We start from the raw sequence: 63,148 nt of genomic DNA on the forward strand, positions 1-63,148 counted from the left end.
AAGTGATTAATTTGCATTTTATTGCATGACATAAGTATTTGATACATCAAAAAAGCAGAACTTAATATTTGGTACAGAAACCTTTGTTTGCAATTACAGAGATCATACGTTTCCTGTAGGTCTTGACCAGGTTTCCACACACTGCAGCAGGAATTTTAGCCTACTCCTCCATACAGACCTTCTCCAGATCCTTCAGGTTTCGGGGCTGTCGCTGGGCAATACGGACTTTCAGCTCCCTCCAAATATGTTCTATTGGGTTCAGGTCTGGAGACTGGCTAGGCCACTCCAGGACCTTGAGATGCTTCTTACGGAGCCACTCCTTAGTTGCCCTGGCTGTATGTTTCGGGTCGTTGTCATGCTGGAAGACCAGCCACGACCCATCTTCAATGCTCTTACTGTGGGAAGGAGGTTGTTGACCAAGATCTTGAAAATACATGGCCCCATCCATCCTCCCCTCAATATGGTGCAGTCGTCCTGTCCCTTTTGCAGAAAAGCATCCCCAAAGAATAATGTTTCCACCTCCATGCTTCACGGTTGGGATGGTGTTCTTGGGGTTGTACTCATCTTTCTTCTTCCTCCAAACACGGCGAGTGGAGTTTAGACCAAAAAGCTCTATTTTTGTCTCACCAGACCACATGACCTTCTCCCATTCCTCCTCTGGATCATCCAGATGGTCATTGGCAAACTTCAGATGGGCCTGGACATGCGCTGGCTTGAGCAGGGGGAGCTTGCGTGCGCTGCAGGATTTTAATCCATGACGGCGTAGTGTGTTACTAATGGTTTTCTTTGAGACTGTCCCAGTTCTCTTCAGGTCATTGACCAGGTCCTGCCATGTAGTTCTGGGCTGATCCCTCACCTTCCTCATAATCATTGATGCCCCACGAGGTGAGATATTGCATGGAGCCCCAGACCGAGGGTGATTGACTGTCATCTTGAACTTCTTCCATTTTCTAATAATTGCGCCAACAGTTGTTGCCTTCTCACCAAGCTGCTTGCCTATTGTCCTGTAGCCCATCCCAGCCTTGTGCAGGTCTACAATTTTATCCCTGATGTCCTTACACAGCTCTCTGGTCTTGGCTATTGTGGAGAGGTTGGAGTCTGTTTGATTGAGTGTGTGGACATGTCACGCTCGTCGGGAACAGAGGAGGACCAAGGCGCAGCGTGGAATGCGAACATTTTATTATTATAAAGTATCACACGAACCAAACAACAAAACGAAAACGTGACGTCCCTGGTTACATACACAAACCAACACGGAACAAGAAACCACAATGAATGAATGCCAAACGGCTACCTAAGTATGACTCCCAATCAGAGACAACGAGCTACAGCCGTCTCTGATTGGGAGCCACCCTGGCCAACATAGATATACAAAAACTAGAATACCCAAAGGAAACTCACACCCTGGCTCAACATACAAGTGTCTGTCACGATCGTCTACGAGAGAGGACCAATGCGCAGCGTTGAAGGTGAACATAATATATATTTATTAACTGATCACACGATCAAAACAATAACCAACGATGCGTGACGTCTAAGGTTACAACACGAACAAACCTTAACGGAACAAGAAACCACAACACAAAGTGAAAAGACAGATAGTTAAATATGGCTCCCAATCAGAGACAACCAGCTGACACTCGTTGCCTCTGATTGGGAGTCACTCAGGCCCACATAGATATACAAACATAGACTTACATACCCTGGCTCAACATAACATAGTCCCCAGAGCCAGGGCGTGACAGCCTACCCCCAAAGGCGCGGACTCGACCGCGCCAAACAACCACAACAGGGGAGGGACCGGGTGGGACTCCGCCTCGGCGGCGGATCCGGCTCGGACATGACCCAGGCACGGGTTGTGCTGGACTGACGACGCGCACCCCTGGCTTGGTGCGTGGAGGAGGAACGGGCCTTACCAGGCTGACGACGCACACCGTAGGCTTGTGCGTGGAGCAGGGACAGGCCGGACTGGGCTGACGAAGCACACCACTGACTTGGTGCGGGGAGCAGGAACGGGCCGGACCGGGCTGACGAAGCGCACCCCTGACTTGGTGCGGGGAGCTTGGATGGGCCGGACTGGGCTGGCGACGCGCACCACAGACTTGGTGCGGAGAGCAGGAACGGGCCGGACAGGGCTGACGAAACGCACCACAGACTTGGTGCGGAGAGCAGGCACGGGCCGTGCCGGACTGACGACGCACACCACTGGCTTGGTGCGGGGAGCTTGGATGGGCCGGACTGGGCTGGCGACGCGCACCACAGACTTGGTGCGGAGAGCAGGAACGGGCCGAACCGGGCTGACGATGCGCACCCCTGACTTGGTGCGGGGAGCAGGAATAGACCGGACCGTACTGGGGACACACACCACTGGCCCTACACCGGGATCTGGAACGGGCCGGACCGGACTGGCAACACACGCCAGGACCTCTCGCCGTGCCTCTACATCCTCCATCCCCTCTTCGACCAGTGGCCCCCGTAACCTGGCGGCCTCCTCTGCCAACCCGCTGGGCCGCTCTGCCGCGGTCTCCTGCTGGCCCGTCGTCCACGGCGTTAGCCCCCCCCTAAAAATTTTCAGGGCGTCTCTCCTACCCGTGGACCAGGTCTCCATGTCCCTCGCCAGCCTTTCGCCCTTCTGCTTCCATGTCAAGCCCTTCTCTTCCTCACCCGGCTTGACCCAGTCGAGGAGGCGAAGGAGATCTGCTAGAGATCTCCCTGGCGATGGCTCCTGGACACGCTGCTTGGTCCAGTCTTGGTGGTTTCTTCTGTCACGCTCGTCGGGAACAGAGGAGGACCAAGGCGCAGCGTGGAATGCGAACATTTTATTATTATAAAGTATCACACGAACCAAACAACAAAACGAAAACGGGACGTCCCTGGTTACATACACAAACCAACACGGAACAAGAAACCACAATGAATGAATGCCAAACGGCTACATAAGTATGACTCCCAATCAGAGACAACGAGCTACAGCCGTCTCTGATTGGGAGCCACCCTGGCCAACATAGATATACAAAAACTAGAATACCCAAAGGAAACTCACACCCTGGCTCAACATACAAGTGTCTGTCACGATCGTCTACGAGAGAGGACCAATGCGCAGCGTTGAAGGTGAACATAATATATATTTATTAACTGATCACACGATCAAAACAATAACCAACGATGCGTGACGTCTAAGGTTACAACACGAACAAACCTTAACGGAACAAGAAACCACAACACAAAGTGAAAAGACCGATAGTTAAATATGGCTCCCAATCAGAGACAACCAGCTGACACTCGTTGCCTCTGATTGGGAGTCACTCAGGCCCACATAGATATACAAACATAGACTTACATACCCTGGCTCAACATAACATAGTCCCCAGAGCCAGGGCGTGACAGTGTCCCCAGAGCCAGGGCGTGACAGTACCCCCCCCTAAAGGCGCGGACTCCGGCCGCGCCAACCAAACACCACAGGGGAGGGACCGGGTGGGCACTCCATCTTGGCGGCGGATCCGGCTCCGGGCTTGATCCCCACTCCCTCTCCAACCCCCCAAAGTACCCCTGGTCCGGTCTGGCCCCGCTGGCCGGAGCTGGACTGTACACTGGTGGAGCGGATTGCTCTAGGTCCGGCGTGAAGCAGCTGACCGGTGCTGAACCAGGCACCAGTGGAACAGGCACGGGCTGTGCCGGACTGACGACGCACACCACTGGCTTGGTGTGGGGGAGCAGGAACGGGCCGAGCCGGGCTGAACGAAACGCACCCCTGACTTGGTGCGGGGAGCAGGAGCGGGCCGGACCGGGCTGACGAGCGCACCACTGACTTGGGTGCGGGGAGCAGAAACGGGCCGAGCCGGGCTGACGAGCGCACCACTGACTTGGTGCGGGGAGCAGGAGCGGGCGGACCGGGCTGACAAAGCGCACCACTGACTTGGTGCGGGGAGCAGGAACGGACGAGCCGGGCTGACAAAGCGCACCACTGACTTGGTGCGGGGAGCAGGAACGGGCCGAGCCGGGCTGACGGGCGCACCACTGACTTGGTGCGGGGAGCAGGAACGGGCCGAGCCGGGCTGACGAAGCGCACCATTGGCCTGGTGCGGGGAGCAGGAACGGGCCGAGCCGGGCTGACGAAGCGCACCACTGACTTGGTGCGGGGAGCAGGAACGGGCCGAGCCGGGCTGACGAAGCGCACCACTGACTTGGTGCGGGGAGCAGGAACAGGCCGGACCGTACTGGGGACACACACCACTGGTCCTACGCAGGGATCTGGAATGGGCCGGACCAGACTGGTAACACACCCCAGTACCTCTCGCCGTGCCTTTACACCTTCCATCCCCTCTTCGACCAGTGGCCCCCGTAACCTGGCGGCCTCCTCTGCCAACCCGCTGGGCCGCTCTGCCGCGGTCTCCTGCTGGCCCGTCGTCCACGGCGTTAGCCCCCCCCTAAAAATTTTCAGGGCGTCTCTCCTACCCGTGGACCAGGTCTCCATGTCCCTCGCCAGCCTTTCGCCCTTCTGCTTCCATGTCAAGCCCTTCTCTTCCTCACCCGGCTTGACCCAGTCGAGGAGGCGAAGGAGATCTGCTAGAGATCTCCCTGGCGATGGCTCCTGGACACGCTGCTTGGTCCAGTCTTGGTGGTTTCTTCTGTCACGCTCGTCGGGAACAGAGGAGGACCAAGGCGCAGCGTGGAATGCGAACATTTTATTATTATAAAGTATCACACGAACCAAACAACAAAACGAAAACGGGACGTCCCTGGTTACATACACAAACCAACACGGAACAAGAAACCACAATGAATGAATGCCAAACGGCTACATAAGTATGACTCCCAATCAGAGACAACGAGCTACAGCCGTCTCTGATTGGGAGCCACCCTGGCCAACATAGATATACAAAAACTAGAATACCCAAAGGAAACTCACACCCTGGCTCAACATACAAGTGTCCCCAGAGCCAGGGCATGACAGGACAGGTGTCTTTTATACAGGTAACGAGTTCAAACAGGTGCAGTTAATACAGGTAATGAGTAGAGAACAGGAGGGCTTCTTAAAGAAAAACTAACAGGTCTGTGAGAGCCGGAATTCTTACTGGTTGGTAGGTGATCAAATACTTATGTCATGCAATAAAATGCAAATTAATTACTTAGAAATCATACAATGTGATTTTCTGGATGTTTGTTTTAGATTCCGTCTCTCACAGTTGAAGTGTACCTATGATAAAAATTACAGACCTCTACATGCTTTGTAAGTAGGAAAACCTGCAAAATTGGCAGTGTATCAAATAATTGTTCTCCCCACTGTATGTATTCGAGTATATCCACATCACCATCAGACCATTTTATCGGTAAACTACATGGTAATGTAAAACTTTTTTAGTGATCCAATACGTAATATTGTACATTTATCATAATTTGGTTGTAATCCAGAGATGCTAGAACATGTATCTAGATCCTCTATGAGGCTGTGGAGGGATCCAAGTTGTGGATTTAAAAGAAAACAAGAATCATCAGCGTACAATGACACCTTTGTTTTTAAGCCCTGGATTTCTAATCCCTTGATATTATTGTTGGATCTGATTTTAATAGCTAACATCTCGATGGCAATAATAAATAGATATGCCGATAGTGGACAACCTTGTTTCACTCCTCTTGACAGTTTAAAACTTTCTGAGAAATAGTCATTATTTACTATTTTACACCTAGGGTTACTATACATGATTTTAACCCAATTTATAAGAGATTGTCCAAAATTGAAATGCTCCAGGCATTTATATATAAAGTCGTACTTTATCAAATGCCTTTTCGAAGTCTGTTATGAATAGTAGGCCTGGTTTCCCAGATTTTTCATAGTGTTCTATTGTCTCCAGTACTTGCCTTATATTATCTCCAATGTATCGCCCATGTAAATTACCTGTCTGATTAGAATGATTAATGTCCGACAATACCTTTTTAATTCTATGCGCTATACATTTTGATATAATTTTTGCATCATAACACTGAAGTGTAAGGGGCCTCCAATTTTTTTAATGGACTGGATCTTTATATTTTCCACTTGTATCCTGTTTCAGTAATAATGAAATCAGACCTTCTTGAGTGTCTGATAATCTACCATTGACATAGGAGTTGTTAAAACATGCTAATAACGGTCCTCTGAGAATATCAAAAAAGGTTTGGTATACCTCGACTGGTATGCCATCCAACCCTGGAGTTTTCCCGGACTTAAAGTCTTTAACTGCATCCAGAAGTTCCTCCTCTGTAATTTCACCTTCACATGAGTCTTTCTGTATGGCTGTTAATTTTACATTATCAATAGAAAAAAATCTCTACAATTTGCTTCAGTTAGAGGAGATGGAGGCGACTGAAACGAAAACATTTGCTTAAAGTACTTTGTTTCCTCCTTCAAAATATCATTTGGTGAATCATGGGTGACTCCGTCATTTGTAACCAGGTTCAATAAAAAAGAATTGGTAGCATTCCTATGTTGAAGATTAAAAAAAGAATTTGGTGCATTTTTCCCCATATTCCATCCAGTTTGCTTTATTTTTATAATATATTACACTTGATCTTTCATCAAAACGATGAAATAACACATATGGAATCATGTAGTAACCCAAAAAGTGTAAGCCACCCTTTGCCTTGATGACAGCTTTGCACACTTTGCATTCTCTCAACCAGCTTCACCTGGAATGCTTTTCCAATAGTCTTGAAGGAGTTCCCACATATGCTGAGTACTTGTTGGCTGCTTTTCCTTCACTCTGCGGTCTGACTCATCCCAAACCATCTCAATTGGGTTGAGGTCGGGGCATTGTGGAGGCCCGGTCATCTGATGCAGCACTCCATCACTCTCCTTCTTAGTAAAATAGCCCTTACGCAGCCTGGAGGTGTGTTGGGTCATTGTCCTGTTGAAAAACAAATGATAGTCCCACTAAGCCCAAACCAGATGGGATGGTGTATCGCTGCAGAATGCTGTGGTAGCCATGCTGGTTAAGTGTGCCTTGAATTCTAAATAAATCACAGACAGTGTCACCAGCAAAGCACCCCCACACCATAACACCTCCTCCTCCATGCTTCACGGTGGGAAATACACATGTGGAGATCATCCGTTCACCCACACCACGTCTCTCAAAGACACGGCAGTTGAAACCAAAAATCTCAAATTTGGACTCCAGACCAAAGGACGAATTTCCACCGGTCTAATGTCCATTGCTCGTGTTTCTTGGCCCAAGCAAGTCTCTTATTCTTATTGGTGTCCTTTTGTAGTGGTTTCTTTGCAGCAATTCGACCATGAAGGCCTGATTCACACAGTCTCCTCTGAACAGTTGATGTTGAGATGTGTCTGTTACTTGAACTCTGTGAAGCATTTATTTGGGCTGCAATTTCTGAGGCTGTTAACTCTAATGAACTTATCCTCTGCAGCAGAGGTAACTCTGGGTCTTCCATTCCTGTGGCAGTCCTCATGAGAGCCAGTTTCCTCATAACCCTTGAATGAGTAGGTGTGTCCAAACGTTTGACTGGTAGTGTATATTCAAAACATTTAGTTTTCTTTTTGTTGTCTCATGGTAACGTTGTGCAGTTAGGCTACCCTTTTTTGTTGCCTCAGGGCAACGTTGTGCAGTTAGGCTACTTTTCAGGGCAATATCATACTCAATGAAAGACATTTGCAATTATGTAAAATGTTGGCCTTGGTCAATGTTTTTGCCAACATATCCACTGACGTTCACAGGCAATGGACACAAGGGCATTCTGTGGGTGAAGGGAGCCTAATGGAGCAGTTAGGATCATACCCTCTGATAGTGAGAACAGTGAGCTTGAGGACAGTGACAGCGAGGAAGAATGGACCCCAGAGGCAGGTTTGAGGGGCAGTGAAATACTAGTTTATGCCCAAATTCTGTTTTCTTATGAAAAGAGTGCTTGTTTTTACTATATTTCACTTAATGTTCAGAAAATTTCTGATTTTTCTTGGTATTTTAGTACCCTTATGGCACAGCGTTGTCCTGAGGCAACAAAACATTTTCTGGGTGTGGGGGCTAGAAGTTATTTTTTTAAATTATTGATATATTATCAGAAAGCCTAAATCTTCCAAAAAATAGGATGGAATATTTTTTTAATTGTTGGACATAAAAGACTGTAAAAACACCAGCAAATCAGCTCCAAGTGATTTTAGTTTTGGAAATCTGTTCCAAAGTATTCCCACACATAATAGAGAGATATAGGGATCATATACAAAAGCAAACAAGGTTTGACATGATTATGTTTTAATCACTCCAAAAATACTTTACTAATGATTAGTACATGGTTTATTAATGTGGGAGTAATGATTAATACATGGTGAACACACAATTTATAAATACCTTATAAATTGTTTATTTCAGACCCTTAAAATAAAGTGTCAACTGTCCCTGTTGTGAATAAATAAACACATACATGTATATTAGACAAAAAAGAACATCAATAAACGCCTTATAGATGACCATTGGCTTAAATAATACCTTATAAAAGCATAACTACATATTTCAAATAAGTGCCTGTCATGAGTTCCCCCCTGCCCACTTACCTAAGTGTTTAAATATTAGACTACATATAATTCAATAGGAGAAAACAGAGAGAGAGGAGAGAGAGAGACTGCCAGTTCCTTCATATTTTGGCTGTATGATACAGCCAATGGCTACACTAAGGAACTGACAGTCTCTCTCTCTCCTCTCTCTCTCTGCATTTTCTTCTATTGAATTCAATATAGAATCTTCTGTGTTTGTCATAGAATGATGCAGGGACTAGTTTATGTGGACGCGGTTAGACAATTAACCTTCTACTGCACACAATTAAACACATATTTCATCCTATTTTTTAGATGATTTAGGCTTTCTGATAATGTATCAATAATTTAAAAAATCACTTCTAGCCCCCACACCCAGAAAATGTTTTGTTCCCTCAGGACAACGCTGTGCCATAAGGGTACTAAAACACCAAGAAAAATCAGATATTTTCTGAACATTAAGAGAAATATAGTAAAACCAAGCACTCTTTTCATAAGAAATTAGAAGTATGCAAATCTTTCTGCTAGCAAATGAAATAGGCGGGAAATAGGCGGGACTTTGCAGCCTCCAGAGTCGGTGCCTATGTAATGTAATCCAACACCAGAATCACTCGTTACTACAGCTCATAAACTAAGACCCACTCGCTGGCTGAAGAGACTGAGATTCAGTAGCAAATAAACATTGCTAAAACAATTAAAATACACAGACAGTCCCCAAATTGACCTTTTATAACACATAAGCCAATTGCAATCAAATGACTTTTTAGGCTATTGCAAGTTAGTGCCTGTCATTTGTGTTCCCCCGAATCCCCCCTTCCCTAATTAGCCCACTATTTCATACGATATACAGCCTACATTTTTCATATTAGCAGCAATAGGCTAAATCTGTGTCAGTGTGTATGTCTTTCTCTGTTTTCTGCCTACCTCGACTGCACTGTCTTCTGCAGCAGCAGCTGATCTGTCAGTGCAAAGCACCCAGACCAGCAGAACCAGAACTTTTAGAAAATACGTCGGTTCATTTCACACATTTAGCAGTGTCGGCCTCAAGAGCCTGATTTTGGTCTCTCCGGCACCACCTTTCAGTTTTTTACGATCCATGATCTGGGCTGACTGATGACAGAGAGTCAGAGCGGGTCTCTTTGCTGATGTGCGTTTGAGTTTGAATGTGAATTTTTGTGCGACCTAAGCACTGCCCATCAGACCACCGGGCTGGCCCATCTTGGTAGAGGGGGCCGGCCGTTGCTCACTGATCAGGCAAATGCTCAAATATATTATTATGACAACAGAGGAACTGCAAAAAAAATTATTATAATAAACTTAACAGGCCCATGGGCCGCCGGCCATGTCTTTTTTTTTTCGAGCAGCCCATCCAACAAAAAGAAGGTCCGGCCCATCTGGCATTTGCCAGAATTGCCAGATTTCCAATCCGCCCATGATCGTCAATATATTACACAATGTAAATGGGACAATATTTTCATGTTGCACACCTTTTAGTTTTCTCCTTAAATGCTTTCAATATTCATACATGAATTTCTGCAATTTATAGTTGGTTTGAGGTTTTTATGTCATTGAAATTTGGAGCTATTGAATTATCTATATATAGGCCCATTTGTAATTTTGCTGATGGTCCAGCTGTGGACAGGTTGGCAGGATTGAAATAAATCCAACCCAAGGAAAACTGTTACATTCCCTTCATTCCGTGACATACCCTTTACTCCTAATAATCTCGCAAAATCTGAGTTTTGGACAAGACTGACTTTATGACTTTGTAGACACTAGAATAAATGTTTGTGACTCATATCAATGCCACGTACTTGTAGGCCGTTTTCAACCAGATATGTTTTTTTTTTATTCAGTCGCTCTTTAATCACCACTAACCAAAGCTGAGTAGGAGCTACCATCTGCCCAGTGCTTGCAAGGCATGGAGCCAGGGCTTGCACGGCACCGCAGCACACATGCATATCATTAATAACTTAATTAGTGCTTCCTGACTACAGCCAAGGCCATGGTTTGGATTGCTAGCTAAGGAGTGTGTGTGTGTGTGTGTGTGTGTGTGTGTGTGTGTGTGTGTGTGTGTGTGTGTGTGTGTGTGTGTGTGTGTGTGTGTGTGTGTGTGCGTGTGTATGTGTGTGTGTTTGAACGCACTGTGCATGCGTGTGTGCTCCATGCCTGCATGCATGTGTGTGTCTGTGCATGTGTGTGAGAAAGAGAGGGGTTCTCTTGATTGCATCCACCCCTTGAGGTTCAGAAAACACATCTCCTCCCACTGTGATGAGAACAATGCGTACTTGGGACACCCACACCATTCACCATTCCCACTGTGCAGATCGGATTCCTAACCTCGATAAGGGTTCAAAGACTTTAAAATGATCAAAGATTGACACTGCACACACTGCATGAAGACAGAATATATTATAATGTGAAGTATGCTAACGTGTTGGCTATCACATGTTATTATTGATAGACCGGATCAAAGGGTCTGTTTCATTCTGGAGGAAATCAACTATCTTAGATTAATCTGCACTGGAATGAAAAGGCTAGGCTGTCTCCTCTTATATCTTTGATTGAAATCATGCAATACACGCAAATTGTATAATTCATTATCCTTTCATTCTCTGCTGTCTGAGGGAATTTTCTAGCACATTCAGTTGGAAGGAAAAGAGGTCCCACTGTTAAGAAGAAATACTTATCTTATACCTGAATACCTGAAAAGAACTGTCAGCCAGACATGAAACAATACTGGTAGTACACTTAGAAAGAAAGGTGCTATCTTGAACCTAAAAGGGTTCTTGGGCTGTCCCCATAGGATAACCCTTTGAAGAACCCTTTTTGGTTCCAGGTAGAACCCTTTAGGTTCCAGGTAGAACCCTTTTAGGTTCCATCTAGAACCCTTTCCACAGATGGTTCTACATGGAACCCAAAGGAGTTCTATCTGGAACCAAAAATGGTTCTACCAGGAACCAAAAAGGGTTATCCTATGGGGACAGCCAGAGAACCCTTTTGGAACCCTTTTTTCAGAGAGAGTCTTGACATAAGGTTTTGAATGATTACAATACACAAGGTCTGACTGCGCTTTCTCTCAACATGCAAGCAGAATTTTGATGACCCAAAAAATTATACCTCATGTGCACACTCCACTACCCCGACATAATCAACTTCCTCTCGCTCTCAATCTATTTTTGGCACCTTTCAGCAGAGCCACAACCTAGTCAACCACAACACTTACAGCAAATGTGTTAGCCCAGCCACTTGATCTTACTTTTAATCATATGGGCCAGCTGGAAGCTCAGCTCAAAACAACTGTACATTTGGCACTTTTGAATGATGAGTTCCATCCTTTGTTCAGCTCTAGCGTTCCAACATGCAGGTTGAGATCAAACCCTTTGAACATGTATTCAGTCATAACCCATTTAGTTGTCTTGAGTGGAGTACTTCTGAGATAAAGGCTTGGGTGATCTGGATATAATTTTTGAATTGTTCAGAGACCCATAGGGAAAACAGCATTATAAAGACACAGCAGGTATACTGTTTCTGCATCTCAAAGTGCCGTCTGTGCCTGGTATTAATTTTTTATTATTGTCTACTTCCCCTCAAGTTTTTGCTCTGCCCCTTCTCTCAGAGCCTGCTCTGCTGATATAACACACCATCTGACTCCACCCCTTTGTCCTTCCTGGCTCTGTCATTGGGGGAGACCGAGTTCTGTCGCTGATGCAAGGGCCCAGCTCAGCAGGGCAGATGTGTGATCTACAGAGAATGAGGGAGGGAGGGAGGGAGGAGTTTTCTAGCAGGCAATGCTCTCTTAAAGTAACTGTCCAGTGAAAATCTCACTTTTAAAAGTTCATATTCTGTTAACTCATACCCAAATAATGTTGTTGACTCATCCTATACTCATATTTGTGACGAAAGCATACATTTGAGAGAAAAAAAAAACACTTCAAAACCCCCCACCTCAAACTTGTATCTCAAACAGACCGTTTCAAAAATGCTTGCTATTTCCTCATAAAGGATTATGTCATCCTCCTGATGAGGATGAGCTGTCCAATCAGCAGTTTACTAAGCAACCTGCAACAGTCTACTTGTGTGGAAATGCAACAATTAAAGAGTGAGATGGGTACTCTGGGTATTGCTTTGGGTGTTGAGAATGTTAGAAGTATAATATTTTGGGTCATCAAAATTCTGCTTACATGTTGAGAAAAGAAAAGTCAGACCATGTTTATTGTAATCATTCAAAACCTTATGTCAAGACACTCTCTGAAAAAAGGGTTCCAAAAAGGTTCTCTGGCTGTCCCCTTTGAAGAACCCTTTTTGGTTCAAGGTAGAAGCCTTTTTGGTTCCATCTAGAACCCTTTCCACAGATGGTTCTACATGGAACCCAAAGGAGTTCTACCTGGAACCAAAAATGGTTATACCTGGAACCAAAAAGGATTCTCCTATGGAGACAGCCGGAGAACACTTTTGGAACCCTTTTTTCAGAGAGAGTCTTGACATAAGGTTTTGAATGATTACAATAAACAAGGTCTGATTGATTACAATAAACTAAGGGCCTCCTGTAGCTCAGTTGGTAGAGTATGGCGCTTGCAATGCCAGGGTAGTGGGTTCGATTCCCACGGGGGGCCAGTATGAAAAATGTATGCACTCACTAAAACTGTAAGTTGCTCTGGATAAGAGCGTCTGGAAAATGTGAAATGTCTGACTGTGCGTTCTCTCAACATGCAAGCAGAATTTTGATGACCCAAAAAATTATACTACATGTGCACACTCCACTACCCCGACATAATCAACTTCCTCTCACTCTCAATCTAGTTTTAGCACCTTTCAGCAGAGCCACAACCTAGTCAACCACAACACTTACAGCAAATGTGTTAGCCCAGCCACTTGATCTTACTTTTAATCATATGGGCCAGCTGGAAGCTCAGCTCAAAACAACTGTACATTTGGCACTTTTGAATGATGAGTTCCATCCTTTGTTCAGATCTAGCGTTCCAACATGCAGGTTGAGATCAATCCCTTTGAACGTGTATTCACTCATAACCCATTTAGTTGTCTTGAATGGAGTACTTCTGAGATGAAGGCTTGGGTGATCTGGATATAACCTTTGAATTGTTCATACACCCATAGGGAAAACAGCATTATAAAGACACAGCAGGTATACTGTTTCTGCATCTCAATGTGTCATCTGTGCCTGGTATTAATTTTGTATTATTGTCTGTTTTCCCTCAAGTTTTTGCTCTGCCCCTTCTCTCAGAGCATGCTCTGCTGATATAACACACCATCTGACTCCACCCCTTTGTCCTTCCTGGCTCTGTCATTGGGGGAGACCGAATTCTGTCGCTGATGCAAGGGCCCAGCTCAGCAGGGCAGATGTGTGATCTACAGAGAATGAGGGAGGGAGGGAGGGAGGAGTTTTCTAGCAGGCAATGCTCTCTTAAAGTAACTGTCCAGTGAAAATCTCACTTTTAAAAGTTCATATTCTGTTAACTCATACCCAAATAATGTTGTTGACTCATCCTATACTCATATTTGTGACGAAAGCATACATTTGAGAGAAAATACCCCACTTAAAAACCCCAACTCAAACTTGTATCTCAAACAGACCGTTTCAAAAATGCTTGTTATTTCCTCATAAAGGATTATGTCATCCTCCTGATGAGGATGAGCTGGCCAATCAGCAGTTTACTCAGCATCCTACAACAGTCTACTTGTGTGGAAATGCAACAATTAAAGAGTGAGATGAGTGCTCTGGGTATTGCTTTAGGTATTGAGAATGTCAGAGAAAGATTAATAGCTGTATCCAGATGATCTAATATAAGTAGTTTTTTTTGCTAAATTCATACAACAAATACTAGAAGTAATATGTAAATAAGAGTTTTACATTGTTGTTTATAATAGCATACCTACAGTATCATAAACCAGTAATAGTCACAGCCAGTATGAAAATGTATGCACTCACTAACTGTAAGTCGCTCTGGATAAGAGCGTCTGCTAAATGACTAAAATGTCAAATGTAAGCCATCTTTTTGGGGAAAACTAATTTTCTTCATAAACATACAGTAGATGGCTATGATTCTGTTGACATGATTGAATGTCTTGAAGCTCTTAAAAGTTCCCTGACCTTGCTGGACCCGTGAGTGTCTGCAGCACAAAGGAAGTGAGTGTTCTGATTCTGCACTGGGACAATGCATGTTTGTCATCACTGGGTGCAGAGAGGGGGTGTATGGGACATACAGTAATGTTATTGTGTATCCATGGGTGGGTCTGGCTCAATACTGTAAGTTCAGAGAGGTCATTTGCTATAGGGAGGGAGAATATTGTTCAGCTACAAATCCACAGCAGGCTTAGCATAACCATTCATTACGCCATTGTCTTGCCTGTGTGTTTCATAAGCAGGGTTTTTACTGTAAGTACAGGCAAAGATAAAACAACATTGATCTGTTATATCACTTCAACATAGACATTGAAATGTCCTCCTGCCTTTGAGTTATAACACGGTGTGTCCTCAAAAGCGAGTTAAAATAAATGATTAATTAAACTCAAATTAAATATGATAACTCAGACAAACCACAAAGCCAACAAATCAGTTTGGTAAACAGGCGTCTTTGACAGCTCATGACAATGTATGACAAATGACACACAAAGTGTTGTGCAACGACTGCAGCAAGGCTGGGAGCTGGCCAGACAGTGAGCCTAAATCTCTGCAGATCTCGGGGCAGATGCTTGGAGGAACCCTGGAGTGGAGCAGATATGAGCTAGCCTAGGACGGAGTCCAACTGGGGAGAGGGAGAAATGCCACTGGAAACAACGGATCAAGGTTGTTTAAGATGAACAACACCATCTGACACACACGTGCACATGCACGCAGACACACACACACACATTTATACACATATATACACACATTACAGACAGCGTTCCCTCAAGCGTACACAAGCCTAGAATTAAGTGATAAATATTTGCTTTCTGTCTAACTTTTATGGGGGTATTGTTTTTGAATCTCTTCAATACTATTTTCTACCACTGTGAGTTTTAAAGTGTTGAACCAACAGAGTTATAGCTATGGTGAAGTCCTAGTAAAACTGAGGTTCCAGTTTATTTTGATAATTTGTTTACCTGTAGGGAACTTGCAAATCGTTTGATTTCCCTGAGCTGCTACTTCCAGGGGTGAGCGAGTCCATGGAGTCCCGTGATGACCTAGAGTGGCTGTGAGCTAATTTTAATGTATTACTGGGGCCTGATATCTTGTTAAGACACATCTGCCAACCAGCCTAAGCCTATCGTTGTGTTGTGTAGCTAGGGAAAACAAACAAGAGACAGCAGAGACAGCTAGGAGAGACAGTTGGCAGCAGCCAATGGGAGCTCACCGTTAGGGCTCAGATACACCACTAGTGTTTGCTGGCCGAGAGTACTTAGCACCGCAGAAAGTCATTTGCAAACCGAGTGCCCACCGATTTGACATGTAGAACCGTGTGAAAAATGTCTGCAGTCAGACGTCTACAGCGGATGGTCCCTCAGCAAACAAACACTAGATCCACATTCGGTCTGATGTGTGCAAGCCTATAGAGTTATCCTTAAAATAGGTCACAGGAAGCAGAGAATAAGGATATAGAGCAGCCTTTCTTATAGATGCACTTTGCAGAAATCGCTCTGCCATTTCCTGGTTGCTAAAATTCTAATAGTTAGCCTAATTTCAGTTTATGTGACAAAACAAGCAAGTGTAGTGTAGAGAATCATTGTACCATCTAAATTGCTGTGAAATATATTGTATTTCACTATTGTATTTCAATATTGTATTTTCAGCTGTTTGAAGCTGGTGTACAAAACCGAAAGTAAAAGACACAAAAACTAAACTTAAGAATGGGAAGCATAGAAATAGCGCACATAGAACATATCTACCACTTCTTAGACTTGCTTTCAATGAGAATGACAGATCTATAGTGCACATGTCTATGCGAATTTTGTTTGGTCGGCCAATAAGTTACATATTGCCACTTTAAAGGTAGACTCATTGAAATGAAGTTGCCACGAGCAGCACCGCAGATATTGAGATGACCGAGATACAAGACTTCGCTCTCATAGTCACACACCTTTTGTAATATGTAACTTTTTGGGCGACCCGACAAAACTCACATAGAAATGTGAGTTATAGATCTGTCATTCTCATTGATTTAGAATAATAGAATACACAAGGTGCAATTTTGAAATTTGGTTGTACATCATCAGTTTTTCTCTTCTCTTACTGACAGTTACTCAATAAGCCATGTCAGCGAACTATTTTTTGATTGTTAACTTAGTCTAGCCACCGAATCTTGCTTTTTGGCCCCCGATAGGGGGCATGTTTTCATGTGCTTGGGTCCCAGGAAAACACTGAATTTCTCATTTGGGTCCCAGGCTGAAGATTTTTAAGAATCCCTGATGTAGAGCAGCGATTCCCAACCTTTTTCGGTTACTGTACCACAAACTGATTCTTTCTCAGCCCAGAGTACCCCTGAAGTACCCCCTCACGTGCATTTTACCAGTAGGCCTATGGTCTCATGAGTCTTCTCAAGTACCCCCTGTGGATAGTCCATGTACCCTTAGGCTGTCTTAGTACCCCTGGTTGGGAACCACTGATGTAGAGGACAGCCCTCTGACTTGTCTGAATGTCCTGGGTTTTGGCTGCGTATCAACCTGTGTTGTCAACCTGAGTGCTAATGTAGCCACCCACGGTATGTGGGGCCAAGTTCTGCCACTGCCACATCATTGGGTAAGGTGCCTCCTGTGTGCCTGCATTATCTCTTCTTCACCTGAGATAACCCCACCAGAGAAGAATAGACAACTCATCTATGTGAGGCTCTGCCTGTAGCTTATATGTATTTTATCCATGATAATTATGATAATGTAATCTGAGCCACTGTACACCTTAGGGCTCAACCACTAGCTGAATGGTGTTTACCCTATAGCTGCTACATAGGCAGGTTGAGATGTAATTATTGACCTTGATGAACCTGTGTGAGGACAAGGTGCCCAGGTTGTGCCAACAAAGCTATGTCACAGTGCCTAGGCTGCTGTCTGTTCCCTTTGTTCTGTCTTATACATAAACTAAACATGACTTTTATTAGGACACAGTCACCAGGCTTGTGACATAAGTGGCCAAGTCACCTGCTGGTACATTACTATAATTGAATGTGAATCTCTGTGAGGTCACAGACCAAGCTGTTGTTTTGTCTCAGTCTTCTATGCATCTGTCCTTTAACCTGCAATATGATAATGTACCTAAGCTGCTGTCTGCCTGGCTGTCCTTCAGTCTCATACATCTGTAAGAGTGACCTTTTATGAGGACATAGATCTTCTAAAATAGCTCCTTTTCGAAGATCCAAAATCATATTAAGTGATTTAATTAGCATATATGAACCAGTGAATTTATGTGAGGACACAGTCCAAGCTATTGTCCCACTTTCGTCTCATGTGGAAAAAAACTCTTGAAATGACCTCTTTTAACCTTAAAAGTCCCAACATATTTTGCTTAAAAGCGCCAATTGGGGTCATTTCTGACACCAAATTGGTAATGACTGCATAGAGACACTGTCTGTCAAGCAGTAACACTTTTTATTTTATTAACCTTTTGTAACACAAGTAAATGGTTTAAATTCCCGGTGGTGGCACCATCATGCTGTGGGGATGTTTGTCAGCGGCAGGGACTGGGAGACTAGTCAGGATCGAGGGAAAGATGAACGGAGCAAAGTACAGAGAGATCCTTGATGAAAACCTGCTCTAGAGCACTCAGGACCTCAGACTGTGGTGAAGGTTCACCTTCCAACAGGACAACGACCCTAAGCACACAGCCAAGACAACGCACAAGTGGCTTCGGGACAAGTCTCTGAATGTCCTTGAGTGGCCCAGCCAAAGCCCGGACTTGAACCCGATCGAACATCTCTGGAGAGACCTGAAAATAGCTGTGCAGTGATGCTCCCCATCCAAACTGACAGAGTTTGAGAGGATCTGCAGAGAAGAATGGGAGAAACTCCCAAAATACAGGTGTGCCAAGCTTGTAGCATCATCATACCGCAGAACTCTCAAGGCTGTAATGGCTGCCAAAGGTGCTTCAACAAAGTACTGAGTAAAGGGTCTGAATAATTATGTAAATGTGATATATATATTAATACATTTGCTACAATTTCTAAAATCCTGCTTTTGCTTTGTCATTATGGATTGTGTGTAGATTGATGAGGGAAAAAAACTATTTAATCCATTTTAGAATAAGGCTGTAATGTAACAAAATGTGGAAAAAGTAAAGGGGTCTGAATACTTTCCGTATGCACTGTAATATACGTTTCTGTATGTTTTTCATGTTTTGAACAGATATTTTGATCAGTTTTATCCATAGACACTTGTATGAACATTTGTCTGTTATTCATTCAAAGTGTTGTGATTCCGTGATACTCAGAGACTGAGAAATTGGCGATTTGAGCTAATCTGACATACCGGTAGGACCTAAGATGGCCACCGATACATGCGATATGGGCGCTGGTGCAATCAGACTTTTAGATCTAACTTTGGAACGCTATGGGCTATCAACTCAGTTCCAATTGCATCTAAAAGATGAGACTCTCGGCTTGGTGTAGATACAGTACATTGACTGTAAGCTAAATATGTATTTATTCTTTTTGAGTTATGGTGGCTGCGACACCCCACAGAGGCCAACTCTGCGGTGGCTCCATACCTTTTCAGGCTACATACATCTACCGCTGTGCCAAATGTTGTGCTTTTATCACAAAGTTTACTATTGGGTCCACATATACAACATTTAGATCATTTTTCTATCCTCCATATTAACACAGAAATCATGGTAAATGCTGGGTTTTTTTTGTCGGTAACTAGTTGCTTGACAAAGTCCTACAATTTCAGAAGGATAAAAAAGGTTGCCCTGGTCAAAAGTAGCGCACTATATAGGGAATAGGGTGCCATTTGGGACACAACCTTTGACATGAAGGATTTGGGGATCCAGATCATGTGTTTCTCCAGCAGTGACAGAAAAACTATATTCCCACACAGTGAAACGATCTGTTGGCATTAGATCGTTCTGAGTGACACATCAGACCCAGAGCTCTCATATATTAACCCAGGCCAGGTTTATACTGTAGCTGTGAGAAGCGGTGCAGTGAAAGACTGTGTTCCTTTCCAAACACGGCCACTTATTCAATCCAGAACCAACTTCCTTTTAACGTTCAAACTCCTAGAACACGAGAGCCCTGCTGAAAGACTAATTATTAATATGACCAAGTTAAAGGATTTCTGGGCATTCCGAGGCCTGCAAATTTATCATGGAATGCATGCCTGCAAGCCAATGTTACCATACAATTTACAGTAACAAGATTTCAACTAATATCAAGTTGTCTTAAGCTGACAACATGAAGTGATACGTGTTAAAGAAAACCATATAATAATCAACTGATGTATGAAGGGGGGTACAGCCTGAAGTATGACATATTGAAAAACATCTTCATCGCCAAAATGTAATGAATTTCATCCATATCGAGCTTCATGCTGTACTCTATAGCCTAATAGAGTACAGCCTAAAGGCATTTCACTGTACCTTGTGCACGTGACATTAAAACTTGAATCTTGAAACTCTGAGACCGATCAATTCAGTGAGTGAGGTAATACAGTTGAGCCCAGAGGCCTGTTGGCCAAATCCAGGGGAGTATCTGGTGCTAGTGCAAGTACTCCGCTGGTGAAGACAGCCGGTGTGTGTGTGTGTGTTCCTGCGTGTGTGTGTGTGTGTGTGGGTCCACGCAGCGCGCCTGCCATGAATTTAACTCATTTAATATTATGGCGAGGCTGCAGGTTCATGTTCAAAACATGAAAAACATACAGAAACTTATATTACAGTGCATTCGGAAAGTATTCATACCCCTTGACTTTTTCCACATTTTTGTTACGTTACAGCCTTATTCTAAAATGGATTAAATTGATGTTTTTCCCCATCAATCTACACACAATACCCCATAATGACAAAGCAAAAACATGTATATATTTTTTGTTGTTAAATTATGAAGCAAAAAAACAGAAATATGACATTTGCATAAGAATTCAGACCATTTACTCAGTACTTTGTTGAAACGCCTTTGGCAGTGATTACAGCCTTGAGTCTTCTTGGGTATGACGCTACAAGCTTGGCACACCTGTATTTGGGGAATTGCTCCCATTCTTCTCTGCAGATCCTCTCAAGCTCTGTCAGGTTGGATGGGGAGCGTTGCTGCACAGCTATTTTCAGGTCTCTCCAGAGATGTTAGATCGGGTTCAAGTCCAGGCTCTGGACATTCACAGCCACTTGTGCATTGACTTGGCTGTGTGCTTAGGGTCTTTGCCCTGTTGGAAGGTGAACCTTCACCCCAGTCTGAGGTCCTGAGTGCTCTGGAGCAGGTTTTCATCAAGGATCTCTCTGTACTTTGCTCCGTTCATCTTTTCCTCGATCCTGACTAGTCTCCCAGTCCCTGCCGCTGAAAAACATCCCCACAGCATGATACTACCACCACCATGCTTCACCGTATAGATGGTGCCAGGTTTCCTCCAGACGTGACGCTTTGCATTCAGGCCAAAGAGTTCCATCTTGGTTTCATCAGAACAGAGAATCTTGTTTCTCATGGTCTGAGTCCTTTAGGTGCATTTTGGCAAACTCCAAGTGGGCTGTCATGTGCCTTTTACTGAGAGTGGCTTCCGTCTGGCCACTCTACCATAAAGGCCTGATTGGTGGAGTGCTGCAAAGATCGTTGTTCTTCAGGAAGTTTCTCCCATCTCCACAGAGAAAGTCTGGACCTCATTCAGAGTGACTATCAGGTTCTTTGTCGACTCCCTGACCAAGGCCCTTCTCCCCCGATTGCTCAGTTTGGCCAGGTGGCCAGCTCTAGGAACAGTCTTGGTGGTTCCAAACTTCTTCCATTTAAGAATGATGGAGGCCACTGTGTTATCGGGGACCTTCAATGCTGCAGAAATGTTTTGGTACCCTTCCCCAGATCTGTGCCTCGACACAATCCTGTCTTGGAGCTCTACGGACAATTCCATTGACCTCATGGCTTGGTTTTTGCTCTGACATGCACTGTCAACTGTGGGACCTTATATAGACAGATGTGTGCCATTCCAAATCATGTCCAATCAATTGAATTTATCACAGGTGGACGCCAATCCAGTTGTAGAAACATCTCAAGGATGATCAATGGAAACAGGATGCACCTGAGCTCAATTTCGAGTCTCATAGCAAAGGGTCTGAATACTTTCTGTTTTAGTTTTTTTATACAGGTCCGCCAGTCTATACACAAACAGTCTCTTGTCAGGGGAGCCTGGTTTGATGTAGATGATAATGTGTAGATGATTTTCATGTATGCCGAATAAGCCAGATATTGTTGTTGTGGGGGGAGGACAGAGCGAGGTGCTGATTCTGGAAGTGGGCTGCTCAGTCGACTGTTACATGGAGCAAGCTTTTGCAGACAAGCTCCTCAAATACTAGCCCCTCATATCTCACCTACTGTAGACAGCCTGGGATACAGATGAAGGTTGGTGGCACTGATATTTGGCAGTCTCGGCCACGTACATAGGCTTACTGTACAAGGCCTCCAGATTGCAGGCCTGCCTAAGACCAGAGCATTGCAGCTGGCTAGGTACCCACATGAATAAATATTACAGTTTACTGTAGAATACTACAGTACTTACTATAGAATTCTATTGTAAACTGTAGTATACTGTAGAATACTATACTACAGACTGTAGCATCCCTCGATTACTTGTAGTACTTACTATAGAATGTTGTCGTATTATCCGCCCAAAACACACTGTAGTAAATACTACAGCAATGTCAGCAAAAACACTACAGTCCACAAAAACACTACACTTTTTTAAAGGTCATGAACAGTCAAAATCATGTTTTCATGAAATCGGATGATATTTGAAGGAAACCAGATCAACGTATGATGACCAAAGTATGAATGACTGTTGCTTCTACATTGATAAAGTTTGATCATAAAGTTACTGGTCCCCTCCCCCATGCAAAACACTTGGATTCATTATTAAGGGGACAAGGTGACATCACCTTAACTCTCATGTTAATACACCAACGGTAACATTATATTCTCTTACCTAATTTAAATAAGTACCGCCTTGTAACCAACATCAGAGAAGGCATGTTTGCACAGGAGCGTGGTTTATATAGCTAGATAGCTACTCTACTGGTGCCAAAATTCCACTGTAGGGTGTCAGCAAATGTAATTAAAAGTTTACCCTATTCATCTTTGGCAAAGATACTTATATGTTTCCCCTGTCATCTGTGTCTGGTGTTAGCTAGTTACTGGCTAGCTAGGTCTTCAGCCAGCATGGAACAAAAGGGTAGTTCAAAACTCTGACACATCCGTCAGTGCTGCTGTGAACCGCATCACAAGAGACATGCCAAATAAGAAATGTGTTCACCAAGCTAGCTTGAGATGATTTTACTGCAACACTGCTTACTGCATCCAAGTTGCTTGACATTGGCGATTCAAAGAGCTGTCAGTCAAGGCGAGCTCATGTATATAAGCTCCCCGCCCACTCAGCCTGTCTTTTCAAAACTTCCTGGTAATTAGCCATGAGAGGAAAAGTAATTTTCAGAATGACTGTTCAGGACCTTTAACTATAGTAAATACTACAGTATTTCATTTGCATATACCCTGCCCATTCCCATGCCCCATATCGCAATTTGTGCCACCCATACGTGAGAAACCTACATGTCAATTATAGACCATTAATTGTGTTCCCTACTGGTTATAGAAAAAAGCGGAAGAGCTGAACTATCCCTTCTGACCCAAGTTCTACTTACAGGTTATGGAAAATGTCCTCTTGTAGCATTTCTTCAGTAGGTTTTCTGAAGGAGAAAGCTGTTTCCACTTCTCTGTAAAATGATAATAAAACAAAAACACTATAGTGAATATTACAGTAATGTCTGCAAAAACACTACAGTAAATACTACAGTATACTACAATCCATAAAAACAATACATTAATTACTATAGTATATACTACAGTTTTCTTTTTCTACAGTATTTATATTGTAGTTACCAGTAAATACTACAGTATACTACAGTATACTACAGAAAATACTACTGTATTCGCTGTAGTACTTTATCCGCAAAAACAATACAGTAGAATACTACAGTAAAGTCTGCAAAAACACTACAGAGAATACTATAGTATTTTTACCATAGTAGTATACTATAGTATTTTTTCATGTGGGTACTGCTCTGTTTCGGCGGTTATGGGCCACCTAGCTGTCTGGAGGCAAAGGTGCTTTTTTGTTCCCTTGAGTGTCCTTGTGTCAATGACTCTTGAAATTGTTGAGTCCTTTGTGATGAAATGTGATTGGTGGATTCAATAAAGTATTTAAAATGTGTGTGTGTTCCTGTGTGTATGCATGTGTGGGTGTATGCAGAGGAGCCGTGGGAAAGGTAGTGGCAGGTCCACCTAACGCGCCTGCCGTGAATTTAACTAATTGAAGATTATGGCAGGGTAGTACGCCGTGCCTCCACCAGCAGATAATCCCTCATCAACTGCCGTCTGGATCCAGAACGAAGGGTGCATTACAGGGAGGGACTCCCCCCAGACAGACACAGACACAGACACTGAGAGGAGGCACTGTTTAATTACCAGTCTGGTAACTGCCTCAGAGCTGGCAGAGCGTAGCGTGGAGAGAGACTGGGGAGGGAGGGAGAGAGAGGAGAGGGCTAGGGGAGCATAGCGTGGAGACAGAGGGCTAGGGAGGGAGAGGGCGAAGAGGGAGTCTTTGAGCTGGGGGAGTTCTGGGGGAGCATAGCGTGGAGACTGGGGAGGAGAGAGGGGACACTAGGACAGAGAGGGAGTGTAATAGGGAGGGGTCTGGGAGGGAATGTCTGCCCCCACTCCCCCAGCTATGGAAAACAGGAACAATAAGATTTTGTTTAGACTGCAGGGCTGCATAGCTTTCCCCTCAAGTTGCCTATTGTTTCCCTGGTTCTTGCTTAAGCCTTTGCAGGTTGACAAATCCAGACACGTATTGAGTCATTCATGCATCTGTCATTGACAGGGGTGAAGCCCCATGTAGGGGATCCTGCTGGGAGTGTAATGAGCGTGTTTCCTAAGATGCTATCTCCCAGAGTTAACAGACTAGCACATTATGTGTTTATTGGTTTAAGTGAGAAAGTTAAAAGCCAATAACTTCACTGTAAGCATTTCACTGTTAGTCTACACCTGTTGTTTACGAAGCATGTGACAAATAAATGTTGATTGGATTTTGATTTGAATTCAGAACTTGGATCTGATGCCAGTTTTTTGTTTACAATCCTGTTCATCTTTATGCAATCTGTTGATTTCAAACCACCCTGAGGTCTGTGGGTGGGACAGTTATTGCGGATGGATTCTTCAGGTGAAACCCCAAATGGGGATGCTTGTTATTCAACCTGTTTTATGCAGAACCCATTCCCATCAATGTGCAATTCATGCAAAAGTCAGAGATACTAAAGAAACACCATTTCAGCCTTCATCACTCATACAGGTTAGTAGTATGCAGCAGACAGGGAGCCCAAACTCAATAGAGAGTGGTAGTTTTGTACTTCTGGCACTCTCAATAATCTCCTCTACAAGGGGAAGCCATGGAGAACTTTACAAATAAGTCTGGGGTCAAGGGGTCATATAGGCAAACATCTCACCACAGTTAAAAATAGACCTCACCACTTCTCAGAGTTGGTATTCACATGAGTGAATGTGAATACCAGGGAAGAACGCTGAGCCAGTAAGTCATAATCCTTAAACTAAATATCTAGTGGTTTTGCATTCTGATACGCAAGCATGTTGTCTGACCTGTTGATTAAGCAGCATAAGAAGCTTGTTGTCTATAGTTAGAGCTGCACAGCACATGGAGCTAGGGGAAGCATGTGTTCATGCATTAGAAAAACAGTCTTTCTATTCACTAGAATAATTGTGCCTCCGGGTTAACCATAACAAATATGTATTAGACCTAAATTCTAATTTATTTATATTTCAACATCAAGGAAATCAACAAGTTGGAAATTCTAGATCTCCATCCCCTTTCATTTTGTTCTGTACTTGGCGTTCATTCGTTCCTGCAACATTTACTATAAGGCTTAATAGTGAAATAAACTGTAATTAAGGCAGAAGTATTGATGTACAGCTGGAATCTCCTGAATATGCAACAGCATGTCCTGGTGACAGCAGTGCCTTGGTTTGACAAGATGCTCCACAGTTGTCTTTATTCTTCCGGATGGCTCCATGTCTGTATTGGAAGCAGGGAGTGGAGCGGCTGTGTGGTAGGCGGGCGCATGGTGGGGCAAAGCGAAGCCTTGTGGAGCTTCCAAAGTAGACTTTCCATGTGGAGCCTGTGTCAGCACTCCGTAAATCCAGGCTTTCTCCCGCCACATCTGTTCCTGGATGACATGCAGCATAGGCTAAGACTACGGCTATAGGGCTTTAGGTCTGGGAGACCCTCTTAATCCTGACAAGTGATGACGAGACGCCCCAGTGTTCCTTCCAGGTCACACCACCACAGGGCTGTAGCACCCACCCTGCAACGTGCTCCCTCCCACCCTGAGCACATCAACCACAACCTGACTAACTTAAGACGCATTAAGACACATTCATACAGTTCTAAGAAAAAGCAAAGTTATCAACAAAGGATTTTACAAGAGCATCAGAAATTGCTGCATTGGAATGATCCAAACGCGATGGTAAGTGAACTGTTGAATCCCATGTATTAGTATTTCATTACAAACACAGAGAGACAGTGTGTTCCTTTCAGAATAGCACAGGGTCAGGAATCTCCAACCCTCTGTAAGTCCTTACAATCTTTCTTTATACAGAGCATGTAACTCTGCCCTGAGTCCCCGGCTTGGCGAACCCGATCACCCCGGCCCGCCAAGTAATCCACCACTCCTAACCTCAGTGATCACGTCACATGACCAGGGGGCTGAACGGCTGCCTGCATGTACAATTTGATAAAAGACGTCACCAACAGACAGTCACACTCTGCCAGGGTAATTTCATTAAATCTTGTCTCTCTATGTTGCTGCTAGGGTCAACAGGGTTATTGTGTGTCCTGCTCTACGATAGGCCAGCAGGATCAAAATGATCACGTATTGAAGTGCAGAAACATGAGTCAGTCAGTTCAAAGTGAATGGGCATGTTAGTACTACTACCAGAATGATGAAGAAGCCTGAGTGGACTTACACTCACTCTGCATGGGAGGAAAACATGTCTGGTGTTGTACAAGGGGGGAACATTTTTGGTGGTAAACAAGGGGGGGAAGTTGCACGAAATGACCCCCTATGTCCTATATTGTTCACTAAAGTAGTACGATTTCAGACGCAGCCTTGAACTTATCCTCCTGCAGGAGAAGTCCACTTGGGCCTGCATTTCCTGTTTTTCAGGTCCCTGGTTGGTTTAATGAGGCTGCTCATGCAGTACTATAGGTGTAAGTTACTGTAGGCAAGGTGAGAAATATCTGTGTGACTCGTCATTTCTTCGTCTGAGCTCCCCGCGTCCACTGAAGCGAGCCCCTCATTTGTCATTGAGTGTGCAATGTTTGAATTGCACCTTGCCAGAATAATTTTAAATAAATCAATATGGCTACTGAAAATAGAATATTGAAACAAACAAACAATAAATAGGTATCTTGTCAATAGTAGCAACCTTTTTAAATAAGAAGTATAATAGTTAATGTCTATATATTAATTTATGGTGCATGTCCTAAAAAGTCAGAGTGGATATTGACAAACTTGTACCATGACAAATTAAATATATTTGACAATAATGTAGCCTAAAGTCACTGTACTAGTTACAGTATACACACCAATAATCATAACTATAGTAACTTAAATACTACTGTAGCTTACTGTGTAGTCATGGATCATGTCCAGTCTGCTTCAAAACTGAGATTTTCATTATAAGATATTGTAAAATGTCTGTAGAAAACTTTTCATTCCACATTTCATTCTACATTTGCAGCATTTCCGACGGTTGTACGTAGATTTTAGACGTACTTGTAATGAATGCACTGTATTTGTGCCTCTATAACCATCTCTGTAAAACATTTGCATCAGCTTGGCCTGCCAGTTACAGTAATAATTGGTTGAGTTTGACATTTAATAAATCTAATTGCTTGATTTTATTTTATTAGGATCCCCATTAGCCGACGCCAATGGCGACAGCTAGTCTTCCTGGGGTCCGACACATAACGAAAAAGGCATTACAGACAAAAATACTTTACAATTTACATACATTTAAAAACATTTAAATAGACATTACAGACTATATATACATTATATACAGTACCAGTCAAAAGTTTGGACACACCTACTCATTCAAGGGTTTTAAAATGTTATACATTGTAGAATAATAGTGAAGACATCAAAACTATGAAAGAACACATATGGAATCATGTAGTAACCAAAAATTTGTTAAACAAATCAAAATATATGTTATATTTTAGATTCTTCAAAGTAGCCACCCTTGATGACAGCTTTGCACACTCTTGGCATTCTCTCAACCAGCTTCACCTGGAATTATTTTCCAACAGTCTTGAAGGAGTTCCCACATATGCTGAGCACTTGTTGGCTGCTTTTCCTTCACTCTGCAGTCCAACTCATCCCAAACCATCTCAATTGGGTTGGGGTCGGGTGATTGTGGAGGCCAGGTCATCTGATGCAGCACTCCAACACTCTCCTTCTTGGTCAAATAGCCCTTACACAGCCTGGAGGTGTGTTGGGTCATTGTCTTGTTGAAAAACAAATGATAATCCCACTAAGGGTAAACCAGATGGGATGGCGTATCGCTGCAGAATGCTGTGGTAGCCATGCTGGTTAAGTGTGCCTTGAATTCTAAATAAATCACTGACAGTGTCACCAGCAAAGCACCCCCACACCATAACACCTCCTCCTCCATGCTTCACGGTGGGAACCACACATGCAGAGATCATCTGTTCACCCACTCTGCGTCTCACAAAGACACGGCGGTTGGAACCAAAAATCTCCAATTTGGACTCCAGACCTAAGGACAGATTTCCACTGGTCTAATGTCCATTGCTCGTGTTTCTTGGCCCAAGCAAGTCTCTTCTTCTTATTGGTGTCCTTTAGTAGTGATTTCATCATACAGTACTCTACTGTGCTCTAATGTATTCAACCGTGCCGTACTGTACTGTGATGTTCAAACTTGTGAGTTTTGGATATGGTCCTCAGCACCAAATGTGTACTTGTTTAGGGGTGGAGGACATTACAATAATACCCAGCATGCTTTGCAAGTGTTTGTTTTAACATTTACATATTGGTCATTCAGCAGACGCTCTATCCAGAGTCAGTGCATTCAACTAAGGTAGATAAACAACAACTTATCACAGTCATAGCAAGCAAAAAAATCTGTAACCATTTTTGAGAATGTTATTATAATTAAAGTGGTCTGTTGGTTAAAGCTATTGCTTTAAACATAATTGCTGCCAGTTTTAAAGTTTATTAAAAAGCTGTTAGTGTGCATGTTATAGATGGGGAGCAATGATAAATGCTATGTTACAATGTACAGCTCTTCTTTCCTATATTAAAATGCTTCAAAAATGAATGTGATACAATGCTTACTTCATTGAGGATTTTGGCCATACAAACAATGACTGAAAAATACATATTTTCAACGTCTGGAAATTACGTATTTTCAACATCCGGAAAATACTTATTTTCACCATTCATTCAGCACCTTAAATGCACCTGATTTCAATGTCCTGAAAATACGTATTTTCGACTTCCGTAAAAGACGTATAAGGAAACGTGTTTTCGACATACAGAAAATTATTTTCATCTTTCATTCAGCACATAAAATGCATCTGACGTCAACGTTTGCTTACTGGGGTGTCTGTCAGCCTACTCTGTTTCTATGCATAAAAATATATAATACATAACTCTATTTTTCATTCCGAGAGAGGAGGACATGATCATGGTCAGGTAGGCTATCCCACCTCTCCATTGGTCGCCTGATGATGTTAAAACATAACTTTTTCTTATTATGTGTGACTGTGTGCAGTGACTACCGCAGTTTCAGTTTATGATTCAGTTTTGCTAGCCCGTGCATGATGCACAGCTCGTGGACTATCACGCTAGTGAACACGAATCGGGATGGGAAAAGCACAGATGAGAAGCTTTCCACCGGATTAAACCCCCGTCCTCTTGAAAGATTCTATACTGTCGGTCGTCTTTAGTCGGTGTCGGTTTCCTTTCTCTACAGTGCTCTACACGCGCGAAAAATCATACAAAGCAAAACTACTTAAGCTATCAAGTAAAATTATGTGCTTGAAATGTTTTATTGGGTTTTAATTCAGGTCATTTTACACATGGAAGTCAGATGGGAGACATGAAGACAACAACGGACAAATGGTAAACTATTTGTTTCACTTGCCACTGGACACTGATATACTTTTGAATGTTTGCTATTTAAATAGCCTAAGGCAGGGTTCTTCAATTCCGGTCCTGGAGGGCCGAAACACCTATGTTTTTCATCCTCTCCTTCTAATCAGGGGCTAATTCAGACCTGGGACACCAGGTGAGTGCAATTAACTACCAGGTAGAAATAAAAAACAGAAGTGTTTCGGCCCTCCAGGACCGGAATTGAAGAACCCTGGCCTAAGGTTTATACATTGTTTTATGTATATGGCTTTTAAATACAGTGTTGCAATATGTAGGCCTAGAGCTTTGGTGCTGAAACCAAAGGTTTAAATAAGATTGAGGTGGAATACCCTTATCTCCTTATTTAAAGTAATGTAGGCTAGCCTATTATAATGTATTGCATTATGAGAATAGCCTCTTGTCGAATACAGCCTATACTTTAAAAATATGCACTGGACTGTGATTCCTTAGTTGTTGATGTCTTGCTTAATTATTAGTGTCCATGATTCTGACTGTTTACTATTTTAGCCATTTGTATTGAAAAAAAAAATGCAGTTAATGTAGCTCATAATTGTTTACATTTACATTTGAGTCATTTAGCAGACACTTTTATCCAGAGTGACTTGTGTTTCCCTGACTAATTTCCTTAGTATAATAGGGCTATGAGAAAAGAAGATGGCTACATTGGAAATCTTCATGCTGTTCCTTCCTTCTCTGGTAGTTTATGGTGTAAACACTCAGTAGTATAGGATATGTTGTGTAACCAAACACAATATGCTGAGGTTGCTGTGTGCTCAAAAGTTTGAGGTGTGCATTTAGAATGTACAAGGCTACTGTAATTATGCATTTATTACATTTACATAGTATTTCATTGAATGAAGCTCATATGACAAAATAGAATGCTAGAAGGGCCTGCAACTTCACCTTGACCATTCCTCTGACTGACCTACAGTATACAGGTTTGATTTACAGTACAGGTATACATGGTGTACCTTTGTCAAACTAAAGAGGGCCTTCAAGATGGGATAGAAACGTGTCACAAAACAGTGTCACATATGGCCAGGTGTGCATTGGTAGATGTGGAATAATCTTAAAATATATGGCAAGTTTCCTGCAATCACACAGCCAGACCTCTTTCTAAGAAAGTGTTAACACATACACTTCCCTACGTATTTATTTGGACAGTGAAGCTAAAACCTTTAATTTGTCTCTCACCTATTATTTGAGGGTGTTTTCATACATATTTTTTTTACCGTTTAGAAATGAAAGCACTTTATGTATCTAGTCCCCCCATTTGAAGGTGTCATAAGTATTTGGACAAATTCACATATAGTGTATTACATTTAGTCAAAAGTTTAGTATTTGGTCCCATATTCCTAGCACGCAATGACCACATCAAGCTTGTGAATCTACAAACATTTTGGATGCATTTGTAGTTTGTTTCGGTTGTCTTTCAGATTATTTTGTGCCCAATAGAAATTAATGGTAAATAATGTATTGTCATGTTGGAGTCACTTTCATTCTAAATAAGAATAGAATATGTTTCTGAACACTTCTAAATTAATGTGGATGCTACCATGATTACGGATAATCATGAATGAATCGAGAATAATGATGGGAGGCCCAAAAAAAAATGCTAACCTCCCCTGTTATTGGTAATGGTGAGAGGTTAGCATGTTTTGGGGGCATTTATGCCTGTAACTTTGTCACTCATCATTATTCACGATTCATTCATGATTATCTGTAATCATGGTAGCATCCACATTAATGTAGAAGTGTACACTATAAGTGAATTTGTCCAAATACTTATGACACATTCAAATGGGGGGACTAGATACATAAAGTGCATTCATTTCTAAACAGTAAAACAGATATGTACGAAAACACCCTCAAATAAAAGGTGACATTCTGTACTGTCGCCTCATATAAAACATTTGATCTCAAATCCAAAATGCTGGAGTATAGAGTTGTAGCTTCGCTGTCCAAATAAATACATAGGGGAGTGTAACAGTAAACTTCTGGTCTTCAGCTATGTACGAATTACTTGTTCTCCCCTGTTACCTCCATCCAGCAAGGCCGTGGCGAGGTTGGGAAGGGGAGGGAAAGAGAGAGAGAGAGAGAGAGAGAGAGAGAGAGAGAGAGAGAGAGAGAGAGAGAGAGAGAGAGAGGAGAGAGAGAGAGAGAGAGAGAGAGAGAGAGAGAGAGAGAGAGAGAGAGAGAGAGAGAGAGAGAGAGAGAGAGAGAGGAGAGAGAGAGAGAGAGAGAGAGAGAGAGAGAGAGAGAGAGAGAGAGAGAGAGAGAGAGAGAGAGAGAGAGAGAGAGAGAGAGAGAGAGAGAGAGCTGGTGAATGATGTGCTTTGCCAGACTAACTCCAGACTCAGACTATTGACTATAGCTGACTGGTGGGGCACAACCTCCTTTCCTAAAGTCATCTGTCTCTGTGTTGTGTAATGTCCAAGTAAAATACATGTGAAAAGTCAAAGCTCAGCACATACAGTATGACTAGTTACTGTACTGACAGTACTGGATGCTTAGAAATGGCTATTCGTGTTACGTTGGCATGGTTTTTACTGTGTGTGCTTTTCTTGCTGGGTTTCCATGTGATTTTCCTATGACTTTGAAAATGGCCTTTCAAAGTAGTGCATGTTTATCTGTGTGTCTGTGTTTCAGGCCTTTATGTGCATGACCTAATTCTGCAGCGAGCAAATAATCTACAGTGAAGGCTTTCCTCTGTGTTTGTGTGTGTGTGTGTGTGTGCGTGCATACACTCTCCCTCCCTCTCTCCCTCCCGCCCTCCCTCAACGTTTCCTTGTATGAGCCGGCAGAGAGAGGGAGAGAGAAAGGGAGCGAGAGAGAGGGAGGGAGGGAGGGAGGGGGGAGAGAGAGCACACTAAGTTCATCTGAGGACAGTGAAATGCTTTTCTTTCCAGTGTGAATCATTTTGGAAAAATGAGCCTCTGGACTGAATTGCCCCAGCAATTTGGCATGTTTCTCCATTCTGCTTTATTGTCTATTTTGGCTGAACTCACAGTTCTTCGTTTTACTGCCAAGAAAACTTCAGATCCTTTAAAGATACAGCAGGCAAAGCCAGTTCCTGAGTCAACCACGTCCTTTAAGCAAATAAAATAAATCTCAGTAGAATGCTGCCATAGCTTCCTGTTTAGCTCTGAATTCCAAGGGGAACTGAGCTGGTTCTCCGAGTCTGCATCCATCCAGCGCCCAGGGAGAATTCATCAGTTGGAGTTTGAGAGGCAGTTTGAAGAACACCCCTTTTTTAAAGGATTCAGATGTTGGTAAAATTGACATTACATGTTTAATACGTGGTGTGGGTTTTGGTTCACATCTTTATTTTTGGTAAGTGAATTTCCACACGGCCCACAACTAAAGATGTTGCCTTTGATATCAGAAAGAACCTGGAGTTTATCGGCTGCTCATGCACTTATCAGTCAAGCAGTTTGGAAAACAAATGTCTGCAGTGCAGGGAAGAAGAAAAAGAAAGTGTAAGAAGAGAGTGGTATGGGAGGGAGGGAGCGGGAGAGACAGGGAGAGGGAGAGTATCATTTAGCAGTCAGTCCCCTCTCCCACCACACAAATCATTTTGCTGTCTCCCCCCCCCCCCCGAGAGAGGAGAAGAGACAAGGGGGAAGACGGAAGAAAGGAGAGAGAGGGAAAGTGGAGAGAGGGAGTGGCCTGTGTTGGGGTTTGGATGAGGCAGCGGTGGGCCCAGTCAGCAACAGCTGGGTCTTTAGTGTCTCACTTTGTCTCCCAGCCAGCCTCCCAGCCCCAGCCTCCCAGCCAGCCTCCCAGCCCCAGCCTCTCAGCCTCCCAGGCTAGTCTGAATTATGACACCACAGGGATGGCAAGCAGACTAATTACAATGACTGATTGCCTCTCTGCTGGCATTTCATAGACAGTGATTGTCATGTGAGTGAGCAGGTCTAGAGACCTGGAGGAGGAGGAGGGAGGCTTTTCATTAGGTTGCCTCCCTTCCTTTGGACAGAAACGGATGCAGATTCAGATGTGATTGGTTCAGGGCAAAGAGAAGGTGTTTTTTATGACATTTGGTCAGACAGAACTGGTGTGAGGAGGCTAGAAGCCAGAAAGACAGGTGATTTGCTGTTCAGTCTTACTGTGCTGGGTTAGAGCTAAAATATAAAACATTTGAGTTTATTAAAGTAATATCCAAAGGAGGCCTCTTAGAGGGTATTGAAATAATTATCCCTTTATTGACCTCTCACTGTGGTCATTTATGTGTTTTGTCTCTGTATATTACTGGGCATATTTATTTTCAAAAGGAGAAATGTACGGCCTTGAATTGTCCATTTGTATGTCAGTCAGTCAGTCAGTCAGTCAGAGAGAGCACAGTGAAGTGTGATGTGGGTGTTAAGTGGGAGCTGGTTTGGGTTGGTCTGGACGGCTTTGTCAACTGCTTTGGCTTTTGTTCCTTTAGTAATTAATTGTGGAGGCCTTGGCTTGAGCCGGCCTGTCTCATAGCAACTGAAGACAGAGTGGCGGCGAGGCGAGGCGAAGGGAGAGAACGGCAGAGACAATCACGGGCGTATGTCTGTCTCTCGTGGGGCAGCACACTGAAGAATATTTAGCATGCAAAGCGAATGAAAACATATTTGCTTTGTATAATATTATCTATTACTTACAGATAACACAGTCATTTTTTTACTGTAGCTGTGTCATTGTCTGGCATCACAGCTTTCCATGTTGTCAACCAATGTTCCATTATATTGTGCCACTTATTTCTTGTCATTATCTTCCCAAATGGACCAGGGACATTATACTTCCCTAAAACACATGTTGTAGATGCACATGTTGTAATACATGGAATATACACGTAGTAATACATAGAGTCTATGACCTCAAATGGGCATCTAACCTTATGAAGCAGCTGTCGTTGATTAATGGAAGCATGTTCCCCTGTATATTAATATGTGTCCTCAGCTCAGCTGGCACCAGTTACCCGAGACAAGGGTGTGCGTGTGTGCGTGCGTTTGTGCACATGCTGTGTCTGTTTGTGTGTGTGCTTCTGTGCCCTCGTTCACACTGAGCTAGAGTTTTATTAACTGATGGCAGACCGCTGCAGGCTGGCAATGTTTGCCCTGTGACCCAGACACTACCTGTCTGCTGCCATGGTTACAGGGACGGAGCAGATTTAGTGGCCTGACTCCAGGGATCACTTTCCCTGCGTTAACAATCAACCCTGCGCCCTCACGGCCGTAAAACAGCCATCCTGCTGCCTCACGGGCCAAGCGAGACCAGGACACATCAACCCTGGTGCCCTGACGGCTGTTAAAGATGTCCTAAGTGCCCTGTAAGATTAGCTGTACGGCCTAATTGCTGTGGTGTCAGTGAGCGTCTCTCCCTTTGTGATCGTGTTCACTTGGAGCTGTTAGCCCTGTTAAATGAAAGCGCGCTGAGTATCTGATACCATTTGAAAGCGCTTCTTTGGTTTGTTATTGCCTAACGAACTGGCCCGCAGTATGAAGCATGGTGTTTTGTGCTTTGTTATGAAGGGAAAATATCTTGTCACTTTGTGCTGTTGTATTTCATCCGATGGATTGTTAGCAGTGACTGTTGTGTTCAAAGAGCTTTGTGCTGTGGCTTAGATACTGTATTTCATGATGTGTCTTTTTGTTTTTCAGTGTTACAGAGAGTGGCAAGAATGAAAATGGAGTCCAGATGAAATGGACTTGAATGAAGCAATACAGGTAAAGAATTTTCACAGAGATTCTCAGTGCTGTCTCATAATGTGCCCTCATATTAAACATCAGATGGCACTAGAACCAGTTTTCTCTCCCTCTGAATGAAGTACTAATCTGGCCAAACCAGAGACCAGAGCTTGCCTACTATGCACATATCAAAACCAACCATATCCACACACATAAGCGTCTCTCTCTCTCTCTCTCTCTCTCTCTCTCTCTCTCTCTCTCTCTCTCTCTCTCTCTCTCTCTCTCTCTCTCTCTCTCTCTCTCTCTCTCTCTCTCTCTCTCTCACTCTCACTCTCACTCTCACTCTCACTCTCACTCTCTCTCTCACTCACTCTCTCCTGTGACTTGCACTGTTGCAGGTGTCCACCAGATGCTGCATGCAGACAGAGCCCTTGCGGAAAAACCACATGATTTCATATGTGGAAAATCATATGATTTCTCGTGATATTTCCACTTTTTGTACATGTGAAATCATGTGAAACCATGTGTTTTTATTTATGTGATGATATTTCACATGACGTTTCACATGTGGATTTTCACAGGTAATGCCCTGCAAACAAAAAATAGTTATTATGATACACACATAGTGCTTTTAATATACAGTGTTTTCAACTTACATAGTATATGTTTATTTATACAGTAATTTTATTCAACATGACCTTTCTTAAGATTTGAACTCACAACCTCTTGGTTCACAGCATTCTGATCTTCCTGCTATGCCACCATGTCTGTTTCAATAACTGATTTCACCTGTATTCTTTTTGCATTACAACCATGACCACTGATTTTACCTTTGAACCTTAAAGGGATACTTTGGGATTTTGGCAAGGAGGCCCTTTATCTACTTCCCCAGAGTCCGATGAACTCGTGGATACCATTTTTATGTCTCTGCGTTCAGTTTGAAGGAACTTGTTAACTAGCGCTAGCACAATTGCTAACTAGTGTTAGCACAATGACTGGAAGTCAGATACCCATAGACTTCCAGTCATTGTGCTAACGCTAGTTAACATTGGCTCGCAATCAAAACAACCTATAACTTCCTTCATATTGGACACAGAGACAGAAAAATGGTATCCACAAGTTCATCTGACTCTGGGGAAATAGATAAATAACATAATTGCCAAAAAAAATGAAGTATTCCATTAAGTCAAATAAATGACCATACAAAGTCAAACAGAAAAACAACAGGAAAGTTGGACAAACACATTTAGATTGTAGATACTGCACAAAGTATAATTTTTTAAAAGTATAAACATTCTGCATGATTAAATAGTACTTACCTTATGGCGAAAAAATGCTTGAGGGTTACTACAATACAACATTCAAAAGATGAAAACATAACTACATAAAACCATTCAATACAGTTGGAATGTAGTTAGAACTCTCAAACTGTTTCAATCAAACAGAAAAACAACAAGAAAGTTGAATAAACACATTTAGATTGTTGCTACTGCACTTTGCCTTTGCATTACCCAAATAGTTGTTTAAGATCATACAAAGGCATTGTGCAGTATCTGCATTTTAGGGGTCATACTGTAGGTCAAATCAGTGGTCATGGTTGATATGTATAAAAATTACTTCATAATAAGATGATTCGTCAGTGCATTATCACTTATCTACCTACAACATATTTGGCTACCTAGCAAAAAAACTTTAAAGCCAAGTTTCACTGTTGGCGTAGTTACTCCGTTTTGCCTTTGTTGGGCATCATATGATGTAAAATGGATCATACTTGCTATATTTCTGTATTCTAAAAGTTATGGATCTTGAAAACTTGATTGCTGACATGCAAAACATTTTGGGACTATATCAACAATGTACTAATGAAACAAATACCAACATATTGTTTTATGAGGTTACTGTGCATTCTCCAGTAACTTAATGGCAGCTGGTTCACAGGAAGTTAATGTTTAATTTTCAATAATTTACTGTCAACTAGTTACAAGTGGGTTGTTGTAAATTTAATAGTGACTTACTGTAACTAATCCATCACACTCACTGACCTGATGGTCTGGTAGGGAAGTGAGTATTACAATTACATGGTGACTAGATATAAATGAAATATTGTATGGTTCTTTGGTATCACATGCACTTATGTCAGCCTTTAACAAGGCTGCAAAACAGATTGTGTACAAGCTTAACGTTTATGTACATAGCACATTAACTGGGATGACATTTTCTGTTATGGGAGACCAAAAAGAGCTAGCTGAAAGCCATGCCTCGAATAAGCCACGCCTGCAATCTTCTGATAGTCTGCCGCTGTTACAGTATGTTACTGTAAAAGACACAAAAACCTCTTCACAGTGCAGCTCATTACTGACACATTCTCTTACAAAGTTTGCAGAATAGACAGTGTCAATGGAGGTGCTCTACTTGCATTGGCAAAACCATCAAACACTTAAACTGCTACAACCATGCCCCCATATGCTAGTGAGGCCCACCAGTACATTGCCCCCACCTATCAAAGAACACTGATGATTGTACCTTATATTCAAAATATTGGATAGAAAAATGTTCCATTATACCTATAAGGTACCAAATTGTTCATATGTATACCAGTGAACTTGTTGTACCCTAACCATACCCTTATTTTTTGAGAGTGTGTTAATATACTGTATTTTCAATGCAATTAGTATGAAGTGAAAGGGGATACCTAGTCAGTTGCACAACTGAATGCATTCAACCCATAAAAGTCCAAGCCGGGGGGTGTTCTACTAAGCTATATGGAATTGTTTTAAGAAGGTTGTACCAAGGACCATTTTGCTATTTAATTTAGAATTTTAAGAGCCCTTGAAGTATGCCCAAAAAATATGTTTAAACTATTTTATGAAAAATTATTTTTGGCCTTACCGCTATTAGACAATACAAATGCATTGAAAAACAGATTCACTACATGGAACAACAGATAGTCCCCCCAAAAAATCTAAAGGAAGTTTGTTCTGAAGTGCCTGTCCTATATCTGAGAGAGTGCATTCAGAAAGTATTCAAACCGCTTGACTTTTTCCACATTTTGTTACGTTACAGCCTTATTCTAAAATGGATTAAATAGTTTTTTCCCCTCATCAATCTACACACAATACCCCATAATGACAAAGCAAAAACAGGTTTTTAGAAATTCTGTGGAAAAGGTCAAGCAGTTTGAATACTTCCTGAATGCACTAATTTAACCCCTTATTTTTGGCACTAAACAGTGTCTACCGTTCAAAAGTTTGGGGTCACTTAGAAATGTCCTTGTTTTCGAAAGAAAAGCAATTTTTTTGTCCATTAAAATAACATCAAATTGATCAGAAATACAGTGTAGACATTGTTAATGTTGTAAATGGCTATTGTAGCTGGAAATGGCTGATTTTTAATGGAATATCTACATAGGCGTACAAAGGCCCATTATCAGCAACCGTCAGTCCTGTGTTCCAATGGCACGTTGTGTTTGCTAATCCAAATGTATCATTTTAAAAAGGCTAATTGATCATTAGAAAACCCTTTTGCAATTATGTTAGCACAGCTGAAAACTGTTGTGCTAATAAAGAAGCAATAAAACTGGTCTTCTTGAGACTAGTTGAGTATCTGGAGTATCAGCAATTGTGGGTTCGATTACAGGATCAAAATGGCCAGAAACAAATAACTTTCTTCTGAAACTTGTCAGTCTATTCTTGTTCTAAGAAATGAAGGCTATTCCATGCGAGAAATTGCCAAGAAACTGAAGATCTCGTACAATGCTGTGTACTACTCCCTTCACAGAACAGCGCGAACTGGCTCTAACCAGAATAGAAAGAGGAGTGGGAGGCCCCGGTGCACAACTGAGCAAGAGGACAAATACATTAGAGTGCCTAGTTTGAGAAACAGACGCCTCACAGGTCCTCAACTGGCAGCTTCATTAAATAGTACCCTTAAAACACCAGTCTCAACGTCAACAGTGAAGAGGCAACTCCGGGATGCTGACCTTCTAGGCAGAGTTGCAAAGAAAAAGCCATATCTCAGAATGGCCAATAAAAAGAAAAGATTAAGATGGGCAAAAGAACACAGACACTGGACAGAGGAAGATTGGAAAAAAGTGTTATGGACAGACAAATCGAAGTTTGAGGTGTTCGGATCACAAAGAAGAACATTTGTGAGACGCAGACCAAATTAAAAGATGCTGGAGGAGTGCTTGATGCCATCTGTCAAGCATGGTGGAGCAATGTGATTGTCTGGAGGTGCTTTGGTGGTGGTAAAGTGGGAGATTTGTACAGGGTAAAAGGGATCTTGAAGAAGGAAGGCTATCACTCCATTTTACAACCCATGCCATACCCTGTGGACGGCGCTTGATTGGAGCCAATTTCCTCCTGCAACAGGACAATGACCCAAAGCACAGCTCCAAACGATGCAAGAACTATTTAGGGAAGAAGCAGTCAGCTGGTATTCTGTCTATAATGGAGTGGCCTGCACAGTCACCGGATCTCAAACCTATTGAGCTGTTGTGGGAGCAGCTTGACCGTATGGTACGTAAGAAGTGCCCATCAAGCCAATCCAACTTGTGGGAGGTGCTTCAGGAAGCATGGGGTGAAATCTCTTCAGATTACCTCAACAAATTGACAACTATAATGCCAAAGGTCTGCAAGGCTGTAATTGCTGCAAATGGAGGATTCTTTGACGAAAGAAAAGTTTGAAGGACACAATGATTATTTCTATTAAAATTCATTATTTCTAACCTTATCTATGCATTTTGCTATATTTCTTATTCAAACTCATTTCATGTATGTGTTCATGGAAAACAAGGAAATGTCTTAGTGACCCCAAACTTTTGAACGGTAGTGTATACTTCCATTCATTTTTTCAACTGGTACCAAGGGAACTTCAGACGAGTCTTGAGCAAAACAACCGACATGTACGTGTTCGTGAGAGTCTCACCTTTCCACAGAGGGGTCGTAATAGTTTTATACGCCAAACCGCTGGGACGCTACAGATGATTTTGTGAGAAGACCAATTTTCAGGATGTCTCATGGTCTGACAATCAACGCTCTAGCTCTGTCATCTTTCACAGCAGATGCGGAAGTGCGACATAGGCAGATGTGGTTGATTGAGATGCATCCAATGCAAAAAAACAGATATCTCTAGCTTAAACTGACAGATTTGTATATTATGCTAATAAGATTTCCGTGGGGGCACAGACATCAACCTTAGGGGGTTAACCCAGCCCCTCTGATTCAGGGTGGTGCTGCCTTAATCAATGATCACGGCACCCAGATAGAAGTTCTTTGGGGTTAATTGCCTTGCTCAAGTGCAGAACAGCAGATTCTTCCACCTTGCTGGCTCAGGGATTCAAACCAGCAACCTTTCAGTTACTGGCCCAATGCTCTTAATCACTAGGCTACCTGCAGTGGTGACACTGCAGCAACATCGATACACTCCAAACCAGTCCCCCAAAGAATGAATGAATACTCTACGGCAAGTGTCCTTGAGCACTGCTAGTTTTACATTGACGTTACATTGGTGGTGAGAATTTGACAATTATTTACTTGATTCTGGGCAGCTTTTAGCAAAGCGCAGAAAAGCATTATTCCCAATAAGTCTGTGGCCATAAAATGTTCACACTCACAGATCTGGTGGTGTAACTACACTGTACCTAGACATTTCAGTTTGCTAGCGACCAAGAGGTTATGAGTTCAAGGCCCATTGGGCTGGCCCAGCCAATCAGAATGAGTTTTTCCCCACAAATGGGCTTTATTACAGACATAAAGCTCATCACTAAGCTAAAGATCCTGGGACTAAACACCTCCCTCTGCAACTGGATCCTGGACTTCCTGACGGGCCGCCCCCAGGTGGTAAGGGTAGGTAACAACATATTTGCCACACTGATCCTCAACACGGGGGCCCCTCAGGGGTGCGTGCTCAGTCCCCTCCTGTACTCCCTGTTCACCCATGACTGCATGGCCAGGCACGACTCCAACACCATCATTAAGTTTGCCGACGACACAACAGTAGTAGGCCTGATCACCGACAACGATGAGACAGCCTATAGGGAGGAGGTCAGATACCTTGCCGTGTGGTGCCAGGATAACAACCTCTCCCTCAACGTGACCAAGACAAAGGAGATGACAGGGAAAAAAGAGGACTGAGCACGCCCCCATTCTCATCGATGGGGCTGTAGTGGAACAGGTTGAGAGATTCAAGTTCCTTGGTGTCCACATCACCAACGAACTATCATGGTCCAAACACACCAAGACAGTCGTGAAGAGGGCACGACAAAGCCTATTCCCCCTCAGGAGACTGAAAAGATTTGGCATGGGTCCTCAGATCCTCAAAAAGTTATACAGCTGCACCATCGAGAGCATCCTGACTGGTTGCATCACCACCTGGTATGGCAACTGCTCGGCCTCCGACCGCAAGGCACTACAGAGGGTAGTGCGTACGGCCCAGTACATCACTGGGGCCAAGCTTCCTGCCATCCAGGACCTCTATACCAGGCGGTGTCAGAAGAAGGCCCTCAAAATTGTCAAAGACTCCAGCCACCCTAGTCATAGACTGTTCTTTCTGCTACCTCACGGCAAGCGGTACCGGAGCGCCAAGTCTAGGTCCAAAAGGCTTCTAAACAGCTTCTACCCCAAGCCATATGACTCCTGAACAGCTAATCATGGCTACCCAGACTATTTGCACTGCCCCCCCCACCCCCACCCCATATTTTTACGCTGCTGCTACTCTGTTAATGATTTATGCATTTTTTTCTCAACACTTTTTTGTTGTTGTTGTTTTATTTTACTTTTTTATTAGAAAATAAATGCATTGTTGGTTAAGGGCTGTAAGTAAGCATTTCACGGTAATGTCTACACCTGTTGTATTCGGCGCATGTGGCAAATAAAACTTGATTTAATTTTATTTGAAATACTCGTCAGCACCCTCCTCAGATGATCCCGCAAGTGAAGAAGCCAGATGTGGAGGTCCATGGCTGGCATGATTACACGTAGTCTGCGGTTGTGAGGCCGGTTGGACGTACTGCCAAATTCTCTAAAACGACATTGGAGGAGGCTTATGGTAGAGAAATGAACGTTCAGTTCTCTGGCAACAGCTCTGTTGGACGTTCCTGCAATCAGCATGCCAATTGCACGCTCCCTCAAAACTTGAGACATCTTTGGCATTGTGTTGTGTGACAAAACTGCACATTTTAGAGTGGCCTTTTATTGTCACCGGCACAAGGTTCACCTGTGTAATGATCATGCTATTTAATCAGCTTCTTGATTTGCCACACCTGTCAGGTGGATGAATTATCTTGGCAAAGGAGATATGCTCTCTAGCAGGGATGTAAACAAATTTGTGCACACGCTTCTTGTGCATATGGAACATTTCTGGGATCTTTTATTTCAGCTCATGAAACATGGGACCAACACTTTACATGTTGTGTTTATATTTTTGTTCACTATATTTACTTTATTTTTACGGCAAAGTCCAGAAATGTATTCTTGCCAATCTCCGTTATGTCAACAGATCTGTTGGCGCAGCAGAACTTTCAAATTGCTAGCAACTGAGAGGTTATGAGTTCAAATCCCAAGGGAGGTTCAGTCCCAAATAATCATCGTACTGTCCCATAACACCTGCATTTAGCTGTAAAAGTACAGTAACTAGTTGTAGATTTACAGTATTGTCACCGCAACTAGACAAAAACCTCAAGGGGACCATGACACAATGTTCTAAGAATGTCCTAAATAAAGTATGTCCTTGGGGAAGTCCCTTGAAGAAACCGGGAACTAGACAAAACCTGCAGGGGACCATGACTGTTTAAATTGAATTAATGTCAATTATGCTTTTCAAAGTAAAATATTGTGAATTACATTTGATACCTGGGTTTTCACAGAGCTCTTTTCATTTAATCTGACCACAGCACTGCCTGGAGTTTGATAAACAGCATTGGCACTTGGATTGGAACCGGTGCTATGGCCACAAAGAAATTGTTAATTTACATCAAAATCAACATTTTGCGATAGCCATCTCGGTCTACGGACTTGAACCCCATTGAAATACTGTGGTTTTAATTGAAAAGGGCAGTCCATAAGAGCAGACAAAGTATGTCAAGGATCTGGAAAGATTCTGTATTGAGGAGTGGTCTAGGATCCCTCCCAACGAGTTCTCCAATCTCATAAAACATTTTTGAAAAAGGCTCAGTGTTGTTATCCTCGTAAGGGGAGGGTGCTAGAGTATTGAAAACGGGTGCCAATAAGTTTGACCCTTATCTTGAGATTTTATTTTATTACTTGTTAAACAAAATCTCTTTCTCTGAGCATATATATTAGTATAAAATCATATAATTTCCTAGAGTGATGAAAGTACGTTGAGGTGAGTTAATGCGTTCAATAAATGTAAAATATTAGAAAATTGGCAGAAATTGAGTTTCAAGGTGACATCAGACAGCAAATACATGTATTTTGTGTGATTTTTGCGTTTCTGTCTAGTATGTATTGTAGAACTGTATTAGAGAGTAAAAAGAAAGGTTCCGTCACGTGCTGAGTCGAGTCGAGCAATTTAACAGAACACAGGGACAAAGCCAGACCTGCGCAATGCATGCTGGGAAGTTTGGCTGCCAGAGAAATTGGCTGCGAAGTTTCAGCAAGCGAGGCTGAAACCCTTAGAAAAATGAAGTTTGAGAGTAGAAATGAGAGAGAGAGAGAGAGAGAGAGAGAGAGAGAGAGAGAGAGAGAGAGAGAGAGAGAGAGAGAGAGAGAGAGAGAGAGAGAGAGAGAGAGAGAGAGAGAGAGAGAGAGAGAGAGCGCTAAAGGCTGAGCATTCTCTTAAACATTCTTGAAGCATGGAGAGAGACAAGGGACACAACTTACCAGTAGAGACAACATTTAGAACTTTGGCTTACTTCTTTTATGGGGAAAATGATTGATGGGGACATTTTCACTATTCTGCATTTTGCCTTTACCATAGCCCGAATTGAATTAAATACAATGTGCACATTTTTTAACCGCATCAAAATTACATAGGAAGGTGCAATGTAACACAGTCCTGATAACTTTTATACCTGAAGATGCACACGTTGAAAGATTTGTACAAGTCATTTACATTGTGCAATGCTAAGCATGTAGCTAGAAGGAAGGTTTAATCACAATTCATTTTGAATGTTTTTCTAAATCTACTGTTTGTATAAAAATACACAAACAACAAACTATGTAACACAATTTTATTCAATTGTTACACACGTTATTGAAATGTGCACAATAAGGATAAATAATGTAATAATAGTCCTAATTCAATTTAATAATGTATCCTATCAACACTGGAAGTTGTAGAAAGATCCTCAAACTGTATTTCCAACTTGAATTTGAATTTGAACTTGGAACTTCCAGCACAGGTTGTGATAAAACGCAAAGGTATTTTAAACACGAACTACAGATCTTCAGTCTCCACATAAAATACATTGTACAGTATTATATTTTAAAATCAGTATTGTCGTTTTAAATAATTGAAAGAGTCCCACAACAGGTGTTTCTACCCAGTAGCTATATAGTTCTGTCTAGGGCCTTCATCTGTCTGTCAGAGTGGTGTGTCTGGTCCAATAGATGGCTGTCTGTTAGTGAGTGTGGAGATGTGTGAGCTGTGTGTGTAATGATGGGAGCAGCAGAGAGAGGAGGCTGAATACAGAGACTGGCACCTCTGTGGCAGCCTGGTAAGGCTCTCTCTCTCTAGGTCCCCACCCTCTTCAGCCCCTTCAGCCCCCCGTTTGGCTCTCACACATTGTGCCATTCAGCCCCAGACCGTATATTCACCCTGTTCTGAGACTAAGCAGACTGCTATTGTGTGCGCGAGCTCATTTGAATAGCCTTCAGTATTTTGTGTGAGCAAATCAGGGTTATTTGCATTTGTCACAAAGGTTTACAGGTCAATTGAGGCAGGCTAGAAAATCGCACATGCCAAGGAGAGTGTTTTTCCTCTTCTCTCTGTCTCTGTCTCTTTCTCACTCTCTCCCTTTCTCACTTTCTCACTCTCTCTTCTATGGTTGTCAGGCACCTCATTATGTAAACTTCACCCCTCCCTCTCTCTCATTCTCTCTCTCTCTCTCTCTCTCCCTCCATCTTTCTCTCCCTCCCTCTCTCTCTCTCTCTCTCGCTCTCTCTCTCTCTCTCTCTCTCTCCATCTTTCTCTCTCTCTCCCTCGATCTTTCTCTCCTCTCTCTCTCTCTCTTTCTCTCTCTCGCTCTCCCTCATCTTACTCTCTCGCCCTCCATCTTTCTCTTCCTCTCTCTTTCTCTCTCTCCCTCCATATTTCTCTCTCTCTCTCTCTCTCTCTCTCTCTCTCTCTCTCTCTCTCTCTCTCTCTCTCTCTCTCTCTCTCTCTCTCTCTCTCTCTCTCTCTCTCTCTCGCTCTGTCTCTCTCGCTCTGTTGATTATATAGTGCTAAGGGTCTGAAATACTTTTGTTGGCATCCAGGGTGCCAGCTGGGGATCAGAAAGTGGAGAGAGGGGTGTGCGGTGTGCCAGCCTTCCATTCGTGCCCTGTTGGCTGACAGACAGACAGACAGACAGACAGACAGACAGACAGACAGACAGACAAACAGACCACAGACAGGCTGGACATGGTGGCTGAGGGAGGCTGGTGCCAGGCCAGCAAACCAAGACAGCACTCAGACAAATACACCTAATCCCTTTAATTAGCCTAGCTCTTTGGGCTCTCCATTATGTGTTGCTAGTGTGTGTGCTGTGCGTGTTGCGTGTGCGCATGGGGTTGCCAGTCTCAGAGAAAATGTTTGAGTGTGGCGGGGACCTCATACGCAAGGGTTAATATGTTTGTTTGGGTGTGTTGGTGTGTTGTGCATCTTCTGTCTGCTGCAGTACAGCCCGATAGAGCCCATATAGTGAAGAAGCAGTGTGCTCTGTATCACATGGTGTGTTGACAGGATAGGGATGTGTCTGTCTCCGGCACTGTGCTGTACTGTGCTGTGCAGCGTGTTCATCGTCAGTGTGTGTGTGTGTGTGTGTGTGTGTGTGTGTGTGTGTGTGTGTGTGTGTTCATCAGTTGGTGGATGATGCTGACAAGGATGATGTGACATCTTCTCAGCAGACAGTGTGACAGTGGGAGCTAGGACTGGGAATTGCCAGGGACCTCTCGATTCTCACGATTCTATGTGTTGCGATACGATACTGTGATTTTATTGCGATTTGATGTTCCAAACATATTGCTCACCATATGTTTGCAGCAGACGGACAAGAGAGAGCCATAAGAAAACAAGTTTTGATCAGTCATGGAAATAAAAGTGCTGAAAACAAATTGGCTCCCTATTTAAAAAGAAGATGGTGAACAAGCTATGAAGGAAAAATACTGGAGTTTTGGTACAGGTACAGACAACTAGCGCAATATAATATTGTAAAAAGTAATATCCCGATAATTTTGGTAACTTTCAAGGAATATCTGACATTTTATCATATGACATCTAGTGGCCTTTTGGGGTACTTCAGATCACAGGTGTCTGTAATTATCTCTGGCCTTATGTGTGGCCTTATCACATGTAAAATATATTTAAAAAAGTAAAATAAGATGATTTTTTAAAAATTGAAAAACAAAGCTGAAAAACATTATCCTAAATATAAACCATCAACTAAGTGAATACATTGGTACAACTTAGTGAATACACTTATATTTATTGTGCTATGTCAATATGTCTTTGTTGTAAATGTTTTGCAGCCAACCTGGTGGCAATTGTGAAGAGTTACAGAGTTAATAGAAAATAATGGTATTGTTGATTAGATGCCAATTTCATTAATTAGGCTATTTTCTCTTGAACCATATGGTCTATCAACTAGAAACTCATGGACAATATGAACACAGAAAACTTTGGTAAATTACCGGTAGCTTTGCAACCCTAGGCTCGACAGATGCACAGTTCTAATATAAAATAAAATAGGACTGGAGGACCAGCCACATGCCACTCATCAAATCAAATCAAAGTTTATTTATCGCGTACACAGATCAGCAGATGTTAAAGCAGGTGTAGCAAACTGCTTTTGTTCCTAGCTCCAGCAGTGCAGTAAATGTCTAACAGTACAATACCTATACACAAATAATCCCAAGAAGAAGAAAAAATTAAAAAAGAAGATGAAACAAGAGATTAAGAACTATCAGAACGAGCAATGTCAGAGTCTGGGATATCAAAATGTGATGTGTATAGACAGTATGGACAATATATAAGTAGGAAAAAGGTATATACAACAGTAGTTATATAGGATGAGCTATGTCAAGAATAAAGTATGTACATATTATGAGTAATCAATTCGTTTTTCAGAGATCAAATTAAATTTCAACAGAATAATATTGCAGGAATGCTAATCTTATCTGTTCCTAACTACAGAAATGACTCGGAACAAGAAACATTATGTAAAAGTTAAAGTGGCCAGTGTTCTATGACTCTATGTACATAGGGCAGCAGTCTCTAAGGTGCAGGGTAGAGTACCGGGTGGTAGCCGGCTAGTGACAGTGTCTAAGGGCAGGGTACCAGGCGGAGGCCGGCTAGTGATGACTGTTTAACAGTCTGTTGGCCTGGAGATAGAAGCTGTATTTCATTCTCTCTGTCCCAGCATTGATGCACCTGTTCTGTCTCCACCTGCTAGATAGTAGCAGGGTGAACAGGCCGGGGCTCAGGTGGCTGAGGTCCTTGATGATCTTCTTGGCCTTCCTGTGACACCGGGTGCTGTAGATGTCTTGGAGGACAGGCAGTGTGCCCCCGGTGATGCGTTGGGCTGACCACACCACCCTCTGGAGAGCTCTGCAGTTGCAGTTGTCGTACCAAGCGGTGATACAGCCCAACAGAATGCTCTCGATGGTACATCTGTAGATGTTTGTGAGGATCTTAGGAGCCAAGCCACATTTCTTCAGCCTCCTGAGGTTGCAAATATGCAAATAGTAGAGGATCAAGGGCAGGAATCATCTACTCGATTCAACAGTGAGACGATTTTTTCTTGAGTGAATGGTCGGGGGGCCGGAACATAATTATAAATAAAATGTAGACTGCAAATTGACCTTCAAGAAGCCCAAACAGATATAATATTTGACTAAAACATTATCATTGCAAACCTTGCTCACATTTGTATACAATCACGTCTCTCTATTATGCGTGGGAATACTTGGGAACAGATTCCACAAAATATAAATCACTTGGAGCTGATTTCCTGGTGTTTTACAGCCTTATGTCTAACAACATTTTATTTTATAAATAATTCCACATCTCAGAAAACTTGGGGGGCCAAATAAAACCTATTTGGCCCGCGGCCCGCCAGTTGGGGTGATATCGTCCTTAACTAGCCTCTCAAAGCACTTCATGATGACAGAGGTGAGTGCCACGGGCGATAGTAATTTAGCTCAGTTACCTTCGCTTTCGTAGGTACAGTAACAATGGTACTTGAAGCAAGTGGGGACAACAGACTGGGATAGGGAGAAATTGAATATGTCAGTAAACACTGCAGCCAGCTGGACTGCACATGCTCTGAGGACGCGGCTTGGGATGTGCTCTTAACTCCCGGCATTTTCCAAATGACCACACGATGAACGCTGGAACCAAATATTTGAGTATTTTGCTGTTTAAAAAAATATTCTGTGTAGACTCCGGTCCTGGACAAGACAGATGTTTTTATTCGGTCTTATTTACTGCAGTGTCTATTAATTGTCCAATCGCACGGCTGCTTGAGAATTTTCACAAATGCCTTAGTATACGTAATTCCCAAACATTTATGAAAACACGAAAATGACCATATCTAAGTGGTCGCTTGTCAGAAAATGTGTTATAAAGTGTAATATTCTTCCTGGGGGTGTAAAGGAACAGATTTTAATAAGATGTCATGTTGCTAAAATGCTGTCAGTTCCACTCTAAACGCAACAATGTTTCACACACATAAGTTATTTTCAAAGAGATGGCTAACAAAAGCAGGCGCTCTGCAATAAAAAACACAGTTCCACTCACCAGATGATGATCAACTTCTTGTTGAAAGTTATTTTTGAAAAGGGAGAAGCTAACAAATTAGCAACAACATCCTCTTTGATAACACCTGCTGCAGCCGCTGGCCGACAACAAAAGCTAGCTAGCTAGACTGTGGGAAAACTACTGCTCGCTATTGCGCAGTGACCTGTTGGCCTTCAAGAAGGCAGAAGTTTCCATACATTTTTATAAAAATTGTCCATTAAGTCAAAATGTGATTGGTTGGTTCCACTGTCACTCTAAAATGTTGCCTTAATATAGTTGAATGGCAGATGCCTTAATCTAGCTTCTGATGGCCTAGCCAATGGCTGGCTTAACTAGCTAGATTTATCTCCCCAGAGACCAGCAAAGAAAAACCTTCAGTGTTAACCCTTTCCTTTCCAACAAAAACTGAAGAGATTTCATCAGAACATCATTGAAAATAATAATATAATAAAAAGCCCTTAGCCTTTCTCTGAAGAAGTAGAAGGCCCATTGTTCCCCACTGTGTTTGGGTTAGAAATAATTTGTAGAGTGGCTCTATTTTCCCTCAGCATGCATTTTTTCACTATTCTGAATGTCTAAAGAATCCATATGTTGTTCTGAAATATGAACACAGAAATACTGGACATTTTTAACTCTTATGGTGGTGATTTGACAAAATTACAATCATGGTCTTGAATTGGAATATTTTCTGGTCTCGGTCTTGACTCTGACCACTTGTCCCCCTCCCGGTCTCTGTCTTGACTCCGTCTCACCCCCCCCTCCGGTCTTGGTCTTGACTCAGACTCGATTTGCTCCAGTCTTGGTCTTGAATCGGTCTCGCTTTAGGTGGTCTCGAACACAACACTGCCTTTAGCTAATAACCCCAGTTATTCCTCATTATCTGAACCTGGCTGGGGCAGGAGGGCAGGGTAACCCGGGTCATCTTTACCACACCACCATGTCCCCTTCCTACCCCTGGCCGGCACATGATGGCACTCGATGCCAGACCCACCCCTCCCTCTTTCATTCCCTTTCTCCTCCTCCCTCCCTTCACAGCGGGCAGACCCAGGCATGGGATCTCCATCTGTACACAAAGGAGCCTCCTCTATCTGCATACGCTGCACATAAAAGAGCCTTTTGTCATGGGCTCCGCACACATGACTGTCCGCCTTTCACCCCCTGGAAGAAAATACCAATCTCTCTCTCCGCCAACCAACTCCACCCCCAATCCCCCAGCCCCCCAAAAATCCCCAGCCCCCCAACCCCACTCCCTCCCTGCCAGAGTTTCGTCCACAGCAGAAACTATTAAACACAAACTTTTTTTTTCTTCATAAGTGAGCTATACCCCCCTTATTACTGTTAAGTGATTTTCAAGTTTTTCTTTTCGAGATGCTAGTCAAGTCTCAATTTCTCGCTTTATACATCTCGAGTTTTGCTCTCTCGCTCCCCCTCTTTCTCTCTTGCTCTCTCTCTCTCCCTATCGCTCAGTTTATCTCTATTTCTTGCACTCTCTCTCTCTCTCCTTCCGTCTCCCTCTCCCCTTGGCCCTCGTTGTGTGCAGCACTCACGGTAAGTCACAGTGGACTACAGCATCTGCTGTCCTGAAATATGAATGCGCTCTAGTTTTTGTCTCTCCTCCTCTCCCGTCTCTGACATTTAAGTGAACTGAATGGGCATTAGTGGTTGGTACCATGCCAGGTTATCACCCCCATTGCTGTGGCAAAGGCACACTTGGGATTGCAGACTCTGAGAGCTGCTGGTTTTCACACTGTCATTGTGGAGCCGTCTATCTTTTCACCCTCCTGTCCTGTAGTTGTGAGAGCTGGAGAAACAGCAAATTAGTATGAACCCATCAGAAAGGAAGAGAGTTAGTGCCATTATGAGACTCTGCCGCCCGCACTCTATGCTCCCATGTGCTTTATTGAAAAGGTTTCGAACCGGGTCTGACCTGATGAAGACCTAAGGGATTGGAGGGACTTTGGAGCATTGGAGTCTCTTTTGACATTTTACTGAGCATATATGTTTTGATCTCCAGCACCTGCTTGGAAACATTTAATGTATGTAATGCTGCATATTTCATTTAGTCCTATACTTGATGCAAACATGGTCATTCAGCAAAGGTGCTTTCCTGTAGTTCTGTCCTCCTGTGTGCGATGAGCTGGATTTCTCAAGAATTGAATCCAATGCATATCTGCCATTTTGGCAGTGAATGATGACAGATAGATATTCCGTTGGGGAAGAGTCAGAGTCAGTTGGGGAGGGGTAGAGAGTGTAAGTAAGGAGACCGTGGGGACACACGTACACTGTTAAGTGCACGGGCCATAAAAATGCTCTCCTCAGCAGTTCCTCCGAAAACACTGCACTGATGCCTTCACTTTCTGTCCAAATAAGTGTGGATTTTGGAACGCTCCTCAACTGTCGCTGCACAGCCTGTGCCGGAGCTGTGCCATGCAGGAGTGGAAGGATAAGACTGACTTCTCAGTTTTCCGTACAACACAGTGCCATGTCCCCTCTCTGACACCTGTGTGGTGTGAGAGGTCAGGGGCTGCCATGTAGCCGACTGGGGTGGCCTGTCCACACCTCTACCCACACCCTGATGGGAGGGCCAGGCAGTCATCACGTTTCCGTCACACACACACACACACACACACAGACAGACAGACACACAGACAGACAGACAGACACACAGACAGACAGGCAGACAGACAGACAGACAGACAGACAGAACGACAGAACGACAGAACGACAGACAGACAGACAGACAGACAGACAGACAGACAGACAGACAGACAGACAGACAGACAGACAGACAGACAGACAGACAGACAGACAGACAGACAGAACGACAGACAGACAGGTCTGCCGGGACATGAGTGGTTTAGTTCACACTGGGTGTGTGTCTAGTGGGTTAATTTATTGTGAGTGTGAGACAAATTACATGGATTGTAAATTACAGACGTCTTTTTCTTAAGAGCTTTTGGGGCGATACTGTAAAATATGGTATAGAGACTTCAGCAGTGCAGCTCAGCTTATAAATATACATGTTATTTGTTGTTTAGTTTAATTTGATGTTTTAGTTTTTCAAAAAATGTAGGTGAATTACACCCATGCAGGTCGCCGCACAGAAATTGTACACCGTTTTTTATTTACCATTATATTATTTCACAAGAATAAAATAAAAAGTACTGTGATGTAATGCAATAGCCCAGTAGTTAATAATAAACACTCTGTTCATTGAACTGTTCACCAAAACATTGCCACATTGCGAAGTTTCCTCACCCATCCATCAGTACAGGCATGTGCACAGATAGGCCATTGCAGAGCACATGCCCCTTTGCACTTCCAGTCTCCAAAGTGCCCTTTTGGGTGGTTGTATAACTTCCCCCAATTTTTTTTTACATTTTTTAATACATTTTTTGTCGTTCTGATCTAAACCCACTACGCCCAAGTCGTTGTTAAATTCAAACAACAAATTAGATTATTAAGTTATTATTTAAGACACTGGTGATGAATCACAATCTGTAAAAATAAATACAAATAAAAGACTAATCTAGTAATCTAGCTAGCTATTTTGTTAACTGTAGCATATGGTAGCCTAATGTGTCTGCTTGCTAACAACATTATCAGTCATCATCAGTGATCACCATGCTCTCTTTGCTGGCTTATTTAGGGAATGGTAGGCTATAGTAAAGTAATATAGGGTATAGTAATTGTAGGCTAGAGCATTTCTCACAATCGTCTATTCATTTGATCTCATTACTGGCTTATTTAGGGATAGTGTAGAGCAGCAGCTGTATCCCTGAAATAACCTCATCAAAGGTTCAGCCAGGTAGAATACATGATCGTGGCAACAAATGGAGTTAAATTGGAATTAGGAATGGTAGGCTACAGTATTTCTTACCATCTTCTATTTTGACTGGAATTGAGTTGGTTATTGTTATTAACGGCAGCCTTTATTCTAGTTCAAAATAGTTTAGCAAAATACTTTACTTATCAGATTGTGTTGCTTTCTCCTCTTCTCAATGACACACATAAAACATGTTAACCAAATCTTAGCAAATGATACAACAATAGCATCTACACTGAGTGTACAAAACATTAGAAACACTTGCTCTTTCCATGTCAAAGACTGACCAGGTGAATCCAGGTGAAAGCTATGATCCCTTATTGATGTCACCTGTTAAATCCACTTCAATCAGTCTAGATGAAGGGGAGGAGACAGGTTGAAGAAGGATTTTAAGCCATGAAACAAGGATTGTGTATGTGTGCCATTCAGAGTGTGAATGGGCAAGACAAAATATTTAAGTGAATTTGAACGGGGTATGGTAGTAGATGCCTGGTGCACCGGTTTGAGTGTGTCAAGAACTGCAACGCTGCTGTGCTTTTCACGCTCAACAGTTTCCCGTGTGTATCAAGAATGGTCCACCACCCAAAGGACATCCAGCCAACTTGACACAACTGTGGGAAGCATTGGAATCAACATGGGCCAGAATCCCTGTGGAATGCTTTCAACCCTTTGTAGAGTCCATGCCCCGAGGAATTGAGGCTCAATATTAGGAAGTTGTTCCAATCAAATCAAATCAAATGTTTAGTTTCTAATGTTTTGTACACAGTATATTTAGCCTATTACTTTTATGTAAGGAAATATTCTAAGTAATAATTGCTCAACAAGTCTGTGACAGCAGGTGCGGGAACTTTTTGAGCACATACCCCCCCCAAGAGGTCTGTGCACTGCCCTCCAACAGCGTTATTCTGTATCTATTGGTACAGAAATGAAAAGTCAAATTCATTCTGATCCATTTCAAATGTGATTTTTCCTCAATTAATTGACCTCATTCTGGAGGTGTTGTTAACACTGGAGTAGTGTTACTGCTGTAGTTGATTCCACTGCCACAGTAGTATCGGTGCCCAGTACTGTTAGAGCAGCAGCTGGCAGAAACCTTAATGAAACAGCACCTCTTCACTGGACCTGCTGCTACACAGTTTCTTATGCTGTGTTAGTTTCACTGAGGAGAGTGTGTCTGAGATCAGTCCTGTTCTAGGTCCCCCCCCCCCCTGTAATAAAGCCACGTCAGATAAAGAGAGCGGGAATGTATCTGCCAGGACAGGGGGCGATTTAGGTTTTGTTAGTGTTCTAAGTAGACAGTAAGTACAGTTTGTGTGCTAATAGATGGAGAAAGAGCATGAAGAGTGTGTGCATGTGAAGCGGTGTGTGTTATGAAGCAGAGACAGCAAACAGGGGGTGTGGATAAAGAAGTGAGAGAGAGAGTGCTAGTAGCGGCGATTGGGTGCGTAGGGTTCGGCTGGTGCTGGGAAATCCTCTCGGATTCCTCTCGGCCCTGTCCATGCCGGCAAAGGTGCTGTGAAGTGGCAAAAAGTGGTCCTCGGCCAAGGTGGTGGCGGGCAGAATGTCCCCCACAGCACCAGGCTAGCGCCAGGCTCGCCTGCTCTTAGGTTGGCACAGAGGAATAATAAAAGTGAGTGGCTAGGATGTAGTCTGTGTGAAGGGTGTACTAACAGCTAGCAGACCTCTCCTCAGAGGGGGAGCTCAGGTATGTAAGAGCCAATGGTCCCAGACACACACAGGCTGGTTGTAGTGGTGGTCAAGTACATGGAGGGAAAGGAGAATTCACTTTTTATTGCTACGCTTCAACAGGTCAGGAGAATTTGTCTTTTTGCTTTTCTGTTGCTGTTTGTTCTTCGGATCTATGTATTTTACTGTAAGTTAAGGTTGGTTGATTTTTCTTTGTAAGAATGGGCATTATCTTTGAAACATGCATTTTTAGATGTGTTATTGCATCATTTCAAAGATTAGCACTGATAAATGTTTAGATTTAGCTGAGTATGGGCAACAATGACTAATATAATGGTAACTTGATATTATTCTAAAGGTATATTTCAAATCATATGAGCTTAAATCATTAGCAATTAATCAGATAAAATAACAATGTTATCTTCATTGTAAAAATCTAACTCATGGTCTATCCATTTCAATGTAATAATGTAGAATTTAACGTGCAACTTTAAAAAAGGCTGCAGAGGTCATTTTTCAATTTGAATTTCCTATCATCCGTTCTGCTCAAGGTCAAAATAAATTCATTTTGAACCAACCCCTGATATGTTATAGCCCTTTTTATGTTGAGGAGCTCTGACCTTTGCTGTAGTGGTGTGGCTGCTATACTTAGACTGTACTGTCCACACAATATTGACTTCCCGAAGGGCCATGAGGAGGGTCAAGTCTAGATGGGATACAGCTTTTGTCAAATTGACTTATAAAGTTGAATGTATTCGCGTTTTAGCTAACCCTAACCCTTGTCCTAACCTTAACCTAATTCTTCTAACCTGCTACGTTAATTCTCCTAACTTGCAGCGGAAGTTCTCCTAACCTGCTACGAAAAGTCAATTTTACCGAAAGCTTTATCTCTTCTAGACAAAACACATAAGGAGTAGTCATTACAATCTGGGTGTGTTCTGCTTCTGAAGGTTGTCCATTTTGAGATCTGATATCGGATAGGGTCCATTTTGTTTTGCAAGCTCTCAAGCATAATCTTTCTCTCTCTCTCTCTCTCTCTCTCTCTCTCCCTCCCTCCCTCTTTCTCTTTTTCTCTTTCATTCTCTTCTCAGAATCCGGTGAGACACAGCAAGGTGAGTTTAGCTCTGATGGAATATCATATCTATTTGTCTTGCTCTCACATATTGAAGGCCACATGCTATATATTCAATCGCTGTTTATTTGTGTGTTTATTATGTTTAATTATACAATAATATATTTGTAAGATGTGAAGTTATGTATTAGAGTCCCTCCGTATTAGCTTTTGATTCAAGATTTTGCATACGGGGGTAACTAAACACAGTGAGAACAAGCTAAATGCTACGGAAGTTGGATGATAAATTGACAATTGACAATAGTCTACAATATATTGTTATTGTAATAGTGTAAGTACTTACATATGATATAGATATAACTAAAATTACTTATCTTGAATATTCCCCTGCAAACAAATGGTAATTCAAAAAGTATTTGAATTATTATACTCCGAAATACTCTATGCATGAAAACAATTTATAAGCTCACATTGAATCATGAAACTTCATGAATCTTGAATCTTGTAAGTTATTCCCAAATGCCTTGACCTTTCATTGGCAACTTCAAGTTTATGAAAAGCATCTCTGTCTAAAGGAAGCATCAATACATGGTTTGATAATCACATAGCTCATTGCTTAATGACTACCAGCATATTGGTTTGCTGGAATTTCACAGATCAATAAATTCAGATATAAATATGTAGATGTTAAAGTGTTAAATGTTATTGATAAAATGTTAATACATTTTATAGTAGTAAGTGAATACGTATAATTTGCAGCCTTGCTTACCGTATCAAATGATTCATTTTCATAAATGCAATGATTATTTTCTACTTGTAAATATGTTATTTCAATGAAAAGGAGTGTTATTCGTTGCTTTGCAGGCGCATCGGAAATGTGAAACAGTTATTCAAAGAAAACAGGTTGGCATGAAAATAAACGAGTGATACTTTGCCTGAAGGGTGTGCGGGAGCTTCTGTACTTTGAATAAATGTTTTATTGGAAAATATGTTTTTCAAAATCCTTGTTCAATATAATAAGTGTAAATCATTTGTTCCCATCCTTTTTGCAATTCCGATCATGGGAATGTGCTCAACCTTTTTTTTGGCAAGCAAATTACTAATGACTTACAATTTAGCTTTAAAAAAATATAAATCACAATGTTTCATTGTAAATGAAGACTTACTGTATAGCAATTTCATATTACATAATGTGTTACTATTACACAATGATGCACCGGATTTTAATTGTTCATGTGCTTGGCAAATTTTAACAGATTAATTTGTGTAGCCCAATTTAAGTTTGGAGTTATTTCTTCTTACCCGGTTGATATTCACTTTTGATTTGTGATATCAGTTACAATCTAATCAATATATTTACAATTATGTATTCATTCCATATTAATCAGATAGTAAATCTAAGCTCTTTGTGGTAACAAGTGATGCATTTTGTTATTGAGTCAGTACAACATCTTTTATTATTTTGCTATGTATTGATATTTTTTCCAATTACCTCTGGCCCTTCATTATAAATGTTTTCAAAATTGTATTGTCATTAGAAAGACATTATCACTTATATTTTCAATTCAAATATATGGATACTATACTTTTATAATGTTAAATTGGACTGTGAACCCATTTCTAAAAATACTAAAATATATGTGACTAAAAGTTAACAAAAATGATAATACCACATTCTTGTTAGTGATACACAATCAAATTATTTAGTAACAGTGTTCTTCATGCCTCGTTTGTCAAAATTCCAGAATACATTGAATTGGTTGTGAGAAATAGATTGTCCTATTTTTTATGTAGTCCTAGATACCGCTGTTGAATTTTTTTAAGTTATACTTTAGGGGTGTCCATGAAGGAAAATATTTCACAATTACAATTGTCTTTAACATTGTATAATATTCATGTGTAAACATGTACAGCATATACACATCTGAATTCTTCAACATCACCATCTCAGAAAAGTTTTTCTCAGACCCATAATATTCACATTTCGTATTTGTTTTTCAGCAGAAAATGTTACCATGACATTATGAGTGATTGCATAGTATGGACACCCAATGAAATTAAACAATGTCCGTTTAGTTTCAATCATTTTTATTTAACCGTTATTTTGACAGGGATTCATGCTGAGACCAAATTCTCTTTTACAGATGAGCCCTGTATACACATCAATACACATGAATACACATCAATATACACATCAATACATGAAAAGTAAAACAAAATCATTGAAAACAAACACATTATTCAGTAAAAAGGTCCTCAATCAGCCTTTTTGAGAGGCACCAATTAATCCAATTTTAGAGAGCCTTGGAGATTATTCCACAAGTAAGGTGCAAAAAAACTAAAAGCAGATTTACTTAACTCATTGGCGATCTAAGAGATCTTTAGAGTTAGCCATCCCTGAGACCCGGTCTGGTATCTTGTACATCTGTGATGAATATATAGGTTTACTCTATCAGGAGATATAGGAATAAGTCAGCTTCCACTTGTTCACATAGACACAATTCATTTGTCACCCACTCAATACATACGTGTTAATTGAAGACAGAATGTGTGAAAAAGCATGTGCTGTTGAAGGGGTGTATCATATTGTGTAGTATTATCCAGGATATGAACACTGGAAGTCTTCTGTCCACCATTTTGTGATCAGAACTTTATCTAAATGCCCCCATTTTATGTGCTGTGGAACACTTGCAGCGTAGTAATACGGCCGATCATTTTGAGGGACTACTCCTATTGAATCTATTGTTGTATACGGTATAATGATTCATGAACATTGAAATTAAATGTCACAGACACACATTAGCTAATCATAAATCATTTTGGAAGAAGGGTCTTGAATTTAAAGGACATGCCCGATTTAAAGTTAAAAAGTTTCCCATGTTTTAATTCTCATGGCAATACTACAAAACAATTATTACAACTGTTTGTAGTTCAGAATTGATACTCAGTAATTGCAGTGATTGTTTTTTCAAGTTTGTATAGATAAGAACACGTATTACTAATTTTTTCAGGCAACGTTGCACCCATCCCTTCCACTCTCTTGTAGTGTGTGTGTGTTATCCAAACACATAGACAGAAAGGGAGAGTCGCGGTCACACTCTGCTGCCTGAAGTGACAGGCCAGAGGTCAGAGGTCATGGGGTGTTAATAACACGTGATGTGTAGACCCTGTGAGTGACGTCCCTCAGGGGATAACCCCCTAATCGGCATTAGTTAATGTGTTAGTAATCTTTACCTTCTTAAAGCAAACAGCACTAGGCCCTCAATGGGTCTGCCTGGCCTCCCGTGTAACGCTTTTGACCTCAGGGTCATGGCCTTTGTTCCCTGCTCGATGGGGAGTGCCCTCAGAGGTCTCGGGTGTAATAGAGAAGTTGTATAGACACGTGCAAGGCTGGAGCAAGACCACCTCATAGACTCACTCGGCCCCTGTTCCTAGAGAGGGAGACCAAGTCGTTCATCCCTGCGTACATTGTGCCAGCCGGCCTTGTGGTTTGGTGTTATCCTCCTGAATAGCTCCCTTTAAAATATAAATTGTTTCTGTGTGATGTGTCACTGTGTGTGTCTGGTATCCTGAGGCATTGCGGTTGGTGATCCTGCACAGTCAGAAATCTGGCTTTTACTCCTGTTGGTGACTAATGGCTAAAGGAGTGTAGATCATGTGTGTCTATGAGGAGCTACTGCCAACTGCAATTTCATATTCCTCAGCCTTCCTTTCCTTTCTGTTTCCTGTGTTTCTAGACACTAAAGACAAACAAACAGTCTCCTAATTATTTCTTGACTCCCCTCATGTGACCTACATGGAATATCAAGTGTTAGGTGTGACAGTTTTGAAAAATGGTGTACAGAGACCTTGTGACTGTTACTCTGTGACTCCTCTTATGTATAAAATGATGGAGCATAAAACGTTTACGAGAGAGAAAAAAATACATTTCAATTAGATAAATCAGTGAATGCCATGATTATACCTTTTGCATAGATTCTTTATTGCATTTAGTTTGAACTTCCCTTGACCGACACTTTCATTTTTTATTTTCTTTCCTGAGTGTTCAGCAGTGTGCATTTGATAATTACCCATAACACAAGAGCAAGGTTAGAAGTAAGATCTCAATTATGGAATCCAACAGTCTAGATTTGGCATGATCAGGAATTCATATTACACATTATTTTGTTGATCACGATAAGATCCAACATGCATACTATCAAAAGTTATAATTTTCTGTAGGGCCAGTTAGAACATATATTATTTGCATGATCTTTTTACTATACATACTAATGATATACTACTGGGTTAAAATCTGTTAAATGTAGTTATTTGTACAGCAACTTCATATGAAATTGTTGGATACTATTTTAGTTGTTTTGTGATAGATAGGAATTACCCAAGACCACAAAGCAATTCTCATATTGATTGTCCTTAAAGGCCCAGTGCAGTCAAAAACGTGATTTTCCTGTGTTTTATATATATTTCAACACAATGAGGTTGGAATAATACTGTGAAATTATGAAAAGAGCTGTTTGAAAAGACCACCTGAAATGTCTCCTGTTTTGGTGGGATGGAGTTTTGGCCTTCCATGGTGACATCACCATGTGGTAAATTAGTTAATAGACCAATAAGAAAGAGAGTTCCAAAAATCTCTGCCAACAACAGCTAATTTTCAGTTTCCCTCCCACCTACTCAGACCACTCCCAGACAGTCCTAGCAAAATTCTTGCTTGAGAAATTGCCCTTTGCTATTTTTGTTTATTTTTGACAATTTGTATTGAAAACAATCACAGTAAGGTAATTAATTGTTACTCAGAAATTATTTGATATTGAGATAAAAATGGCTGCATTGGACCTTTAACATTTTATGTTGAATTATGAGTTTGTTATTCCAAATACGTCATTACAAATGTATATAACCAGCTTGTCAACTAAGAGTTAAAAGACAAGAGACTAAATGTGTGATGATTTATCCTGAAGTCGCTATAGTTAGCTTTTTACAAATATGTAGTATTTGAATACATTTTATCAAGCAAAGTTACATTTTGAATGTATCACAATGCTTTAAAATTCTGTATGAAACCTGCAAATGACATGGCGGCGTCCGCCATTTTGTTGAACATTTCCTTGGATGGGACTGAATGACTGAATCTGTATTCTCGTGTTGATAGCCAAGCCACATTGACAGACATGTTAGTTAGCGTCCTACTCTGATCATGCTCTCCTTCAGCCTCCTCTCACTGTGGTGAATTATGTGAATTTGTAGCATTGCAAAGCATTACCAGGAACATAGCTTCGACTAACAGGTTTGATATTTACTTTAAACTTGATTAATCATTTTAATATACATTGATATTATCTAAAGTTAATACTGATTAAGATTCATAGAATACTGTAGCATATCATCTTTATTAACAATACGGTTAAACAATCCCTTCAAATACTACAGAAGGAATAGTTACATTTACCTCCCTGTTCTTCCTCCAAGCTTTTTTCTGTTGTACTCGGACATAGTTTTTTTTTATAGCTGTATTGTTTGCCAAATTTCTTATGCACACCTGTGTAAGATTGCATTCCTTAAAAAATATCTTAGTTGAAAAATAACTTCATGAAAATGTGCCATGTTAAAATTGTTTAATTTATTATTTAAAAAGTGTTTAAAGAAAGCATGGTTGGGGTCATTTACAAATATAAAACACAACGTACAGATAATATAAAAGTGCATGTACTTAATTACAGACAAATGCAACCCAAGTAGAGAAGAGGGGAGCGAGGTAGAGGCACACCGTGGTAAAAGTTGGCAGGCCACCCCAAACCAAAACCCTATCCTCAAGTGAACTTGTTGCAAACGCTAAGTGCTACATGCACGCTAAGCTAAATGATAACTACAGACAGTTCCAAACCAACATCTAAAACAAATTCATAGTTACATGTCCATTTCTCCTACATCCTCTACAGAAACTGAACAGGGCTGTGCATACAAAAATACACATTCTTAATATACATCTACAATAGCCACGAACTGTATGTTTCAATGTATATGCTTAAACCCAAAGACGTGGGTTTTTCAATTGGCTAAAACGCATGGCGAGATGTGACGTGAGGCTGCGCTGCTTTGGATGGGGTTCTAGGGATCTACTGTAGCTCAGGCAGACACATCCAACCCAGTGTGTCTCGTTTTTAAAAAGAAGACTATAAAGACTGCTAATAACGCCCTAACTCAGCTGCACCATTTCTTTAGTAAGTAAACACAAAGAGTGTTTTTTGTCCCTGCTTGCGGCAGGTCCATTGAATGTAGCCACCTGTGTCTTATTGAACCTTGTCGTGAAGAGAGGAGAGGGGAGAGTCCTCGGAGTGAGCGACCGGAGGAACCGGTCTGCTGTTGCCGTGCTGTTCTAGCGAGGGAGAGAGAAAGAGAGACCCAGCGAGGAACGAACGGGTGGTTGCGTTAGGAAAGTGCCCCTCAAAGACTCACACTGCAGACGAGACGAGAGCCCAAAACAGGAGCAGCCATGTTGGCTAGTCCCGTCTGAGCTAACCTAACAGCACAATGTCCTCCACAAACCAACAGAAAGTTACACACAGTAAAAGAAGCAAAAGAGTAGTTTCCCTCACCTTTTTCTCTGTTAGGCATGTAATCCCCTGCCCCCCTCTTATACTTTTCATCTGGCATTAAAGACATAAGGTATCAAAATAAGTCCAGAACAGGAGACATGCAGAGATTTGACCGTTTTTCCTTTTTCTTTCTGTATTTTTAGAGCTCCTGATACTTCGGGGGAGAGAGGGGTAAAAAAGTTCAAGCGTGTGAGCCCAGCCTTTGCCGTTTTTTGGAACCAGAGCCAAAAGAGGCAGGAAGTTGTTTTACAATACTGTTATAGTAATCTGCCACAAATGGGAAAAGCCTAACGCTGGTCGCAGAGAGGAGAAGGTGGTGGGACAGAGAGAGGGAGGGAGAGAGGAAGGGAGAGGGGGAGGGAGGGAGAGAAGAAGTATTAAAAAGACAGAGATAGACAGACGAAAAT

At 42.1% G+C, this 63,148-nt stretch overlaps 1 long non-coding RNA gene across 2 annotated transcripts; it reads left to right on the plus strand.

Annotated features, from left to right (window-relative positions):
* The first annotated feature begins 29,429 nt into the window (after window positions 1-29,429).
* LOC121531306 lies at window positions 29,430-57,079 on the plus strand. Of its 2 annotated transcripts, XR_005994119.1 has the most exons (4): window positions 29,430-29,486; window positions 29,861-29,915; window positions 35,579-35,644; window positions 56,165-57,079. It is a non-coding gene; the product is annotated as an uncharacterized LOC121531306 (long non-coding RNA). The 2 variants fall into 2 exon arrangements; XR_005994118.1 differs by lacking the exon at window positions 29,430-29,486 and having other exon boundaries at window positions 29,580-29,915.
* Window positions 57,080-63,148: the final 6,069 nt, after the last annotated feature.

Source organism: Coregonus clupeaformis, chromosome 19, assembly GCF_020615455.1.
Source record: "Coregonus clupeaformis isolate EN_2021a chromosome 19, ASM2061545v1, whole genome shotgun sequence".
In the NCBI taxonomy this organism is placed as follows: domain Eukaryota; kingdom Metazoa; phylum Chordata; class Actinopteri; order Salmoniformes; family Salmonidae; genus Coregonus; species Coregonus clupeaformis.